Source organism: Castanea sativa, chromosome 12, assembly GCF_040712315.1.
Source record: "Castanea sativa cultivar Marrone di Chiusa Pesio chromosome 12, ASM4071231v1".
Classification (NCBI taxonomy): domain Eukaryota; kingdom Viridiplantae; phylum Streptophyta; class Magnoliopsida; order Fagales; family Fagaceae; genus Castanea; species Castanea sativa.
In genome coordinates this window covers 6,076,546-6,148,634 of record NC_134024.1, presented here as the reverse complement: position 1 = coordinate 6,148,634, position 72,089 = coordinate 6,076,546, and the positions used below count along the sequence as shown (strand labels likewise).

At 33.6% G+C, this 72,089-nt stretch overlaps 2 protein-coding genes and 1 long non-coding RNA gene across 3 annotated transcripts; 2 read left to right on the top strand and 1 right to left on the bottom strand.

Annotated features, from left to right (window-relative positions):
- Window positions 1-11,758: 11,758 nt before the first annotated feature.
- On the top strand, window positions 11,759-13,499 carry LOC142619046 (uncharacterized). The gene is made up of 3 exons (XR_012841415.1): window positions 11,759-12,542; window positions 12,650-12,868; window positions 13,164-13,499. It is a non-coding gene; the product is annotated as an uncharacterized LOC142619046 (long non-coding RNA).
- Window positions 13,500-51,050: 37,551 nt separating this feature from the next.
- LOC142619045 (protein DOWNY MILDEW RESISTANCE 6) lies at window positions 51,051-60,953 on the top strand. The gene is made up of 4 exons (XM_075792122.1): window positions 51,051-51,364; window positions 51,491-51,738; window positions 59,444-59,768; window positions 60,061-60,953. Exons 1-4 carry the CDS (start codon window positions 51,167-51,169, stop codon window positions 60,301-60,303), a joined length of 1,014 nt encoding a protein of 337 aa, XP_075648237.1. The 5' UTR covers window positions 51,051-51,166; the 3' UTR covers window positions 60,304-60,953.
- A 2,924-nt stretch (window positions 60,954-63,877) lies between these two features.
- LOC142618872 (caffeic acid 3-O-methyltransferase) lies at window positions 63,878-69,067 on the bottom strand. The gene is made up of 4 exons (XM_075791910.1): window positions 68,441-69,067; window positions 65,203-65,513; window positions 64,641-64,705; window positions 63,878-64,349 (listed from the first exon to the last, which is right to left on the bottom strand). Exons 1-4 carry the CDS (start codon window positions 68,857-68,859, stop codon window positions 64,047-64,049), a joined length of 1,098 nt encoding a protein of 365 aa, XP_075648025.1. The 5' UTR covers window positions 68,860-69,067; the 3' UTR covers window positions 63,878-64,046.
- Between the last annotated feature and the right edge of the window lie 3,022 nt (window positions 69,068-72,089).

Sequence of the window (72,089 nt, the reverse complement as noted above, 5' to 3'; positions counted from 1 at the left end):
ATTTCTGAGCCGGATTGAACGGGCAAACGGATCTGTCCCTTCGGCACAACGGGTCTCCCTTCAAAGCTTATAAGCGGCGAATCATAAGGAGTAAGATCTTCCAACTTCAACCTTAACCCTTTAAATAGATCAGGGTACATGATATCTGCACCGCTGCCCTGATCTATCATCACCCTCCTCACATCATAATTCCCTATCCTCAGCTTAACTACAAGGGTATCGTCATGGGGCTGGATAGTCCCTACCTTATCCTCGTCAGAGAAACCTAAGACGGGCAAAGTGCCCTTCAACCTCTTCAGCCTGCTACCCGCATCCTCGGCCTGAGAATGGGAAACCGCCATCACCCTAGTGGGACCTGAGCCGGTCCTACCAGGTGCAGCGAAGATAACATTGATTGTTCCCAATGCCGGCCGAGACGAATTGTTCCTCTGATTGTTTGAGCCGGACTGGCTGCCCTGCCCAGTAGGTTGACACAAGTGCTGCTTCAATTTTCCTTCACTGACAAGCTGCTCCAAATGGTTCCAAAGGGTCCGACAGTTCTCGGTAGTGTGGCCCACATCCTGATGGTACTGACAAAAGAGGTTCTGATTCCTCTTCGCAGGGTCCCCTGACATCTTACCAGGCCATTTGAAAAAGGGTTCCTTACGAACTTTCTCCAGCAGCTGATGTACTGGTTCTCGGAACACAGTGTTCACGGCTTGAGGTGCTGCCGAGGCGGACTGCCCAACGTAATCTCTCCTCGGCCTGTTGTTGTGGTACCTGTCCGACCTGAAATCCCTTCTCTCCTGCGGGATAACCTTCTCCTTACCCTTTCCTTGCTGTTGGTCTTCCTCCACTCTCTTATACTCGTCAATACGGTCCATGAGGCGACATACACTGCGAACGGGCTTTTTAGTCAAAGACTTTCTCAGGTCGTGATCAGTAGGAAGGCCTACCTTAAAGGTATTAAGCGCCACCTCATCAAAGTCACCATGTATTTCATTAAACATCTCCCAATAACGGTTGGAATATGCTTTCAACGTCTCTCCCTCCCTCATGGTCATAGATAACAGCGAGTCTAATGGCCGAGGGACTCTGCTACACGTAATGAACCGTGAAGCGAATGCTCTAGTAAGCTCCCCAAACGAACCTATGGACCCCGATTTAAGGCCATTGAACCACCTCATAGCAACAGGTCCCAGGCTAGAGGGGAAAACTTTACACATCAGGGTCTCGTTGTGAGAGTGCACCGCCATCCTCTGGTTAAAGTGACTCACGTGCTCCACCGGATCAGTCCGGCCATTGTAAATGGTAAAAGTGGGCTGGGTAAACCTTCTGGGAAGCCTTCCTTTTTCAATCCTCCGTGTGAATGGAGATTTGGAGAGTTGGTGCAACGCCCTACTCATAGCATCGTTGCCTAAGCCCCTAGAATGAAGCTTCTTACGTCTGCGAGTTGGCTGGTCGTCCTCCTCACCGGAGGACGTTGCACTGGTGGGGGAGCGCGACCTCGAGCTGTAGCCATCTCCCCCATCCTCCTCTGAGGAAGGATTAGACGAGGACGGTGAAAACCTACGTTTAGCACGGCGTAACTTCCTCTTCAAACGATTGATTTCCCTCTGCATGGACTTAGAACCCTCCTCGTGGGTGGTGCTACCCCCACCATGAGTATGGCTAGCCCCTGGATATTCTGTGTGGACGCTTCCCTCACGATTCCTTCGACGCTCAAGACGCTCGAAATGATCCTCCGGTTGTGATCCCTGTGACTCTGCATGGTGAGCACCAAGGCCTGCTATAGTATCCCCACTCCTTCTAGACTAGATTTCCCACAGATGGCGCCAATTGTAAGTGCACAATTGCACCTGGACCCAAAGAAGATTATGGGCTCAGGCCCAATGAGCCTTGAACAATAAAATTTGTAGAGCGTAGGCTTAGAACCTAAGTTAGAAGTACTGGGAGCTTGATAACAGGCTTTTATAAGTAAAAACAGGTGAAAAAAAAATGATAGTTGCAAATGAATCTCCTCGGATCTGAGCCGAGGACTACTTCTTTATTATTTCTCTTTCTTCTTTCAAGATTACAATTTCTTAATTTCTTTCTTTGTTTTTCGATTTTCCCTTTTCTTTGGCCTTTACCCCCCTTTTATACTTCCTTCCCTGATACTTTTCGAACAGTGACTAGAAGTTTCCACCTCACTGTTCAGGGGTCACCTCCCCATTAATGCGGCTAGGGAGGTAGGTGCAGAGCATTTAATGCGGAGGTGGCAGCTTTTATTCTTGATATTTTCTTTAACACTGGTGCATCTAGAAGATTCAGGATGTCCCCTTTTAACCACTGGTCTTCCAGGGTTGTGCTTTAACCTTCATAATGAAACTTCGAATTCTCTAGAGCCTTTCCAAGGAGAAGCTCGTCCTCGGCAGTATCCTCTGACCCTCGGCGTATGGGCCGACTTATAGACTTTAATCCTAGAGCAGGTCGGCCCTCCATCTTCCAGCCCAAAGGCCCATATGCCCATTTGGGCCCTTTTACTCCCCACATGTTTAATTGGGTGGGAAAGAAGGAAAATAAATGGTGGGACGCAAATGTTTTCTCTCCGGGCTCATCAAAAAATTTTCCCCCCAAAATAGGGAGAAAACTGATAGGGGGATTTCATCTCTAACATGTTGGCTTTTTCTTTTTTCCTTTGATTTTTTCTCTTTGTTAACGTGTTGGTTTTTTTTTTCTTTGTTTTTTCTCTCTCTGTTAACATGTTGGCTTCTTCTCTTTTTTTTTTTTCTTTCTCTGTTATCGTGTTGGCTTTTTTTTTTTTGTGTTGGCTACTTTTTTTTTTATTTTAGAAAAAACTTTTGGGTTAATTTTTTTTTAACTTTAATGAAGTGTAAATTTATACATAATTTTTTTTCAAGTATGATGTGTTATTTTTTGTTTTATTTAATAATAACATGATGGTAAATTTATACAAACTTTATTTTCAACCAAACGAAAAAAATTTACATCCCTCAACGTTTCCACCCGCCCAACCAAACACAAATGTGGAAAATTAAAAAAAATTCTATCCTCCCACTTTTCCATTCTCTTTCTATTTTCTATCTTCCCACTTTTCCATCATTCCAACTAAATGGACTCTAAAAATATGTGCAACGTCATTAGTTATAGCCTTCCTCTTGGCCATTTTCCTTAGCCTAGCTCAAAGTCAATTGGATAGTTCCCTCAAAGCATTCACGTCTTAAGAAATATAGCTTTTAACAACTCAAATTTTTTTTTATCCACAATACACCTAACATCAATAGTTTTATTTATTTTTACCATTTCATTTAAATAATATTTCTTTATTATTTTTTATTCTCTCTCTCTCTCTCTTAACCAAGATCAAAATAAACTCACCCCTCATCCATAGCCTCCACCAACCACCACCACCAGCAAACCTAGAACCACCACCACTACCACCCACAACCTCCACATCATAACCCACCATAGCCACCAGAGACCAAAGATATTCAAAAACCGCCACTTTGTGTAAGCTAAGCTTAATCATTCTCAATACAAATTTAGGATTAAAAAAAAAATCCCTCTCTATGTTTCATTCAAAAGAATCCAATACACCAAAAAAATGTCGAATCAATATGCTAACAATAGGCAAGACCGGAACAAGGGTTTCACTAAACCCACCCAGAAGAAATTCGTACCCGAAAACCACAACTCAACTCAAAAAGAACCAAGCCTCAGTCTCATGCTCACTGCACAACCCAGAAAAATGAGATTTCAAACATCTACAAACTAACTCTTCAATAGGAGTAATTAATAATTCATTAACAGGTGAGTCATACTAATTAAATTTATAGTATTACATAATTAACCCATACACTTGTATTTTTTTAATGGAAAAAGTTAACGAATACCCTAAAGAGCTTTAGTTTAAAATATATTTTTAGAAACTTTTAATTTTTTTTAAAGACTTTTTATATTTTCCATAAACGTGATATCTAAATTTTAAAATTGTTTATTAACAATTATCTTAAAGACACCTGTTAATAAGACCAATTTTTTTATAACCCATATAGCTGTTTTCTTTTATAAAATCTTTTATAACCAAATTCTCTTTTTTAACAGTTGGAATAAAATAAATTAAATAATATACTTTGTAGCATACCTGAATTGAAAATACCGCCATAAAAGACCAGCGACTCAAAAAAAAAAGATTGACTATCCCAAAGAAAAAAAAAAGGGTCAAACAAAGGAAGTACAGCTCGAGGTCTCAAATTGATGATTGGAGGATTGCTTTCTGGACCTCTGGGGTTAGTATTGATCATGTCTCTCTTCTAATCAAATAATCATTGGGCCATGTTTAAGTCTTAACTGGCACTCTAGCCTTTGATCCTAAATTTCCTGTTAAGACCAACCGTTTTTCTTTTTAAACACAACAAATAACAAATTAACAATACAGTTCACAATGGTTCTAGACCATAGAGTGGGCCTGAAATAGCTATTGAAATTACCCACACAGTTTGGGCCCACACCTATTACAGTCCAAGATTTTTAATTCTGAATCGTGTGCATAGTCTACGGAGTAGAGTGGGCATTGAGCCTCGTGGGTTATCGAGTTTTGTTGTTGTTGGTGTTTGGATCCTTGCGTTGAATTCTCTCCATTACTACTACTTCTACTGTTTTTTTTTTTTGGTGTTTTTGTTTTCTTGGGGGAAATAAAAAATGTGGGAATGTTGGGAGAGGATTTAGGAATTTGGAGGTGGTTTTCTTGGGTTATTTTTTCATAGGTTGAGAATTCTGTTTTGGGATTTTTTTGGGGATAGTGGAATTTAGTGGAAATATTGTTGTTGCGGGGGAAAAGGGAAACGAATGACATCGTTTGTGTTTGGTGTTCTTCTAGCAAAACATCTACTACCATAAAAAGTGGTGAATTCATTAAAAAATGACAGATAACTAGTTACAGTCTACCACATAAAAGAGTTGTGGCAAAAGTTGTGAGTTTGTTTGTGGTACTAAAAGAACTCTCTTCTTTTATCATAATTTTTATGCCACAACTTTAGCCATAAGCCTATAACTGTGACATGTCATATTGAAAATAAATATCTATCACTTTTATATATAGCTTACATGGCTAGAGTAGTTGAGAGAGATAAACCTTATAATGGGTTTTTGAAAAGACTAATGCTGCTGTCACAAACTATTGATGTAACAAATTTTTACTGGTTCTCATTTGAATCAACTACAAATATTACTTTTTTACTAAACAATAATCATTCACTACATTAGTAATTTATAAAAAAATTTGTAATTTTAGTATTTTACTTTCAAAAATTGCAACTTTCACTCCTAATTAGTCTATAGTTGGAAATAATGGGCTTTGTGGAAGATATTCATATATTGCAATTAAAGATTTCGTTGGCCCATCATGTAAGACCAATAAGTCAAAGAAAAGAACATTTGAAGATCTCGAGTTTTATTTTTTTGTTTTTTTTAATGAAATTTGAAGAGACAAGATCGATAGATGTCCAAAAAATAATATTCAATCAACAACTCGAGATCTTTTCCAATCATTAATCTATTTTGAGATACTCGATGTTATGTTTGGCACTCTAGCTTTTCCAAAAATTTGTGATAGGCTATAGAAATTGACTAATAAAGATCCAATACACAGCATGATCTTAATAGGAGACGTACCAACATGTATCAGTAGTGCATCCTTTCGTAATAATATAAAAGACTAAAGTTTACACTGGTCATTAAACTGTTGTAGCCCTCTTTCTTACGGGCTTATAATTTATTGAAACAAAATATATGATAATAAATATAAACATCATCAAAGTTTTTTTTTTTTTGAAAGAACATCTTCAAAGTTTAAATAATCTTATCATATCATACCATCATATACTATATAATAAAAGTTGGGTTTAAATATTATGGTTGTGCCAACTGATGACACCAAATTACATAAAATTTTTAAATTTTAAAAAGAAAATATTTACATTAAAAAAAAAAGAGTCTAATTGCAGCAATATAGACGTAGTGTAATCTAATTCTTCTTTTTTTAATTACTCTACTAAAAAAAAGTCTAATACATCTTAATTACAGCAACGTATATTACACCAAATCAAAATGTTTAATGCATCTTAAATTACAACAACCGTATACTACACTTAAAAAAAAAAATGTCTAATGCATCTTAAATTGTAGCAATATTTATAGAATTTTTTAAAAAATAGATATAATTTTTTTTCTTATCTTCTTCTTCTATAATTTTTAAGTAAATAAAAATCTTAATTTAATTATAATCCAAATTATTTCTTCATCTATTTCTTCTTAATTTTCATCTTCATCTAATCTATTTTTTTTTCATTTAAATTATATTACTACACCTATTGGCTACAATTTTTTTGGATAAAAAAAAATAGCAACATGATATATTATTGAGTTAACATGATTATTTTTTACACCTCCACAAATCAAGTTTGAATCCAAGAGAAATTGAGTTGAACTAAAACTATTTAAGAATGCTCAAATCAATGAATGAAAAAAAATAAAACAACAATGTGATATTTGATTTTTGATTGAGTTAATGTGATTATTTCTCGTACCTCCAAAAATTAAGTTTGAATCCAAGAGAAATTGAGTTGAACTAAAACTCAACTAAGTCTACTCTACTCGATTATTTAAGAATGCTAAAATCGGGTGGAGTCGGGTTTGTGCTCAACCCGCCGCTGACCTGACTTGATCGGGTGGAGTCTGCCATCAACCTGCTGCCAACCAAGAAATTGATTGGATCGAGTGGTTTCTGACATCCAGTTGGTTTCAGGTGGGTCGGTTGGAGTCAAGATCTGAGATTCTGGCGAGAAAACGACAAAAAGTCAGTGAGATTTCACCAGATCTGGCAGAAATCTCACCTGATTCGATGAGATTTTACTAGATTTGGACAAAATATCACTACATCTAATTGACAAGTCATCGAAATATGAAAATTTGTTGCCAGAATCTGAAAATTTGAAGTCAGAATCTGGAAATTTGAGGCCGGCATCTAGAAAATCTCGCTCAATTCTAGAAAATCTTGCCAGAATCTAGAAAATCTCAATTTGGAATTTTTTTGCTGGAAATTCTTAGTACATCAGTTGGATTAGGTTTTTCGAGCTTTGGGGAGGAAAACCAAGACCGATCCGCCAAAGTTGATTTTTGGAACAAATGACCGCCGCCGATCGGTGACTTGATCGGGTCGGCCAGTTTTCGGGTCGAATCCGGTAGGATCCTTTGGGTGGTTCGAGTCATCAGATTGGATGGACAGCCCTAAGACACATGTAATTTACATGTAAACTTTTACATTTACATTGCAATACAATTTTTGTTTTCTCTTTATGTACTTTTATTTATCTATATTTGAAATTATTTTGATTGTGGTGCCCTAGAAGGTTTAGATACACATAGGTAATTTATATGTAAACTTTTACATTTACATTGCAATACAATTATTTTTTTTCTCTTTATGTACTTTTATTTATCTATTTTTAAAATTATTTTGATTGTGGTACCCTAGAAGGTTTCTATACTTATATTTGTTTATATATATTTTTTAATTTATGGAATTTTTATTTCAGTCAAAATTTGATCACTGAATCTATTTGGGATGGAACTCATCTACCATATAAAATTAGGATATTTATATGAAAAGAGCTATCTTCATTTTTTTTTTTTTAGTATCTGTTTTTTTTATTAACGTAGTTTAATTATTGCTTAAATTATATGATTTAAAAAAAATAGATAATACAATTCATCTTGATTATTGATATTATTTTTTGATTTGGTGTTCTTAATTGATAATGCAAATTATTTCCTCACTTATAACAACATTAAAATGGTTGACTGGTAATTTATAGGCAAACAATTACATTGTAATCTAAATACTTACTTTTTTGTAATTTATGGAATTTCTTTTTGGTCATATATACAAGAAATTTATATATGATTAGCACTTCTCCTGCTATACATGGTGGCAAGTATAATAGAAAGATTTTTAAGTGTCATACATACTGTAAGCACACAATTTGTACCCGGACCCCAACGCTGGATGGGCTTAGGCCCAAATAGCCTTATACAATCAAATTTGTAAAGTGTGGGCTTGAAACTTAGGTCTTATGGATATTGGACTACAGATGGAAGGCTAGATTACCGCTTCACACACAATCAAAAGATGAAAATAGTGAGAAATCCTCCTCGGACGTAAGCCGAGGAAGTCTTATATTGCTATTCTTTCTTTGAATAATAAACTAAAATTGAAGGTGAAGTGTACAGTACTCTCTTTCTCTCTTTTCTTTTTTGTTCTCCCGTCCCCCTCTTTTTGACGCCCTTTCTTTGCCCTTTATATCATTCTTCTTATTCCCTTCATCCTCCACGTGTATCATAAATTTCCCTATTAGATACTTGTCACATCCATCACCTTCTTGGTATTTTCAAACAATAGCTGGAAGGCTAAACATTACTGTTCAGAGGTCATTTTCCCATTAATGCGGTCAGGGAGGTAGGTGCAGGGTCTTTAATGCAGTGGTAGCAGCCTTTTCCCTAAATATTTCTCATACGTTCTTCTTTTCTATAACTATGTAAAACACATCTTTACCCACCAGGCCTTCCAGAATTCTTTATCCATACATCACGATACATCACACGGTCTTTACCTGACCTGACCGAGGAGATGCCTCTCCTCGGACAACCTCACCAATCTTTCTAGCACGAGTTGACTTATGGGCCTCGAAAGTTCTGCTCGAACAAGCTTGCACCACCAAATCAGGCCTAAGACCCAAATACATATTTTGATCACTCTACCCCCACACACACACACATACATACATACATACACATATATAATTAAATTACAATTTTACTAGCAAGAACTTTTAGAAATGTAAAACTTGCCATAAATTTTAAAATATTTTTTTTTTGCAAAAAAAAAAAATACTTACACAATATACATTTTCCATGTAACTTAGTTTTTAAAAATATTTTTACTATTTTATTGTTTGATTATATTATCAAAAAAAATATATTTTTTAAAATTTATATATAATATTTTTTCAAGCCATGATTAAAACCGAAACCTCTGAAACTCTCACAATTTTTCACGTCAACACAATATTTAAATAAAATTATTTTTGTTTAGTCCAAACTTAACAAAAAGTGAAAGTCTATTTCTCTAAAAAGTCCAACTTAAACTCAAACTCATCATTATCATTTTTTTAAACAAAATTATATTTGTTTAATCCAAACTTAACAAGGAGTAAAACTCTATCTCCCTAACAAGTCCAACTTAAACTCAAACTCAAACATTGATAATTTATATCCAAACTCCAATTTTGTTTTTTTTAAAAGTTGAGTAGAGGTATGAGCTCTTCTTATGTTATTTTCTGCTCCTCTACTTTGTTTAAAATTATTTTATGGTTTTTCATGTATTTTTTAAAAAAGTAATTTTTGTACATGAATCACCAAACTCTTTGTAGGGATGACAGGCCTAGTAGTGTGTACTGAGCCGTGGGCCTTGTCCGAGGACGCCTAATAGTACGAAAATGGATAAACATCATTGCGGGAGGCCATGTTAGTGTATGAAAAAAGGAGTTTGGTCATGAGGGTTCAAGAAGGAGATCCAAGGACAAACGACACATCGGCTAATCAAAGCAAAGGTCAAAAAGTTTGGTCTGCCATCAAGAGCAACACTCTGGAAGCTTCTATTAATAAGGATAAACATTAAGAAAGCATAGGACGGAGGGAAGCTAAGAAATATTTAAGAGAAAGCTGTTATCATAGCATTGAATACTCTATAACTAACTCTCTGGTCGCATTAATGTAGAGGTGATACCTGAACAGTAATATTCAGCCTTACAACCACTTCTAGAAACTTTAGGAAGGTGCTGATGGGATAAAAATCAAAGTCAACCACTTGACCTACACGTGGAAGGTGGAGATGAAGAAAAAAGAGAGAAATATAAGGAAGAGAGACACCATTATAGAGGAGGATTTGGGAATTGAGAGAAAAACACTGTAGCAGTAAGAATTGGACTTGTAACCAAATTCAAAAGAGATATATACAAGAACTAGTCTCCTCGGATTGTGCTGATTACGATTTTCTTTGGGTAAAATCAGTTTGTTCTTATTTTCTTGTCATCTGGATCCACTATAATTGTTATCTAACTCATTAAAGCCTAGTTTTCTAGCCCACTCTCTACAAATTTATTGTATTGGACTCTTTGGGCCTAGATCCTTTTACCTTTTGGGCTTAGGAACCAAATTGTGTCCTTACACCATTATATGATTTGTTCTTGTATGACTTCAATTTGTGTTACAATTTGACGAAAAAGCCATTGCACACTTAAGCAATGACTTCTTCATCAAATTGTAACACAAATTGAAGTCATACAAGAACAAATCATGTAATGGTGTAGTTTCTTAAATTTTTTATAAAATTATTTTAGTCTACCTCACAAATAGATAGGTTCCGTGCATAGCACGGGTTAGCGACTAGTACTAGTATTATATAATAAAAGTTGGATTTAGAAGTCGTGGTTGTGCCACATGACTTCACCAAATTATAGAAATTTTTTATATTTTGAAAAATATATATAGTTTTTTTATTCTTATCTTCTTCTCCTATAATTTCTTAGTTGATAAAAAATTTCAATTTGAATACAATCCAAATTCTTCATCTAATCCTTTTATTATTAATTTATCTATAATTTCTTAGTGGTTTATTTAATTAGCAATAAGAGATCTACTTCATTTATGATTTATGAGTTCTAGCATTCTAGGGGATTATAATTTTGGTTTCACACTAATTGTTCATATCAACTTTAATTTTTCTTTAAAAAAACAATCGTAGTACACGTATACAACTACTAATATCAACCTTTAATTTTATTTTTTATTTTTTTAAAACACCTCATGGATAGACACAAATTTATAACTGTTCTTATTGATTTTTTTTTCTATACATCTCTATCAAATTTTTAGATAAATACAAAAAATTAGCTGCTATTATTTTTTGTTTAAATTACATATGATTTTTACTTAAACCATGCATCGCACGGGTATAATACTAGTTCTACATATATTAGTATATAAAGTAAATCAATTTCTAAGTTGTATCAATCATGCCTTTAACCAATGACGACTTTAGAAATTTTTTCAAGAAAGTCATTAAGAAACTTAAATCAAACAAAATTTGATTAAAAAAAAGAACTTGATTTATCGACAAAAACAAATTACAAAAATATATGATGTTTTGCAGTTTCCTTTTACAAATATTCATATTTTAAAATTATTTTGTAATAGTTTATTATTAATTGCCATTATCTATTGCCATAAATGTACCCATTTTATTTTATTAACTTTTAAACGACCAAGACTATAGCTGTTCTTCTCTTCCACATAATGCATTTTTAAAGTTAAATAATGGGGGCACAAGAGGTGGAAGGGACCCACTAAAACCTAACCGTGGCTTTTTTCTATGAAATGGTGGGTCATTTATATGTTCAACTTTTAAAGAGTAAGTTCAGTGACAAATTGTTTTACAATTTTGTCACAAATTTGTAACGTGAAATTATAGACCCACATGAATATATTATTTTATTTCCTCTACTCATAAGTCGCCATACAACAAAGTTGAGGTAAAATTGTTAAAAAAATTTCTACTACTAGAATTAAACAAAAGCAATGGAAAAAAGACAAGCAATGGAAAAATTAATGGTACTTACTTGAAAGCAGTGGGATTGGATGGTCACTCGGGTACGTACAAGGGTAACTATGGAGTCTAAAAGATAGTCCCTCCAATTGTGAACCTTCACTTTTTTTTTTTTTTTGAGGATAAACGACAGAAAACCTTTACCTTATTCACATTGAACTTGTAGAAGGTTTCATTGTCTTTGATGGATCATCTGAGTTCAACTTCAACTTCTCTTCCACAGGTAGGCTAAAGAACTCGATCTGTGGCCAATTCTAACATTTTTTCTACTGCCTCCAAAGACACCCCATGATTGGTCACATAGTTATATGCCAAAGAAAAAAAAATGACAAATTAACTTATATGTGCGGATGAGAGAGTAAAAGTGAGTGAGTTCTATATGGGGTGTCTTTCAAGGCGCAGTAGAAAAAATGTTAGACGTGGCTACTGAGTTCTTTAGCCTACCTGTGGAAGAGAAGTTGAAGTTGTATGCTCAGATGACCCATCAAAGACAATGAGACTTTCTACAAGAGTTTTAATGTGAACAAGGAAAAGGTTCACAATTGGAGAGACTATCTTAGACTTCATTGTAGTCCTTTGGACAAATATGTGCCTGAGTGGCCTTCCAATCCTACTGATTTCAAGTAAGTACTTTTTCTTCTCTCTTTCTCTCAATTAATTTTTCCATTGCTTTTTGTCTTGTTGCCGGAAAAATTATGTCAGGCCAGAATCAGACCGACCCCGGCTATCTGAATCCTCTGCTTGTGATGATGTTCCTGTCATTGATTTGGGTTTAGAGGATAGAACCCAAGTTGTCAAACTAATTGCAGAGGCCTGCAAATCCTATGGCTCTTTTCAGGTACACATATTACATATTCAACTCACTCACTTTTACTCTCATAAATTACACACACACACACACACACATAGTTAAATTTGTCATTTTTTTCTTTGACATATAACTAGGTGACCAATCATGGGGTGTCTTTGGAGGCAGTAGAAAAAATGTTAGAAGTGGCCCCAGATCGAGTTCTTTAGCCTACCTGTGGAAGAGAAGTTGAAGTTGTACTCAGATGACCCATCAAAGACAGTGAGATTTTCTACAATTGGAGACTCTCTTAGACTTCATTGTTATCCTACGGACAAATATGTGCCTGGGTGGCCATCCAATCCCCCTGATTTCAAGTAAGTACTTTTTTCTAAAATGGTTAGTCAATTGTACTATGAATCAGAGTGTAATTGGAATAACCGAAAACGGTTAGAGCATTCACAGCAGTGTAGCTAAATAGTTATATAACTATTTTAGTTACACCAAAACACACAAAAATGGGTTGCAGTAGTAGAGCTATAGCTAAAAAAAAAAAAATTATTCTCTCTCTTATTAAAATATTATTTTTTTCCTTTTTTTTTTTTTTTTTTTTTTTTTTTTTTTTTTTTTTTCTCAAAATTCTCAACTTTCAAACCTCTCACACCACCACAGACCCAGCTCGCCTGCCCAACTCCGACCCACCCCTTCCGCCGACCCAGCTCACCAACCCAAGCCCCAAGTTTCAAGCCGAAAGAGAGATGTACGGTAGAGCGATGAGATCGAAGCATAATCGAAAACCAAAGCACGGCGAGGATGTTGACAAAGTGGGCAACATTGACGTAGGGTTGATTCTCCACTGAACCCACAGTAACATTAGCTCCAGCTCGTCGCAGAACGTTGATGGTAAATAGTAACATCGCTCATCCCTACGGTGCCATGATCGACAACGACGAGAATTCTGGGTTCATGGGTTTTGGATTGCTGGGTTTGTGGGTTTCCAATATATATATATATATATATATATATATATATATATATATATATATATATATATATATATATATATATATATTGCTGGTGTTTTTGGTTCTTCTTCGCATGGGTTTTTTGGTGTTTGATTTTTTTTTTGTGGGTTTGGTTGTGACCATGGATTGTGGTTGAAATGGCGGTTTGTTGGCTGTGTTGGTGGTGGTTTGGTAACTGTGGTTGTGTTGTGGTTGTCGTGGGCTATGTTGGTGGTTGTGGCTGTGTTGGGTTATGGTTGTGTCTGTGTTGGTGGTGGTTTGATTTTTTTTTTCTTGCCGTGAGTTGTGGTTGTCACATAGAGGTTGTTGCTAGTGGAGTGGTGGTGGAGGTGGATGTGGCTGGCTGAAAGGTATTTGTGGGTGGTTGTTCTTGGAGATGGTTGTGAATTGTGCCATTGATCAATTTGTGGTGTTTTTTTGGTGGTGGGATGTATTATTTTATTGTAGTAGATATATTATTTATTGTGTTGAAAGCTAAAATAGATACACTGCTGCTGGATGTTTTGTAAAATAAGTTGGTAAAATAGATAAAATAACTTTTTGTGGTGTCAAATAACTAAAAAAATAGCTTCACTATTGTGGATGCTCTAACTAATCAATTGATATTTTATATAAGAATTTACTAACGTGTGCCTTAGGACACATAATAATATATCATTCTTAAAAAAAGTTTTATTGAGAATTGAAAAAGTTTTGACAGTTTTTTCAATTCCTGATAAAATTTTCCCAAAAACGGATTTGTTATTAAACGGACCCTTTTATATATTATAAGATGCGAGAATTACACTCCCCTATCTTGAAGTTTAGAGAAATAACACTCCACCCCAAATTTAAAGAGAAAAAAGACACTTTCTTCCCTTGACATCCAATTGACCAGACTTTGTTCAATTAATATTAAAAATGTTATGTGTTGACCTATTCTTTGCTTAAGGGTAGATTTCTAAAATTATGTTATTCATAATTAAAATTCATTGTTTAAAAATTTTAATTAAAGTGTATTTTAAATTATTAAGTGTGAATTTTGCTTCTTCTTTTTCGTTTTTCCTTTTTTCAACAAGTTATGGAGAGATTTTTCATAAAAAGTGTTTTGGTGCTTGATAAATTTTTCATTTTTATTCTAAATTGATCAGTAATTTTTTTACTAACCATGGTTAAACTTTTGTAAAGAGATTTTTATAAAAATTTAATATTTCATTACTAATATAAACAAAATGGAGGGAGAGTGTTAATTTCTTCATAACTCCAGGGAATGATGTGTGTTTTCTCTTTAAGTTTGAGGTGGAATGTTATTCTCTCAAACTTCAAAGGAGGGGAGTGTAATTACTTCTAATATGATTTTCATTAAATTTACAAGGGTTCAAAGGGCATATATTAACTATTCATTTTTAAAAATTGTTCATGATAATTTGAAAAGGTTCTCAAAAAAAAAAGAAAAAAAAAAAGAGGTTTTCTATCAGTCCATACATCTAGCAATTATAACTTACCAGTTACCACATAGCTTGCTATGCAGTGAATTGCGACAAAAATAATATGATTATTTGTGTTGCACGTGAACCTTTGGCACATAGGCCTCATAGGAAAATATCATCGAGTAAAAGCCGTGTTGCTTAACGTAAGCTAAATTGAAACACGTGGCCTGTGTTGATTATAGTGGGGGTGGGGTACTCTAGTAGTGCTCACTTAGGCCAATTTGGAGAAAAGAGGATTTTATAGGTGATGTTATCGTTAGGCTAGCTGTCACATTTGCAAGAATGACAGGGAATCCATTGTTCATGTCTTAAGAGCACCAGCACCACTCGATATATTCCAAACATCTTTTTAACTTTTTAAAATTTATTTTACCTATTTTAATATACTACTTTATAATATACCATATATCTGATTTTCTATTTTCACATTCAACAATTTAAAATAATATATTCAACAAATTAAAAATTTTATTTTCTCTACAATCCATAAACCAAATAAAAATGTTTTCCACTACCGGCCGCCAAATCCACCCATAACCACCAACAGGGCAGTGCAACTCTATGTTTAGGGGGTTCATTTGAACCCCTGACTTCAATATATATAATATTATTGTATTAGTTTAATACTTTAATTTTTTTTAAAAATATTTCTGCACATCCTGACTTAAATTTTGCACTTTCTTATTATAAGCCTTTCCAACTCTAAGAGTAAATAGTAAGTGATTGTTAAAAATTAAGAAATAAATATGGTTTGTTACATGTGTGTGTATTATTATCGTGTTATAATAACCTTTTGTTATAAAGTTAGTAAAATTTAAGAAAAAAAATTGTAAAGTTAGTATTTGTCCAAGCATTTGATTGGTTAAGTAGACACATAGTGTATAATTTATGTATAAATGAATGTGGTTGTGTACGTCAATAATTAATACAAAACTAATGAGTTTAGTTTTGTCATTTAGTTTAAAATATTTTAAAAAAAACAATAACAATTGCATAAAAATAAAAATGTTAGATAAACTTAACAAAATAAAATAGTCATAGGCTCATAGCTACCCATATTGGCAATAAATACTCATAATGAATTATCATATAACAATTCAAAATTTGAAAATTTGTAGAAGAAAATTGTAAAACTTCATGTATTAATTTTTTTTTTGTCCACACAAAATTCCTAGAGCCGCCATTAACCACTAGCCACCAAATCCACACATAAACTCTCTCTCTCTCTCTCTCTCTCTCTCTCTCTCTCTCTCTCTCTCTCTCTCTCTCATTTTTATTTATTTGTTAAAATTTTCTAACAAAGGTTTGCATTTCATGAAGGATTATTCATACACCAGAGAGAAGCAAATCATGAGCATAGAAAAGATTGCTATCACTCTAGCAGCAATTATAGCATCATCAGATTCAATTAAGCTTAGAGATCTTGTATTTGCTCCCTATCATATGTAGAAGGAATTGTAGATTTTTAGTTATGTTTGTAACATTTTTTTTAGTAAACAGTAATACTTATTAGAACAAAAAAAAATAGTAATATTAGTGTTTTAAACTGGGTTTATAATACATTACATACGAAAAGATTTTTGGTTATGTTTGTAACATTGATCATTCATGCACACCAACAGAATAGCTATTGTTGTAAATAAATTATTAGTGATACACTTAAATGATATAGAGAAAATTAATTTTGAATTATAGGATGATGTGAGAGAATCATAATATTGTTTGTTATTAATATTCTTTAATAGTGATTTACATGTGCCTTGCATGTGCTTCAAAAAAAAAAAAAAAAACGAGGCCACCACATACAGTAAACATTGGAAACTCTTTTGAGAGGAAGCTCTAGTGCCAAAACTCCTTTTTGCTTCAATGACGACATAGGTGAGGGATGAACTAGTCAATCCTAAAGAGATGCAGATGGAATTGGATTGCCATAACATGAAGATTCTATGTGAAAGATAAGAACTTTGCACCTTGGACTTATGCTCTATTTAACTGGTGGGTATGTCTTTTTGTTTCAATTCTCATTATCAAAGGTTATGTTGAATTTAGAAGCCACAATGTAAGTTCACTATGATAGATCATGGCTAGGAATTTTTTTCAACTTAATTTCACTGTTGAAGAAGATTAATCAAAAGTCGTTGGAACTAGGACAATACTATGTTTTGTGAGAGAACTTTGCCTAATTGCATCAATGGGATCCTGAATTTAATTAGGCTTCTATAGGCTATAGCTGTATAAGGTGACCTCCCTATTGTGAGAACAACGATCTAAAAGACGAGATTGCTTAGGTTGAAAATATGGCCCCAAAATAAATATTCACAACTAATGATGTTTTACTCCCAAGATCAAGAATTTTACATTACTTCCTAGATGAGAGTTTTACAATTGGAGTCGGCATGTAATTATTTAATGAAGTTTACTAACTTACCTTCCAGGGTATAATGTGGCCATTCAACCCAAATCCAATTCCAATGAAAATCATACACGAAATTAAAAATGGCCACCAAAACCTCAAACTTTCAAGAGCTGCATTTTGTTCGAAAACTGTAATAGCAATCCAATCAGGCACAGCTACTGCCATAAAATACCATCGATTCAAAGAAAGATTGATTTAAATAAAATAAAATATATAAAAAAAAAAAGCTAAAATGCAAAGCTCATTCTTTATGTTTCACCAAAATTCATTTAGCTCTCTAACTTTACTTTTGTTCATTTCAATCATTTAACTTTCAATTAAGGCTTTTTCCTTGACTTTTGTTATATATTGTGGTTAACTTTTCAATTTTTAAAATTTTTCTTCAAATTTTTTAGATTAAAAAAAATGAATTAAGAATTGAAAAATATTTTTCAGATTTTTTATTCAAAAAATTTTAACAAAAATTGACGAAAATGCCTAAATTAAATAAATTTGAAACTTAAATAATTGAAATAAACGAAAACAAAGTTAGAGTACTGAAATAAATTCTGAACAAACTTTAAAGATGAGTTTTGCATTTTAGTAAAAGGAAAAAATAAAAATAAAAAATGTCAAAGAAAGGAAGTACAGCTGGAGGTCTCAAATTGATGACTGGAGGATTGCTTTCTGGGCCTCTGGGGGTTCGTATTGATCATGTCTCTTCCATTGGGCCATGTTTAAGTTCATAATCCTAATATTTCTATTAAGCCCAGCCCTTTTTTTGAGAAAAAAAACAGCACAATGAATGCCAACAAATAACAATAGAGTTCACAATGGTTAGACCACAGAATGGGGCTGTAATAGTTATTGAAATTGCCCACACTGTTTGGGCCCAAACCTATGACAGTCCAAGATTTTTACTTCTGATTTTTTTTTTTTTTTATACAAGATAAAAATTTTGTTTTGTCCTAATCTATGCGTATATATGTGTGAAACTCTCTTCTGAAGACTTAAATCCCGACTCTTGCCTCGCACACCCCACAAGCACTTATACTTGTGGAGTGACCATTGCACCAAGGGATGCATAGGTTTTTGCAAAATCTAAAAAGAAAAAGGTAGAGGATAAACAAGTGGATGCATCCTCTTATTCTTATATCACTGGCTCTTTTGAGGAAGCTCTATTGCAGAACTCCTTTTCTTGACAGTGACAACCTAGGGAAGGTATGAACTAATCAATCCTTGAGAGATGCAAATGGAGTTGGATTGCCATAAGAGGAAGATTCTGAGTTCAGTATCCCTCAATCTTAAAATGTTAAAGATAAGATTTAGAACTATGCACCTTGGACAAACAATCTCTATTAAAAGTGGTGGGTTAGCACGGGTTTCAGTTAACTCAACTAATAAAGTCTCTGATAGTTGAATAAGAGATTTAGGGTTCAATCTCTGCCTACACCAAAAAAACTGATTGGTGTTTTGATTTAATGATAAAAAGCTATTATCAGGAAATGATGTCAGCGATTGAAACTCTCTAAAAAAAAAAATGGTGGGTTAGTCTTTTAGTTTCAAATTAATCTCTTTATCAAAGGTTATGTGGACAAGGCAAAATTCACTATGATAGATCTTGGGTATGAATCTTTTGCCAACTTAATTTTAAAGCTGATAAAGATTATCAAAAGAGCTTGGAACTAGGACAATGGTTTGTGAGAGAGCATTATCTAATTGCATAAATGGGAGCTTGGTAAGCGCTTCTGCAGCTAAGGTGACCTCTTGTGAGAATCATGACTCGTGAAGAGATTGCTTAGGTTGGAATATGAGTCTCGTGAAGAGATTGCATAGATTGAGGGTTTTATATTTAGAGTCATCACTTAATTATTTAAGGATAAAGTCAAGAAAATCAAATTTTTAGGAAATTCAATGTTGGAAAATTTTGTGAAAAGAAGAGCTGTAATGTCCTAAGTTATTTACTCTTTTTTTTTTTTTTTGGTAAGGGTCTAACAAGGGTTCAAGGTTGAAGTTTTTATTCATTGTGCGAGACTAAAGAACTCACTCAAACCAAATTCAAGGCTCAATCGAGTGAGATCCGAGTGCTTTGGGTTCGATTGGATTTGAATACTCAATGTTTAAGAGTTGCATCTCTCGAAGAAGTGCATACCGAGAGAGAGAGAGAGAGAGAGAGAGAGAGAGAGAGAGAGAGAGAGAGAGAGAGAGAGAGAGAGAGAGAGAGAGAGAGAGAGAGAGAGAGAGAGAGTAGCATTGTCTTTTTCGAGTGATGTGGGACAAAACACTTTTTTTTTTTTTCTTTTTTGAGATAAGTTGTTTTTAATTACCATACCTGCTAACACTATTGTATAGATTAGAAATAAGAAAAATGAGGTCAGAACATCCAATAACCAATGATCCAAAAGGCATTTTGGGTTTTGGTGTTTGCACTCTACACCTAACTTTTGAGAATAAGTTTTTAAAAATGTGTTTTTAAAATTGTCAGCTAAACATGATTTGGAACATGAGAAGGAGATCAAGCATTAATAAAAAGTGTAAAATGCATTTCACATTTTCACTTGATAAAATCATGTGCAATGCATTTTACTTGTAAAGAGCCAAAACACAGCCTAAATCTACATCTAAATAATACGATAATATATGCTAGTATATAGTTGAGAATCTAAATTTGAATTCTATTTTAGTGACAAATGACAAATTGACAATTGGGTTGGTGTTTGTGTTATTATCATGTCGATTACAATAGAACAAGTACTGATAGAAAGCAAAGTCAAGTCTTCTCTCACAAAAATTTGAATGATTGGGTAATAGAAAATTTCAGAAAAATCATTGAGCATCAAACCCCAGTTGTAATATCACTATAAACAAATTCAGCCAAAAACAAATCACTATAAACAAAACACAAGCTTTGGCAAGTACCGAAGCCCGCGTGAAGTAGGGCTCACTAATCGAGATTTGTCATCAGATTTTTTATTTTTTTTGTTTGCAAGTGGCCTTATTTATTTAAATGTACTAGTAATATTAATTGCAATTGCAATGGCGTCATGTGTGATTACGTAACATGCATGACTAAGCAGGTGACATAGATAAAATACAACTGTACTGCACTAATGACGAGACCGGCATGGAGTAGTACAAAGAGAGTTGAGTTGGCACTAATATGGTTGATTTCAAATTGAATAAATTACAAATTACACCTTTAAAGTTTAGGAGTGATTGAATTTTACACTCTAATATTTTAAAAATTAAATTTTACCCCCTGAAATTTAGAGTGCTTTAATTTTACACTCTAACTTTTCAGAACTTGAATTTTACCTCCTAAAGTTTAGGGGTGTTTGGATTTTACACATCTAAAATTTTGAAACTTTAGGTGTAAATTTCAAATAGTCCAAAACTTTGGGGAGTAAAATCCAAACTCTCCTAAACTATAGGGGTAAAATTTAAATTTTGAAACGTTAGGGTGTAAAATTCAGACATCACCAAAATTTAGGGGGTAAATTCCAAATTTTGAAACTTCAGGGTGTAAAATCCAATCACTCCCAAATTTCAAGGGTATAATTTGCAATTTACCATTTCAAATTTTAAGAGACCAGCTTGCATTTCAAAAGTGAGTGGTGTGAATTCTAATTAACTCAGTTGATAAAGTTTTATTTTGAATAAGAGATTTGATTCAATTACTGCTTTATACAAAAAATTAATCAATATCTTGATATTTTAATAATAAACAATTATAAAAAACTGACGTTGATAAACAAAAATTTGTCATTCGAGTCACTCGTCCAATTGGCTTTTAAGATCAGCAAAAATAAGAAAGTTAATCGAAAAGGCTATTGAGGTGAGTTTTGGTGGGAGTGACTTCGATACTTGAGTCAGTATTAGCCCATATATTTTGTATTTTGTATTATTATTATTATTATTATTTATTTTTATTTTTTTGTGTATCTTAGCAAGGGAGACAAATTGTCCATTTTATAATTGACTTGGGTAGCTGTTGAACATAATTAAAAGTGATTATTACCCTAAGTGTAATGTTCATTGTCTTGATGAGAGTCTAAAACTTTTGATGGTCGTTATTGAATCTATTAAATGTGTTTGAATGATTACTCATCTTTTTTTAATGGCCTACTAATTATGCAACGATAGACCATTTTCACCTTAATGATTTTTATGAACTTATTAGACGCTCTAAGTTCAAACTATATTTCAAATAACAAAAGAGTAAGGGTCCTACGCGGAAGAAAGTAGTGCAAACAAGTTTGTGATGTTAAAGGTGGTGGTTGACTGTACCCTGGGATTGCTATACGATGGGTCCGGGGGTCCTACACTTTTAGATATTTAAACTTAGATTGCAATACACGCGAGGCACTTTTGCCAAAAGTTGATCTTTTTAGATACTTACGAATATATACTCCATTAGGAGCCAAAATTGCGCAACTTTTGAATAATTCTAGAGACAAGCGGCTCAAGACACGCCTAATTTTGCAAATAAAATTTCAAAGTTTTGTTTATTTATGATTTTATGTGATTGAATGATAGATATGTTTTGCTGAAACTTGTGTCACCTAACACTTTTTTTCTCGACAACTCACAATTGTACAGGTTAAAAAGTTATAAAATTGAGTAAGAAAAATGTTGTGTTCATAGTATTCTTAGTAAATTTATTTTTCTATGTGATTATTAAAAGTAAAAAAGAAAAATTTTAGACCCATAACTAATTTCATGCTCATTACTAGAATTATCGTACGTGGCTGATTGTGAGTAGTAGAAAAAAGATAATAAATCTATACGAAAATGATAGATAACCAATCAATCCGCCATATCAAATAGTTGTAAATATTAGTGTATTTAGTTGTAATTCTAAAATAACTTTTAAAAAATTGTGAATAAGTTGTATCATTAACGTTTCCTATATGTATTTTATTGATATTTGATTTTTTTTTTTTAAAAGGGGAATAGGAGCATAATTTTGGAAAAATAGGTGTTAGGTCTCATAGCTAACTACAACTTATTACCTTAACAAATGGTTACCAATATTGTGTTTTAAACATTTCCTCTTTTTCTATATATAGCTTGTTTGGTTAGATTTGATTTTTTGAAGGGGAATAGGGGCTGAAATTTGGAAACATAGGTGTTAGAATTTAGTATCACCAAGTTAATATCAAAGAGTTGTTAAGAGCTTCTTAGTTTGTTATTTCTAATAAAAACGTCCAAAATTTAATTTTTTTCATTTTCTTATTGTCGAAATAAATAAATAAATAAATAAATAAATATATATATATATATATATATATATATATATATATATATATATATATAAGAAAAAGACTTGACATCAGAGTTGGTGAGCACACGGCATTGGTGTCTATCCGATAGTCCTTCTTACAGATATCCAATTATCCCCCATAAACTATACAAGCAATTATGTGATCATATCAGAAAAGAACATTAATTATTATGTTACATCTTATCAATTGCAAAAAGTTGTGCATCCCACGTTGTTCGAACACAATTGATAGACCCACGTTGTCATGGTGAGTCGGTGACCTCCCTTCGTTGTTTGAAATTTTGATATGAACATTTACCGCTCGTATTATTTTTTTCTTTTGGAATGAGATTTACTTTATTCACTCATAACACCAGACAGAAAATACAAAGAATCCATTTCAAGAATTTCCACAAAACTTGAAGAAAACCTATTATACATTTAGTGTCGATTTGGGTATCTGGCAATTTCAGGTAGTTTATTTGCATGATTGCATCGTGTTTATCAAAAGATATATTAAAAGCTGCAATAAAAAATTAAAGAAAAAAAAAAACTAATGAGTTTTTTTGTTTTTTATTTTTATTTTTAAATGGAGACGAAAAACATAAAGCAAAAAGCTAAAACAGACACGTAGAAGAGATGTACATAAGAGGAAGGGAGCCGCAATATATGATAAATGGAAGCCAAAAAGTGATTTCTATTGGTCCACATTTAGTAAGGTTATTTTGTGACCTCACGTTCTAGATGTAAAGAATGATACTTTTGAAAGTTTTTGAGCTGTTAATTGCGGTTCTTTCCGACTTCGATCAATTATGAATATGAACAAGAGAAATATGTGATTTCAGTTTTGAATTCGAGTGTGGACTAAAGACTCTAGTTTCCAGAATGTTGGCTTCTGTCATTCTGCCAAACTTTCCTACTGTGTTGATAAGTCTAGATAATGTAATTTTGGATGACATGGAAACCTAAACCACTTGAGTGGATAAAGAGAAAGCTGGAAGCCATAATCTTACTTTTTTTTTTTTCTTTTTTTCTTTTTTTCTTTTTTTGATAGGACATAACCTTAAATTTGGATATATCTTAGGTCGCAAAGATGGACCAAACCACTATATTTTTAAGTTTTAACTAGGTAGGATTTATCTCTACTATTTATAAGAGGATATTCTTTTTTGGATTGGACTTTTATATGGTTCAAAAATACTCTAAAACCTTAGGTTCAATAAGGAAAAAACTTGAGGACACTCCAGTAAAAATATATCTCCTACTCCACTTAAAATGCGTACAAAATAGGACACTCTCATACTAATCCATATCTTCAAAACAAATTTATCTAATTTTTTTTTTTTTTAGAAACACACACACACACATACACATATACATAAGGGAAGGGAGATAAAATAAGGGAATACACTCACACGCCAACATCAAAACTGCATGCGGAAGTTAGTGTTGCGAAGCAAATAATAAACCCCTTCTCAATATTACACATTACCGATATGGGATAACTCAACAATACTGAGTATTTTTTTTTAGAGAAACAAGCACACACACACACACATATAGGGGAAGGGGGATAAAATAAGGGAATACACTCACACGTCAACATCAAAATTGCATGCGGCAGTTAGTGTTGCGGAGATACCTCATCGCATGTGCAAACACGTGTAATGAGCCTAGTAATTCTATAAGTGCTTGTGGAGTGTGGGGGTAAGGGCTAAGATTGGAGGCTTTAGGGAGGAATTTCACACACATATATATTTAGATTAGACTAGAGTATAATTTTTATCTTCTATTAAAAAAAATTATCAATGCAATTACGAAATCAAGAACCTACCCTTCAGGCCTAAATATGAACCAAAACAAAATAAATTACACATAATTATTTCTTATTATATTTTCACTTATAATAATTTATGATATATCAAAATGAACCTCGATATTGTTTTAAATTCTAGAAATTATATAAAATTAGTTTTATACTAAAATTTGCAATAATTTCCTTTTTAATGTTCGAAAATCACAGGGTCTATTCAAATATTATTGTTCATTTCGATGTAAAAATTAATTTTATTATTATTATCATTATTTAGAAACACACACTCACATAAAGGGGAAAGAATAAGATTCTAACATAAAGACACACAACTATGGTTACCCCTAGATAGGGAAGCCACATTGATTGCTTCTCTTAATCATTTTTGTTTACCAAAAAAAAGAAAAATAAAAAGAAAACCCATAGAGACACACAACAAACTCCACTTAAAAGTTATGATACATTTGAAGGAAGGGCGTAACAAGCTATACTACACATGATACACTCTAGAAAATTAGTTTTGTTTATATTAATGTTTGAAAATATTCGTTTCATAGTTGCAATAGAAATTTAAAGAGTAAGTATAACTATAACCACTCTATAATCAAATTGGTAGTCTATTGTTTTTCTAATCCTTATTACCCATCGATACAATTAAAAAATATTTAAAAATTTGTTGAAGTCCAGATATCAAACTACATTATGCTCAAAATTGTGGAATTCCATTTTCAATAATAGTTTTTCATGATTTTGTAGATAATGCTTGTTTACTAACATACAAATATCACTTGTAGGGGCAGAATGGTCAAAACACGCTTTTGGGCTTTGGACCTAATTTGGAGGTATAAATCTGTCCGAGTAGAGCCTAGAAGTCCACAAGTAAACTCTTGCTAGAAAGGTTGATGGGGTTGTCCGAGGAGGGGCATCTCCTCAGGTAAGTCAAGTGAAGATCGTATGACGCGTCATGGTGTTTGGAAAGAGAATTTTGGAAGGTCTTTTGGGTAAAGATATGTTCCACAAAGCTATAGAGAAGAAGAACGCGTGAGAAATATCATGGCAAAAGCTGCTACTACAGCATTAAAGATTCCGCACCTACCCTAATGGCCACATTAATGGGAAAATGACATCTAAACAGTATAGATCAGCTTTACAGCTGTTGTTTGAAGACTTCCAGAGGGCGGTGGATGGGACAAGTATCTGGATAATTGATTTGATCCATACGTGGAAGATGGAGGGAAGGAGGAGGAAGATATAAAGGGAAAAGATAGGCATTCTAGTGGTGGGTGGGGGGGGGGGGGGGAGACAAAAAAGAGAGGAAAAGAAAAAGAAAGAAAGAAACATTGTACACATCACCTTCAATTTCCATATATTGCTTAGAGAAAGAAAGGAAATACAAGTCATCCTCGGCTTATATCCGAGGAGAGTTTCTGTTATATTATCCATTTATTGTGTAGGTAACGGCAATCTAGCCCACCATATTTGTTATCAAATTTCTATAAAACCTAGGTTTCTAGCCCACGCTCTACAAATTTGATTGTATAAAGCTTTTTGGGCCTGTACCCATCACGCTGTTAGGTCCGGGTACAAATTGTGCACTTACATCACCAATTTTTAAAAAGATTCACGTCCCACTTGAAGATCTAGAGTTAAGCGAAGTATAAGCTACTACACTATATACTAAACTGATAATTTAGTTCTTGAAACTGATAATTTTTTGCAACATAAAAAAATATCTAATCTTATGAAATTATAATAAGATAACATAAGTATGTGTACGGAATGTTACTTCTCTTTCAACCCGATACCCACGATGCCCATCACAATAATGCCACGAGTGCAGGGCCCAAAACTAGTTGGACCTCAAATCCTAAAGTACCAAGCACGAATCCATACTCTATTGGGCCACGAACATGGTCCGGGGAATCTTCGTCACCCCACCAAAAAGCTTACAAAGCCAGTTACAACATGAACCGTGAAGATGAAGTCCTACTTGGTCGGGGAATGCAATTTCCTGAGGAGATGAGTCCCAGTGAGCTTGGTGAAGCCTAGGGAGTATCGCTGCCGGGCAGTCCATCCAGCGGTGGAACTAGTTCTAATGTCACTCTTACCACCTCCCACTCCCAACTAAACACCCACTTAAGGGAAATAGCATTGGACTTCTCCTCCCATTCACTCTGAAAACAATCATAACCCTTCCACTAGCCTTGGGCTATAAATAGGAGATGAGAATTTAAGAGAGGGGGTTAGCAATTTGAGAGAAAAAATACTGAGAAAAAAGGGTAATCATTCTGGAAAAGAGAGGGAGAACAATTTCAAGAGTATAGAGAACTAGTGTATTTGGGTTGCTAGGCATAGAACTACCCATTGTAGGAAATCCAAAAGCCCACAAAATAAATAAATTGTGAGCCCAGATAGAAGTTGGGCCCAAGAGCTCCTTTCGGGTACGCACAGTATGCTACTAAATTATAATTAGATAACATAACTATGCTACTAAATGAAGCATATAATTGGAAGATTTAGGGTTCATCTATTGTGCAAAAGAGTAATAATGAACAAAAGATTAGGCCATGTAGTCATTTTAGGAAATTTTGTGCTTCCTTTTTGTTAACCACACCATAACCAGATTTAAGATTAGTTTTAAATATCATATAGTTCCTTTTTAAAGTTGGAATATTACTTAGGAAAATGAATATTTTGTGAGTAAAGTTACATCATTTGTCAAAGGGGGCAAAATATAAATTATTTTTATAATTTGGGAGGTGAATCTGTATATATTAAGAGAATTCAGAAAGTTAGTTATTGTTTTTTTTTTTTTGGTAAAAAATACCCCTAAATTAATTAACCAACAACTTAAAAATGAGGTTAAAATAGTAAATTGATAAAAGAAAGTTAGTTATTTCTTTTTTTATTGTCAAAAATACCCCTACCTAAAACTTTAAAATGAGGTTAAAATAGAAAATTGACAAAAATAATAAATTCCTACTTCTATGTTGAAATGTCTTCTTCTAATAAACTTCTACTTTTATGTTGATTTAAATTCATATTTCTACTTACTAACTCCCTACAAAATAGGATCACTCTTTTATTAGTTTTAAAACTCCTCCAATCTATAAAACTCACCCCACGTATTCATCACACCCTTAGATTTTTTTTTTTTTTTTTTTGTGATTGGAAAAAGTAGAAATCCCAAATTATAATAAATGCAAATTATTAATCTTTACCCAAAAAATAGAAGAGCCTCGCGCGTGCTCAAATGCTAGTATTAATTAAGAGTATAATTTTACAGTAATTTATCAAAAATTAAATCTTTTAACTCTAGTTATGGTATGGTTAACAATCAAACAGAGCATTAGATCGACTTTATCCCCCACTTTTTCCATCTTCGCAATGAAACACACATGTGAGTAATATAAATATTTTATGTAGGGGCTTAGGCCCCTGAAACTAGGAACGGCCCACGTCACCAAAGCCCAATGCAAAGAGGGGCCCATACAGCCAAGGCTTGTTACAATGGGGTTGGCCCATGTAGCTATAGTTAGACGCGGAGGGGATGGGATCAGCTCGCTGATAAATGGGTAAGAGTCCTAGGGTATCGCTCGGGAAAATAGAGTTATGCTCGGGCCAGGCCAAGTTGGGCCCAGTACCAACAAGCAAGCCAAAGGAAAGGCCGTGAGGGGAAAGCCAAATTGAGATTAGAAACCGAGCACTGTTAATGACTTTGGAGAATTTGCTGCCGAACACTAATTGACTTCTGGAACAAATTCCAAGAGAATCCTTTGAAATTGTGAGGATTCCTAGAGATTCTGATGGATGTGGGAATACGTGTTATGTGGGGAAGTAATGATAACAATCCCACCAATAAGAGACTATAAAAAGAGGAGAAGGTGAACATTGGAGAGGTTGGTTGGAAAAATCTAGGGGGAGTGAGATATCGAGAGCTAAACACTGGGAAACACAAGGGAGCAAAGAGGGAAACGAGAAGAGAATACTAGTAGTAAGATCTTGTTGAGACAAAACCAAGTAAAGTTTAGGGCCAAATCAGTAGGATCGAAATATAACCCACATACAAATAAATTGGAGTCCAAATACAATTGCTTGAAGGGTTTTTGGTGGCCACATTTTCTATTCCCAACCAAATAGCACATTAGACTCTAGCCGAGACTTCGCAAGTCAATCGAACATTGATTAGGGACATAGGCCCCCTCTAACCAAATTACATGGGTGGCATCTCTCTAGGGAAATGTCATGAGATTTGTTGCTTCAAGGAATTTTGAAAGTAAAGAATGTGTGCACAACAGCACGAGGGTAGCTAGCTAGTTAGGCACCAAGGACTAAGATGACAATTGTTTGGTCGATGACAATTGTTTGGTCGTATCATTAACTGCTCATGAAAATTTATTGGATATTACCTTTTCACTCACCAATAACTACTTGAAATTATTTTTTAAACTGCAAACACGTTGTTTATTAAGCAAGGTGCTACCGAGTAATAAATGGGTGAGTTAAATGAGGTACAAATTTGAGTAGACAAATAGGACCCACTAAAGAGAAATGGAACATGGACGAAAAGTACGTAAAATAATGCCAATTCAATGCACCACCGGCCTGATTAATGAGAACCACCAATATTACAAGCGCACATGCACCGCCCCAGATTTTGTTAGTTAGCTCCGACTGACAACGAACGTTGCATGTCTGAAATCTTTTACAAGGTCAAAGTCTTGCACCCAATACGTGCCACTAAAACCGTAAAACAGTCCAAAATCTTTTAAGTGAACTTTAAGTCCACTTAAAAAAGTTTCCTTTTTTTTTTTTTTTTTTATCAATGAACGGTCCCACTTAAAAAAAGTGTGTATTAATACATTTTAGCCGACACAATTAGAGTACATGTTGAATTTTTGTGTGTGTTTATATCATGTCGGTTCTAGTACAATGAAGTAAGCCAAATCTTAATTATCGGTTTGATATTATTAAAATTATAAAATTGTACAAGTCTTTTAAGTCCAATATTTATTATATAAAATATTGAATATATCGAAAATTATTATTATTATTATTATTTTTCAATGAATGGTCCCACTTAAAAAGTAAGATTGAGTAAGATTTGGTTTCAGAACAAGTTTACCTAGTGTGTATTAGTGCATTTGAATTGACACGATCAGAGTACGTGTTTAATTTATGTGTTCAAATCATGCCAGCTCTAGTAAAGTGGAGTATTGAAGCCAAATCTTAATTATCAGTTTGATGTTACTAAAACTATAAAACTGTCCTAATCTTTTGAAGTCCAACATTTATTATATAAAGCATCGAATATATCGGAAAATTAAGTTTTTTTTTTTTTTAATTTCTATTTTTATCAATGAATGGTCCCACTTAAAAAGTAAGATTGAGTGAATTTTGGTTTTGGGATAGACTTATCTCGTGTGTACTAGTGCATTTGAATCAACACAATCAGAGTACGTGTTCAATTCGTGTGTTCAAATCGTGTTGGCTCTAGTATTGTGGAGTATTAGAGTCAAATCTTATTAGTTTGAAGTTAAATTTTATTAACAATGCTTTAGATACCAAAAAAAGAAAAATACAATATTTTTTATAATTGTTGATTAATTTTGAAAATTTTTATTAATTTTTATTTGGACTCATCTTTAATGTTAATTTTTATTTATTACTAATAATTTGTCACATGAGTTTGAGTGTCAAATTTTTTGTGTTAAAAAATTCTCAATTTTATTTGTTTATGTACCACATTTTGAAATTTCTTATCTTATTATATATATATATATATATATATATATATATATATATATATATATAAAAAGCACAATGATATGTTAAATAACTTTCAATAAATCAACCAAAAAACTTTTTAGCAAAAAGACAAAAAGTTAAACCTACATTTTAAATCTTATAATACTTTCGAATCTCACCTGATTGAAGTAAATAAAATAAGATACACCGACCGAAATTAAAGCCTTTTTTTCTGATTTGGGATCTTGCCCTAAAACTTCTTTATAATAATTTTTCCCCACGATCTTTTCATGTTTTTCTTTTTAAGCTTTTCTGTCACTTTGCTTGGACATACTATCACCGGATGGTATTGCTTGAAGGATTTGATTTGGTCTTAAGATGGTGTGTTATGACACAACGTGTTTCATTGAAAAGGAAGGATCAAGGTGCAGTGACGCACATTTCCAATCAATATTATGAGAGCAGCTTGATGTCCACGTATGGTGCCACTTTTAGCACCAAATTTAAAGTTATGGAATTATTCGAGCACCACAACTTTTACCAGAATTGTTTTATATGACAAATTGTGATTAGTTGCTTGTCATTTTCTGACATCTTTAGATGCGATTTTCTCACGTCTGATATGAGGCCCATAAAAGTACCCATCATCTAAGTTTTGTGCAAATGGAGAAGGGTGGTCGAGGGGGCATCACAAATAGGATAGATGTGTTTTTGACTTTTCAGAGACCATCTTGATCCTACATGTATCTATTTTTTATTTGTCAAAATCAAAGCATCTAAATCGTAAGAAACCTACAATACAAAATGTTACCTCTGAGAGGCTAGTGTTCATGTATTTTTTCCACGATTTAATCACTATTGTTTTGGCTGGCCTATATTGTGGGGTTTAGCTTATAGGTAAGGGACGTAGTATGTGGACTGAATAATAGGCTTGTGCGGACACATTCTTCGAACCTTTAGTTACGGTATATTATAAATTTTATATTTCTTTATTGTCGAACACATTGATTGCTTTTTGTTGCTATGCTTCGTCTCTAATCAGTGTTATTTGACATCGACATTTGCAGAGCGTGTGCGAGGGAATGAGAGATGGCGCATTTGTAGATCCTAGCATATCTACATCACACTTGAAGTTACATGTTGAGTTTATCATGATTTTCATAGCCACGAATATTGTGATTTGGGGGTTTGAATAAAATTAATTTTCTATGTGTTAGCCGTTTAAATTTTTTTTTTTTTTTGAGTAATGTTATGGGTACGATGAGTGTAAATTTATCAAAACCACCCATTGACAGGACGAATGAAGCAAAGGCTATTTAATGCAAGGCGTAACGGCAGTCATCAACGATGGACAAAGCTTTAAAAGATACTAAATGCAGAAAATAATTAAGGAGTAACATTCGGAGTTTGGACACCGACAGATGAATAGCCGTTAACAGGTAATAAAAGTCAACATTTATTAATTACCATCGACCCCATAAATGCATATATTCATTCAAACAGTGAATACAAAGGCTATAAAACCCACACAACTTGAAGAGAGAAAGGTACACAATTTTATACTCACAACTCTTAGCCATTTTAGCTCTCTGATTTAAGCAAGTGAATCACTTCACCTTGAACTATTGACTTTGTCATTGGAGGGCCCTTGGCCAACAAAACATTGATGTTCTATCATTTCAGGGTCTCTTTTTGTAAATTGATCAATAGAACAACTTGTTATCGTCCATCAGCGTAGACAAAGAGCACAATTGACGATTATTCGTATCATTAAGTACTACAAGTTTTTTTACATTCAGCTTACAAACTGATATATCATGAATCATAAAGAAACCATTTAAATATTATTTATGGTGTGGTTGAAGTCCACCAATCATATTTATTAACACATTGATTTGTATGTTTTATGTAGTAAAATTAATAGTACTTTTAGCATTTTTCTCTTTTTTAACTTATGGAATGACTTCAATTTCAAGTGAAATTTAAGTTTTTCAATACCTGATGAAGTCTATTTGTCAGTCGAGTGTATCCGTCCAGATGGTGCCGAGACCTCGTCACTACTCTTGCAAAATGGACTAAAACTTTCCTGAGATGGATACCTGTGTGGCGCCTGCCACAACGTCTTCGATGCCTAAGTTAGTATCTATAAATCCTTTGAGAGTAAGTGAGAAGTGTAAAAGTATTTCTTTGGGTTGAAATTATGTACCTTCTGTGTTTCTAATGAGCGTGTATATATAGTCGTTGGGGTTTCTGGCCGTTGGGGCCTTGATTGTGGTTTTAATGCTCTTCTTGTAACGCCTTAGGGCTTATTAATGCAGGTCTTGATGAGACTCTAATGGTCTGACAACTAGTTAGTAACTGTTTAAGGCATTGAATTCTCTTATTAATGTTTTGCCTGTCTTCGTCCATGCCGCTCTGTAGGTGGACGATGGTGTTTCATTATTTCGTCCAAGGAGTGGTCTCGTTAGTCCCATCAATACCTATATGAAAAGGAATTTTTAGTGATGGATAGATTAAAAATGAATACGTTAGCAATAATAAAAGAAGCAAAGTGGATTGTCATTATGAATATTCATATGTACAATAATATTTAATGTGGTTCAGCCAACTTCATGCTTACATCAATAGACAACACTAATCAAATTTCACTCTCAAGGAAATGGATTATAACTATGTGACTAATTCTCATTAAAAACACTCCCAACTTTTAGAAGCATAAATACACTCAAAACTCTTAGAATCCGGGAAAAAAAAAAAAAAACCCAAATCCCATTACACCTAAAGCAAATTTTCAATACCAACTAACAAACTCAAAACCAAAATTCCAGTATGCCTAATATAGCTCTCTCTCATTCAATCAATATAGTAATGCTCAAACTACCATTTGAATAAACCCACACTATATTTTCTAATAAATTTATCCTCTCCTCACGTGGGAGGATTTTTTTGGGTAAAAAGGCAGCAAACTCTTAACAATACCTATATTTAGAATTCAATACATTTTCTGTTCTGGATTATGAATTTTTTTTATTGGTGAATAAGGAATACCAAATTATTGTTAAACTCAAAATTAAAAAAAAAATTTGAAACAAATATCTAGCATATAAAATAGCAAAAAATATATGTAATTTTTCACACGTGATAATCCGCTTCCGATAATAGCTATTGATCTCTCATTCAACGACCAAATGCTGTATCAATTAAGCTAACTGAAACTTTTTTGATACAGCTAACTGAAACTTATAATAACATGAAATGGACAATTATAAGACTTTGAAATGGCATAATACCAGACAAGGCGCCATTTCCTGCTTCAAACCTAAAACAAAAAACTGGTTGCCATTTCCTGTTCGGCCATAGGCATTAAGGAAGAGATTAAAGATGGCATCTTTTCAATTAACCTTTTATTTTTTTGGAATTCTGTATAAAGCTCTAAAATACGCGTTCTCCACACACTGTTATTCACTAATCACATGCATATCACGTTAGGTAATATTCTATTTTACATTAAAAATTACTTGGAAGTATTCCACAAGTGCTCCATTAAAATTCACTTTTATTCTATTAAATAATTTACAATTTAATATTAAAAATATGGTACTTTTACGGTATTCCAAATTTTTTTGAGAGTATGACATCAACGATGAAGTTATTATTCTGAGTCAATAGCGAATGTGACAAAGTTACAATCATACATATTCTGTTATTGCCTGTTCAAAATTATTTTTTTTTAAAGAAAGATTGATTATCATGTGGTGGAATTTATTAATATTGAATCTGATGTAAATATTATTTATTAAATCGATTTTATTACACTCTAATGTTAAAAAAAATAACAAAAAGAAAACCTAGAAAAACTATATATTGAGTTATTAACAAACTTACTTTTATATGTAATTGTGGGTACATAAATTTAATAAGGAGATCATGCCACGTGTCATACCTGAGGCCGAGGAGGCCACTGTAGCTCTGAAGAGATCACGCCCTCTGACAGTAAGGCCACTTCGATGGCATGTTATCAAAGGAGGTCACACTGAAGAGAATAAGTTTCAGGGAAGGGGCCAGTCCTGACTGAATGGATGGTGACTGCCACCACATTTAATACTGCTCACAAGAATTTGGTAAAGTGTCTGATGGGACAAGCACTCAAGTAATAGACTGGGCGACCAACAACTGGAGGGCCAAGATCATCTAAAGAAGGCTATATAATGTGAGAGACCCTCCAGAGGAAAGGGATCGAAAAAATGGTGGGAAAAGATACTGTAGCAACTTAGAACATAAATTGTAATCAAGTCTGAAGGAATATATTCAAGAACTATTCTTCGAGGAGCGATTTTCTTTGTATACGGTTTAATTTTCTTTATTTTTCTATTATCCTTGATCTACTGTGTGAGTTGATCCTTTCGTGGAAGTCCAACCTTCAAGCACACTCTCTACAAATTCATTGTGTTGAGCTATTTGGGCCTTAGTCCTGTTGCTTTTTGGGCTTAGGATCCAAATTACGCCCCCACAGTAACCTTGTACATTTTTTTACTATATAAATTGTTACAGAAAGTGGGAGAGAGAATTTGCTAATTTTTCTCATAAGAGAGACCACTCAATACCACTAAATTAAAAGATTTTTCGCATATTTTTAATTTGTAGAGAGGCCATACCTAAAAAATGAGAACGTTGTAATATTTATATAAATTCTTCACTCTCTAACACATGCACATATGGACCTTTCTATCCAAACAACAGCGTGGTAGTCAAGAAATTATAGTAATATTCTTTATTTTAGGGTAGTTTTTGGTTAGGCCAAACTAATTATCTCATGAACTCTCAAAACTATAGGCTCCACCACCTATATGAGACCCACGGTCTTGTGAGCAGAGCGGGCTCATAAGATATCGTCTAGGTTAGTGTATTCACTTTCTTCAAATTGCAGTGGATGCAAAGGTAGTCATCTAACTTTACAATCATGAAAGCTATGACTTTCATCTACTTAATCCTTTGGCTAATTGATTTTAGGTGTTGATCAAATACATGGATATTTCGCCATCTCATATAAGATTTTAGTGGAAGGTGTCTCGCCTGTGAGGATAGAGTCAAGCACGGTTAGAGATGAGATTTAAGAATGAATGAGTCTTTTGGGGGAAAGCATATATTGTAATGGAAGACAAAAGCTTGTGGGATTTTTTTTTTTTTTATACAAGATAGAATTTCTACTCTAGCCTAATCTAAGTATATATGCGTGTGAAGCTCCCTCCTGGAGACTTGAACCCCGGCCCTTGCCCCCCACATCCCTTGCCCCCCACATCCCATAAACATTTATACTTGTGGAGTGACCACCGTACCAAAGGTGCGCGGTGGTAACTTGTGGGATTTTTGAATGTGCAACGCTTGTAAATGTTTAATTTTACCATTAAACTGATTGGAATGAGTGAGGGGATGATCATGCGTTTTGATTTTTTTTTTGTAAAGTTTTAATTTATGATGTCTACTTCTAATAATTATGTCATTTATCATCAGACTAAGACAATAATCAATATTTAATATAAGCGGGGATCAAATCCCATACTAATTTAATCATCAAAGACTTTATTAATTTTGTAAAGTGGAACTCACAATTGTGCGTTTGATAATTGGAGTGAACATGTGCAATTTGTGCATTAATTTTTAAGAATCGCATGGCATGTAAAGCGCAACTTGTGCAAGTAGACTGATAATTTACAAACCCCACCCCAACAGGAGAAAAGTACGTACACAGAGAAGAAAAGGTCTTCTCGAAATCTCTTCCAATGAACTCAGAAATCTCTACCACTTCTGGTAACATATGGATTATTGGGTCCCATAAATACTTTTGTTCTTTTGTTCTAACCACAACCAAATTGCAGGTGTTTCAATTTCATCCCCTCCACATTTTCACAAATATCTACCCACTAGTTTGTCCTGTTTATTCAACTTGTCGTCTTGGCTCGTGATAAATATGGTTCTAGTAGTACACTGATCACACGCTATCCTATTTCCACCCACCAAAGCTGAATATATACAAAGTACATAATAATTATAATCTAGAATGTAGTTTATTACAGAGGAATTGTATCGACTTAGTGAAAATCATGTCTCCATCTAATTATACTTTTACAATGAAAACAGATGCTTCAATGAGAAAGATGTTGAGTTCCACTAAGGGATTGCAATGGGATAGGGCAGGATCAGATTACGAGTGCAATGTACTTATCTTGTTCCGTCTTTGAGGAAAAGAAAATATGCATGGAATGAGAGCATTATAAGATGAGATTATTTTGTCATCCTTAATAAGGTCGATGTTGTTGGGGATTTCACCAAATCAAGGAGTAATAATAAAAGAACAAAATGAACATATCAAGTAAATAGAATTTACTGATTGACTTGGAAGTACAATTGAATGTTATCCTTAGATAATATTTGTCCCCACACACAAGTTGCTAAAGAGTTTCTACAAACTTGTTTCCAGAATAAAACTAAGTTTATTGGGTTCTACAAATAGGAATTTTGGAGAATGCCCACAAGATTTCTTGTGTTTCTTAGAAACTAACTTTTTGGGAGAAAAAAAGTAGTTATCAAATGAATATAAGTCACTATTTATACTTAAATGATTATAACCCTTGGCAAAATACACTTTTGATATATATCCAATATGAAAGGTTGTGTCCTTTCGATAGACATATTTCATCAAAAGGTACTTTTGATATATATTCAATATAAAAGGTTATGTCATTTCAATGGATACATTTTCATATATATATATATATATATATATGGAACTTGAATTTTCACAAAGAAAATTCTAATACTCAAAATTTTCACTTTATTCATTTTACAAATGGATACTCTTCAACCTTATATCATTATTACAATCTATCCTTGTATATACCTATACATATATATATACAACAATCCCCCACTAGGTTGTAATAATATATTTCTCACTTGATTGATATTCTATCATGCATAATGGAAGGTGTCTTTCAACTTAAACGTCCCTTTAGTGTAATTGCTCAAGAAATCAACAGAGTTAATGGTGGCTTGGTGCTTAAACCAAAACTTTTATGTGTTGAAATCGGAAACAACACACACGTGAGAATATCCGCAATACATTTAGAAATCTATGTTGTTAGCACTATTATGACATTGTGCTCTTCCCGTTTTAGTGAACATGTACAAGAAAAACTCTTTTACTCTTACTAGAAGCAACACTACTCCTATGTTCACAAAGGTAAAGTTCCTTCTTACGCCCCTATTACACAGAAATTTATGATTTATGAAATAGTTTAAAACTCATCCTCTATTTTCATCATAACAGTTTGCACTAATTCATCCTGAACGAGACACAAATTTAGTGCTCTTACTAATCACGTATCAATAGCTTATTGTTACCCTTTAAACCTCTTGGATTAAATCAATTCGAGATTGGGTTCCCACTATTGGTGATTCTCTTAAAAGAAGGGTTTTAATCTTATTCCAATGGATGTTATCCTTACCAAGTCTCAGGACACACTTCGTTAAAGGACCTATTTTGAATTTACGTAGGCAATGGACAAGTCCAACCACACTTGACTTGCCTTACATATTCTTGTTTTAGACTTTTAAGTTCAGTTTGTATACAATTCATGTATACCATACACATTGTGGTTTCACAACTACAGTATAAGGAATGGCTTGCTATGGTCGTGACCATGACACTTTATCAAAACCTTAGCCATTTTCCTTCATTGTCCGTTACTATTATAATAATTAATGCTTTAAATTTAATTCTATAGTAGAGTAAGAAATACACCTTATTTTTTTAATGCTTACACATAGCACCCTAACATGTAGTGATTATCTAACTAGACATAGATATTATCACTCACATCAATAATAGAATTAACTTTGAATATTTTATATAATAGATATTCATCACAATTAATAATTTTCTAGTGATTAGCCTTAAGTTTTAGAAACTTTGAAAGTCAACATACTGTGAAAACAATGTCTAGTTTTGCTCCATACATGATACGCAACATGTACTTAATTCATTAGCAAACTCAAGCTATGCATCCACCCTTCCAGTAATCTCTTTATTTATTATTGGAATCAGAGCGTCTTTGCTTCTTTAACAATATTAAAATCGAAGAAGCAAGTTCTCAATACTAATCCCAACACAATGAGATAACACAATATCTAATAGAAAGAGACAACACTACTTTCAAAATGAGATTAATATAGTGGACAGCTTCACTATATTTCATTACTTGATTCTCATTCATAAAAGACATTTAATTATTTAAGGAAGTACAAACTCACAAGTCTTTCAAGCAAACTTCCTTACCGAAATCACTATTTAAGAAAGTCACTTCACATCTATATGATGCATACTCAAATTATATGTGGAGACACAGCTCAATATTTCATTATTGATCCTTGAATGTTCAATTAATAAACTCACTTGTACTCTCTTTATTTCACAAAGAGATAATTTCAAAATAGGACCACCACATGTGCTTGATTAAACTTACATATGGCAAAATTTAATCACAATGTATTTAACATCCCTAGATATTAATTCTCAATACATTTAACAAGCACATCTTTGATGCACGTTAGCATCCTTATAAGTTCATGACTCTTTTAAGGGTTATATCCCCACACTTCTTAGATATCATAATTTCACAATTTGAGTTTCTAAACCCTCACGTTTGGGTTTTCAACCATTTCAAAATTCACATGTATATACACATTGTAATTACATACATCAAAATGTAATAATCAAACATAGTGAATTTATTTAAAATTATATGAATGATTTTTTAAAAATATCAAACTAATAACACAAATAGTTATTAGTACATAGATATCAAAATCTATCTTTTTCCTTTTGTTTCAAACCTTTTACAACTAATCTTAGGCCAAAAGATTTTATATCTTGTTCTAATACTCCACTCTCAACCAATTGGTTTTGAAATTAGAGGGAGATCCATTAAGACCCAATTATTATTAAATATTATTGAGTCTATCTCAACATTAGTAGCTTTTATATTAGAAAGCTACATCTTTTAGAAGCACAAAGCTTTTTCAAAGTTTAGGATCACTTCCCTCAAAGAATACTATTGGCATTTGTTTGGGTCTACATTTTAATTACCTTAAACAATGTAAACAAGAGCTTCTCATGAAATAAAATTTGGATCAAAATCCTTTTATTTCTTACACTTTTACTCCAACTTTGTTCACTTGGTGAACGACATTTGAATCTTTAATATAACTTACTGTGATATTTAACATTGGAGTCATTTATTCGTGTTAAGTAGATATCAGGGTATCCCTGAAATTATCTTTGAATTTAAACTCAATAAATTCAACCTCTTTTGATTTCACTCTTATATTAGACATAAATGTAATAAGTTATATACACATGAATTTACACAAAACCTACATATACACTTTATATAGCTTTTTGACTAATTAGTCATCTTTGGTCTATCATTTTACAGAAGGTTAAACACTCCCACATTTTAAAATGATAAGCATTTGGTCACTTTTTCATTTTATAACACATATGAAATACCTTTGAGATGGAACTCTATTATGCACATAGCATATACTAAGCAAAACTTCTTCTTTTTTGTCAAATAGGAATTTAACTGATTGCACTCAAGATTATGGCATTCACCATATCAACTAAAGTTATTTGCTTTTTTCTTTTTGACCAAAACATTTTATTAGGGTGTATGAGGGACTGCACATTGGTGTATTATGACATGTTCCTCACAAAGAAGAACGTCCATTTAGAAATGTTCACAATCTCTAGTTAATACACAATTCAACTCAAATCATGCTTATATAAAATTATATCATGCTTTGATATAAACTTCAAGAATTTGAAATTTAAATGTTCTAGTTTAGCATGCCACAAATAAAATAATCAACAATATAAGCACAACCAGAAACGTCTTAATTAATAATACTCAGTTTGAATATATCATTAGTTGCATATCCATTGCCTACTAATATCCCATTCTTGGACCAGACCATTCTTAAATAACAAATTGGCTTTTCTTGATATCAAGTATGTGGAAAACATTGGTCAAAAGAACTTCTTGCCAAAACTCAATTTCACTTCAACAATGCATTTTTCATGAACTTTTGTCTTGCTGTGAATGCCCACAAGCACCTCTAGTTCTATGGAAAACTCCTCATAGGTCTTAAAATATGCCTTATAGTTGCACACATGCAATATTGCACCCGAATCAAACCACCAATCAGAAGGATTTGTAATTACAACCATATGAATTAAAGTGATCATATTATTACATATGTCACTCACTATAGCAATAATGTCCTCAATGACAATTGCTTCATTGGCATTTTCATCATCATCTTTCTTATTCTTTTAAGAACTTACATTCTCAAATATAATGATCTTTCTTTCCACAAAGGAAACATGACATATTCTATTTGTCATCGTTGGGATTCTTGGAGTTGTTCTTTTAAAACCACTCACAATCTTATTCACATTCAAGTACTTATTGGTCTTACTAGAACTTCCACTTTGAACATTGTTCACAATCACTTTTGAATTGATCTAAAGTGAGATCTTCTGACATGTTATTTTCACATAATTTAGAAAAATCACTTAGGAAAATATTCACATAGAGAGAGTTTGGATAGCGCGTCCACGTCCAGCGTCCACGTCTGGGCTTATTTTTTTTTTTTTTTTTTTTTTTTTTTTTTTTTTTTTTTTTTTTTCAGCACGTCTGTCACTGTTCATTGGCCATGAACAGTGATTTTAGGCCAATAAACAGTAATTTTTGACATGAACAGTACTTTTTACACATTTAAAAATTATTTTGCTTCAGTGTTTTCAGTTTTCAATTTTCAGCAATAAGTTTTATCCAAACACACTCATACTCTATCACTTTAAAAGTTTAAATTCTCATCCTTTAGATTTTCTACTTCACTTTACAACATTTAAACATATCAAAAATTCATTCTTATTTCTCAATTCATATAAATTTGCAATACATGCAAATATTCTAACAAAGAAACTTATTAATCAATTTAAAATTCAAATTGCCCATAAATAAGGAATCCGTACCTTCAATGTTCAAACTATGAAGATGGTTTTAATGCATCCACAATATGAAAGAATCATTGTCTTGTCTTGCCAACAATGACACTTTGTTTCTTAAAGCTTTGTTCCATCGAATTTTCATTATGATCGATTCATCATTTGAAGTAGGGGTGTCCACGGGTCGATTTGGGTCTGGTTTGTGCCCAACCCGGACTCGACCTGACAGGCTCGGGTGGGAGAAATCATAACCTGCAATCGACTCATGTGGAGCTTCGAATCGGCCAGATTTGGTCTTGTCGGTTTCAAGTTCACTACAGGGATCAAAATCTAGCAAAATTTAGGCCGAAATTTGGCTGAATCTCAACAGATCTGGACAGATTTTGGCTGAAATCTTGCCAGATCTTGATAGATCTGGCCAATATTCCTCCATATCCTTCGATATCTGGCCGAGATTTTGCTATATTTGTCGAGATCCAACTGAGATCTCTTTATATTGGCGGAGTTTTAAGTTTAGGCTTACTGGTTTTTCGCCGAAACACGAGATCTGCGACTAGAAGAGAGAAAGGCATCGGGCGGGTTGGGTGCTTCGGTTTCTCAAATAGGCAAACCAAGACTCGAACCAATGGCATCGGGTCTTCGTGCCGGCGACCCGCAGCCGACTGAACCACTGCTCAGATTGGGCGGTTATCGGGTCGGAGAGTGTCGGGCTGGTCGGATTCTTCAGGTCCGGGTGAGTGCTGGACAGCTATAATTTGAAGACCTCTTCATATCCAAGCCAATTGCTCTTTCCACTGAGTAAAATTGGTACCATCAAAGCGATCCAATTTCATCAAATCATGGTTCAACATCTTCAAAGCTATACCATCATTCGCTCCTTGTCTTGTAGCAAATACTCTTTAAGATTGTTAGGGATTTCACCAAATCAAGGAGTAATACTAAAAGAACAAAATGAATACATCAAGTAAATAGAAGTTAGTGATTGACTTTGAGACAAAATTGAATGTTATTCTTAGACAATATTTGTCTCCATACACAAGTTGCTAAAGGGTTTTTACAAACTTGTCCCCAGGATATAACCAAGTTTATAGGGTTCTACAAATAGCAATTTTGAAAAATACTCACAAAATTTCTTGCGTTTCTTAGAAGCTAACTTTTTTAGAGAGAAAAAGTAGTTATCAAGTGAATATAAGCCACTATTTATACCCAAATGATTATAACCCTTCAGTAGGTACCTTTTCATCAAAAGACACTTTTGATATATATATATATATATATATATATAGACACACACACACACACAACAGATGAGAGTTATGAAAGACAGGGAACTACGTGTTTTCAGGGATGCCAATAGAATATATAAATGTATTAAATTATTTATAAGATTTATGAAAAATATTAAATATATCTAGAAATAATTTAGACTGTATATTTTAATTAAAAACATATGTGCACATGTAAGGCAAGAAAAAATCGTGGGAGGTATGGTTGGGTATGGTGGGTCACTACTAGGGCAGGCTAAGGCATTTTAGTATTTTACCATCCTTACATTCTACTACCTTATCTTGTAACATCAAAATAAGTTTTAAGTTTTTTTTTTTTAAATGATGATAAAAAAAGTTGTCACTTTCCTGAAAATGTTAAAACTCTAATCAAGTACACTGCTCCTTATGAATAGGATAAAGTCTTCCTCCAATCGGTGTTGAAGGATTCTCCTCCAAGGTTTATAAGAACACCCATCTATATTAAATAACATAATTCATTAAATCTTTATTTATTTATGTATACATAATACATATGTATGTATCATGGTTTTTTTTTAACTTTCACATGTAATACATGGGTTTTTGACTATGTCAACTTGTTAGTATTCTTATCCCTTATTCTATTTTGAGATTGTTTAAAGGATGAAGAGCATATCACCTATAATTGACAAGAATGAAATTCCCACAATATATCCAGTTGGACCAATAACAAGGTGCCAATTTTTTTTTTTAAAGACAAGTCATTTCTAATTCACAAATTGATATTTTAAACCATAAACAAAACAATTGTTACTCACTCTCTCTAACAATCGAACAACCCCAAATATTATCGACTAGTTGTTAGCGTACTAGATTTAAAGCCACAACGAGGAACGATTGTGACCCCAGCCACCAAAGGCATCCCAATTAAGGGAAAGAAAGATTGTTTATATTCTACAATAACATATGGGTTACTACAAATTGGATCTAAAAATTCAGGACTAAAAGAAATACATTATATGTTATGTTATTTTTTAAAATTTTTTTTACATTTCAATTTAATAGCATACTTATGTTATTTTAATATAATTCTATAAGATCTTTATAAAAAAAATCAACTTATTAAGTATTTGATATAATTAGTAATTTTTTCTTTAATTTTTATTTGTGTTTTGATTATCAAATACTTAACAAGTGAATAGAGAAGACCGTGTTTCATATATTCCTTTAATAAGCCAAAAACAAAAAACAAAAAAAACAAAAAACAAAAAACAAAAACAATATATTGTATCATATTATTATTGTATGGGCCAAAATCCGAAAATCCCGAATAGGTTATTGGGATGAATCAAAGTGCACAACAATTAAATTTATTGAAGTGAATTTTTAACCAACAGTTGAACTTGAAACAGTAATTTTTCATGAAAGTTTGATAACAAACAATGTATGGGATAAAAATTGATAATAAAATAAGTTTTGTTTTATTTCTTCTTTCTCCGAATTGCCGAGGAGTCTTTACACTTAGTAAGATACAAGATCAGACTTTTGCTCATTGTATTCTCTTTTTTCAAGATCCGATCCCTGTACATTGGAGATTTTTCCCTTCTTATAGTCTCATTGTTTCAATCCTGGCCCTCTACCTGGATGGCAGGTGATTCTTCTCTTGGATACTTGTTCCATCTCCCTTATGTCCTCCTTTTGATGTTATGCAGAGCAAGTAACAAGTTGTACAAGCACTGTTCATGTGTCATTCAACTATTAATGAGGTATGCCTAGTTGGTACAAAGGATTTAATGCGAAATGCGAAGGTGGACGTGTCTTCGCCAAGAACATTCCTTTAAGACTTATCCAGGTCAATTACTATTGCCCTCTTCGGTCGGCCATATTTAGCTTTGCGTGTGAGCTTTGTGGCTTCCTCGGCTCGTTTGTTTCCTTGCTCTTTCTTCGGACTTACTACTTCCTCGAACAGTTTTTTTCCTTGACTCAGAGGGGCTTATATAGATCACTTATACCTTTAGTTGAGCTTGGTTAGAGTACAATTAAGGCCCAATCTGTTGTGTGTCCTTTTTGTCCTTACAATTATAACTTAATTTTTTTTTGTTTATTTAAAATATGATATACACACATACATATAATATATGGGAATAAAACATAATCATTCCAAATTCCATATCATATTGATCTAGTCCAAAGTTTTTTTTGTCTTATCCCAAATCTACCGTTCTCATTAGTCACGAGCCTACTACACTTTTTCTAGCTTATCACCATTTTTTTTTGGATGTTTATACTTTATGCATTTAGATTAATCTCTTGCTTTAATTTTTCTTAACTACTTATAATTATTTTTGTTTATTTTAATGACATGAACTGATTACTTTGATTGTCCTTTGTTGTTAATATCGATTAGTATTTTTTAGGTCATTTTTTTTTTCAATCTTGTCTTTTAATCTTGTCCTCTTTAGATTGAAATCTTGGTTCTGTCATTGATTGAGGTGATATGCTCTTCAAAATTTGATCATATTTGAACAGTTAATAAACACAATGTTTAAAAATTCTTGATTTATCATTTACTTTATTTGAAAAGTCAATATTACTTTTCTCCATGCATCTAGTTTCGTTTGAGTTTGTGATTTGTATCCGTGTTAGAACCACATTTTTTCACCCTTGTGTTTGTATTTTTTTCTTTAAAAAAAAAAAAAAAACTTAAAACACTTGACTTTTGGTTCACCTGATAAAATTATGCCACATAAGCTTTTAAGTCCTTACAATTTCTCATATCCTTACAATTATATTTTTAGGCTCATGCTAACGAGTGCCTTTAGGGCATTGGTTAACAATCCATTTTAGGAAAGTTTTGACATCACTTTTATAGGAAATGAAAAAAAGCTGTCAAAATATTAATTGTTTTTCTTTCTTTTCCCATAAAAGCTTTCTTTAAATGAATTATTAAACAATGCCCTAAGGGCATTCATTAGCATTTTTCATATTTTTAAATCCTCCAATAGAATTTTGCTATGTCACATTTTCTTTAAATGGTAAAATAAATAGTTCTATACAAACACAGTAACAATACTTACCTATTAATAACTAATATTAATTTTTATATTTAAACAAAAAAAAAGAGGGAAAAAAATCTTTTTTTTTTTAGAAAAAAAAAATCCAATGTACAGTTATTGCAAGTACCATTTTATTTAAAGCCTTTTGTTAAAGAGTTCCTTAAGGCACAAGTTAAGCGGCATTTAATGCTCTACTAATTGAGGAATAAAATTTCCTTTTATTGAATATTCCAATTCCTTCAATTTTTTTGTTTAGATGTAAGATATGTTGCGCATCCAGCTAAAAATATGAGGGAATTGGAGGGGATTTTTTCCCACTTAAAATGATGCTTTTATACATTATTCAAAATATAAAGTCACACAATCCACATTCTTCAAGAAAAACACAAGTAACTATAATAATCTGTGCATAAAAAGCAATGAATTATTGAAAAGTATATTTTTCTTGTTAAAAAAAAAAGAGTGCTGCAGGTCATCATTGAATATTTATTGTATCTTAACTTGTACCTTTTGAACACTTTTTTTTGAAAACAATATAGAATTTCTACTCTAACCTAATTTAAATGTATATGTGTGTGAAGTTTCTTTCTGGAGACTTGAACCCCGATCCTTGCCCTTCACATTTTACAAGCACTTATACTTATGGAATGACGACCGCACCAAGAATGCGTAATGGTGATACCTTTTGAACACTTATTAACTTGTTTAAATGACAATGCATTAAATAATCATTCCCTAAAAGTTACTTTTTGTGTTTAAATAATTCAACTTAGTAAAAGAATATTACTTAATGAACTGTATTAGCCAAAAAAAATCAAATTAAAAGATACATGTTTCCAAAACTATCATGATTTTTTTTTTATAGGAAATGTTAACGAATGCCATATGTTTTTCTTGTAGGATGGGATTTTTTCCACTTAAAATGAAGCTTTTATACATTTTTCAAAATATAAAGTCACACCATCTACATTCATCAAGAAAAACACAAGCAACCATAATAATCTGTGCATAGAAAGCAATAAATTATTGAAAAGTATATTTTTCTTGTTGAAAAAAAAGTACGTTGCAGCTCATCATGGAATATTTATTGTTTCTTAACTTATACCTTTTAAACACTTGTTAATGGGACATTTTTTTTTAAAAATGACAATGCATTAAATAATCATTCCTTAAAAGTTAATCTTTTTTTTTAGGGAGAAAAAAAATTACTCTGTGTTTAAGGAATTCAACTTAGTAAAAGAATATTACTTAATGGACTGTATTAGCCAAAAAAAAATCAAATTAAAAGATACATGTTTTCGAAACTGCCATGATTTATTTTTTATGGAAAATGTTAACAAATACCCTAAAGACATTAGTTTAGGAACTATTTTTAGAAATATTTTATAGGAAAATGATAAAGTAATTATTTTTTCTGACAATTTTTTGTATTACTTATGAAAGTGGTGTTAAAACTTTTCTAATATTATTTATTAACAATTTCCCTAAGAATACTCATTAACATGACATTTTTTTTTTATATATATAAGTAGAGACAATTGGGTAGGTGGGAGGTGTAAGTGCACACTTGCACCTGGACCCAAAGATGATTATGGGCTCAGGCCCAATGAGCCTTAAACAATGAAATTTGTAAAGTGTGGGCTTGAAATCTAGATTAGAAGTACTGAAAACTTAATAACAGGCTATGGGGTGCAAACACTTGTAAATAATGAATGATAATTGCAGGTGGACCTCCTCGGACGTGAGCCGAGGACTACTTCTATATTATTTCTCTTTCTTTCTCAAAGATTACAAATCTTCCTCCCATTTTTGGTTCTTCCCTCCTCCTTAAATACTTCCTTTCCTGATACTTTATCCACGTGTTGCTCAAACCCCCTCCCCCCTAGATATTTCTTCTCTCAGTACCTTTGAATAGTGACCAGAAGTTTTAGTTCTACTGTTCAGGGGTCACTTCCCCATTAATGCGGCCAGGGAGGTAGGTGCTGAGTCTTTAATGTGGAGGTGGCAGCCTTTGCTCTTGATATTTTTCTAACACCGGTGTATCTAGAAGGTTCAGGGTTTCCCCCTTTTAACCAACAGTCTTTTCAGAATTCTGCCTTGACCTTCGTAGTGAATCTCCGAGTTCTCTTGTGTCTGTCCGAGGAGAAACTCACCCTCGGATGTGTCCTCGGACCCTCGGCGTATGGGCCGATTCGCAGTACTAACAAATTCTTAGCTCAAGGACAGATCGGCTCTCCTTGCTAGAGCCCAAAGGCCCAAATGCCCGCTTGGGTCCTTTTACTCCCCACAGGAGGTGTGTTTAATTTGAATTATAGATGTGATGCACCACAAAATATGTCATTATGATTATAATATCATTTGAACCACACTACAATACTAATTTTTTTTAAATAGTTCAAAACTTAAATTAAATTGTATAGACTTTTTAAATAAAGTAAACAGTAGGTTGAGAAAATTATCAATATTGTATCCACTAACTTTTTAATAAAGACTATGTGTGCATTTGACTCCAAATTAAAAAACCAATTTCTTTTAATATTTAGTTTATTTTTGCTACAATTTATGGGCCACACTGCACTTTTTGGTACTATGGTATCTACTGCACTATTCATGGATTCTACTGTACTATTTCAGCTAATTTTCACCTTTATTTATAGTAATTTCAGCAAAAGTTTTCAGTTTCAACAAAATAAGTGGATCCCAAACAGACCCTATATATATACACACACACACATGGGTATTCCCACTAGTTTATATTTATATAAATGGCAGTGTATTTTTCTAGGAAGACTATAAAACTGAGGAAATTATAAATCTTAAATGCAGGAATAGCGTTGCATACAATGATTTGACAGTTACAATCTGGGTTTGAATTAGTGTGCATTTGGATTGATGAAAGTTGTCAGGTTATTTTACTATTAAACTTATTTTTGTTAATATTCATGGGCCCCACTGCACTTTTTGGTACTATTCATGAGTCTCACTGTACTATTTTAGCTAACTTTACTTTTATCTACAGTACTTTCAGCAAAAAAATTTCAGTTTCAGCAAAATAAGTAGATTCCAAACAAACCCTTAGTATCATAAGGTTTTGTGCTTCCTCAAGCTTGAGATCTATAGGCTCCACTTAAGTTGAAAATTATAAGGAATTTGAAACAGATGAAACTCAAATTTATAAGAGGCAAATCGATATTCAAGTTTCAACTTCTGTTCTAATATTAATCCAACCATTAGATTACAATCCTCCTTTATGTGATTCTCAAAAAAGGAAAAAAAAAAAAGAATTCTCTCAATTATTCTCCTTTATTTGACTCTCAAAAAAGAAAGAAAAAAAAAGAATCCTCCTTTATTTGTTTACCATAGTTCATAAACGTGTATATTCTCACAAACATGGGTATCTTTGTATTGGACGTGAAATTCATATATTCTAATGAAGTTATTCATATATTAAATGTATAAGATAATTCGTAAATCACTGTAACTTTTGATTTGTTAGCCATGAAACTTCATTACAAGTGTAGGAACTTGGACGTGTAAAGAATAGCACTAGCCACTAAGAGCATTTACATTGGGTCTTGTAAATGTTATATGTTGGTAATATTTAGTATCAGAACCCAAAAATCCCCCATTACTTGGTCTTGCAAAGTCTTACAATTGCAAAAAAATTTGTAATTGTGCTACAGTGCCATCCTATTTTTATGATGGCACTATAACAACTTATAAAAGGTTTATATTGTATTTTATGGGGGTGGGTGGTATTTTTAATTATTTTTTATGAAAAGGAAGAGAGAGAAGGAGTTGGTGAAATTAATATTTTAATGAATAAATGAGATAAATAAAAGTTAGGATGTTGGGTGTGTTATAAAATAATATGATATAATTGATAAAGTGACTTTTAAGATGGTAAAATAGAATAGTTTCAAGAAAGTGGATGTGAATGCTCCATGAGCATTCATTGCAAGGGTGTTAAACTCACTCAAAAGCTATTTTTAGCATTTTAAACCACAAAAATCATGCTCCATCAAAGATGCTATATCTTAAAAAATTTGACATCCTACTACAGTGAAGTTTCATAAATGAAAGCTCACTGTAGCATCTTGTTTTTATTTTTTAATGATTTTTTGGTGGTTGGCAGCGGTGGTTGCTTGTAGTGGTGGTTGTTTTTTATTATTTTAATGAGTTTTTTATATTATTATAAATGAAATGGTAAAAAAAAAGAATCTTTATTGTGGGATGAATTGTAAAGTAAATTGTTAAAATTGATAAAGTAGATTTTTGAATTGCTAAATACTATAGGGTCCGTTTGGTAATGTTGTTCTAGTAACGTTATTTAAGTGTTGTGGAAATACGTGTAGATGAAAAAGTATTATAAAATTACGTGCTGTGTTGTTTAAACAACGAAAACATAACCAAACAGACCCTTATATTTTGAGATCCTTGATGTGAATGCTCTAAGGCATAGAAGGCATGTTAACAATAGCCACACTGCCCCTTTTGAGCATTGATTCTCTCATATTTGTTGTGTACATCATCTATCTACGCATCATTCATTTTACATTTTTAATAACATGTCATAAATAATATTTTTTCCTTTTTGTTTAGAGTTCACACAATATTACAAGCGGCTGTTTCTCTATATTGACTTTGAGTATCCATGAAGTCAAGTTTATTTTAATCATTAGTAAAATGTATTATTTTAATAAATTTTTAAATTTTAAGACAAAAATTAAAATAAATCTAAGATTCTTTATATAATAAGATATAATAATTAGTAAATACGACAAAATATTATTATTATTATTTTACTTCAATTGTTTATTTTGTGAAAATTTAATCGTCAAATTGCACATTCTTCTTATATTCTCAATGCTTGCAAAAAAATAATAAATAATTAAATTAAAGATCAATAATTATATCATCGATAACATGTTTAAATTTAGTATTCGTGATAAAAAAAATTATGCACAAAAAATAAATTTATTGATCGAATAGTAAATAACATCTGATTTAAACGAAATTTGACATGCATGTTAAAAACATAAAAGCATGTAATCCAACAGTCAACTTTTCAAAATTCATATTCAATAAAAAAATATAAGACAAGTATTTGAAGGGTTTCTCTTCAAACCAAGTGTGTATATATATATTATGTGTGCTTTTAGCATGATGAAATTTGCTAGCTTATTTTGTTAAACAGCTTATTTTTGTTACTATTCATAGACCTCATTGCACTTTTGGTACTATTCATAGGTTTTACTGTATTATTTCAGTTAACTTTTACCTTCATCTATAGTAATTTTAGTAAAAAATTTTCAATTTCAACAAAATAAGCGAATTCCAAACAAACCATATATATATATATATATATATATATATATATATATATATATATATATATATATATATATATATTTTTTTTTTTCATTTTTCGAAGGCATTTATATTTATATAAATAAGCGGCATGCGGCAGAGTAGAGTTACTCGTATTAAGAAGTTTTCAACTTCTAGGAAACTTCAGAAACCTAAGCAGATATTGGGTGAACCCAATTAATTTATCTTTCCCATTGCTTTTGTCTGGTTTCCAATACATGGACACCAAGGTATTATCCACCGGAGTTCGCTACTCAAACTTGCCGGAAAGTTATGTCAGGCCAGAATCAGACCGACCCCGCCTATCTGAAGTCTCTGGTTGTGATGATGTTCCTATCATTGACTTGGGTTTAGAGGATAGATCCCAAGTTGTCAAACAAATTGCAGAGGCCTGCAAATTCTATGGCTTTTTTCAGGTACACACATATTAGCATATTCCACTCCTTCACTACTACTCTCTCAAAACAAGTCACTCACTTTTTACTCCCTCATCTACTTATATATATATATATATACTTAATTTGTCATTTTTTCCTAACTAGGTGATCAATCATGGTGTGTCTTTGGAGGCAGTAGAAAAAATGTTACGAATAGCCACTGAGTTCTTTAGCCTACCTGTGGAAGAGAAGTTGAAGTTGTACTCAGATGACCCATCAAAGACAATGAGACTTTCTACAAGTTTTAATGTGAACAAGGAAAAAGTTCACAATTGGAGAGACTATCTCAGACTTCATTGTTATCCTTTGGACAAATATGTTCCTGAGTGGCCTTCCAATCCTCCTGATTTCAAGTAAGTACTTTTTCTCCTCTCTCCCTCTCTCTCATTTTGTTTTTTTTTTGTGGAAGTATGAATATTAATATTATTTGAGTGACGACATAAAGTTCTTTTGATCCCTAAAAAATCCAAAATTTAATTTTTAGGATTAATCATTCTATATACTTATTATTAAATATCATAATAGAAAGTTATATTTAAAACTTAAGCTTGGAGTTCTAGACACCCACGTTAACAAAAAGTTATAGTTAACATGGTTAACTGTACGAGGAATTAGAATAACTGAAATAACTGAAAAAACGGTTTCATTAACAATATCCGTATATTTTATATGGTTCTCTTGAATATTTTGTTGTCTTGTTCATGATTAACATCATCTGTCACCAATTTTCAGTTTTTAAATGCTGAATTATCACAAAAACCTCAATTTGAAGAGATGTTCCTAAAGAGATTATGTACCATATGCATAATCTTACTAGGTATTTGCATTAACATCAAGCTTCATTTGTGCATGCAAGTGCTAGGACTTTCCGTTTGTATTCATGCTTCTCACCACATAAACGTTTAGATACCGTATAATCCATTCCTTTTCTTTCTTCTTCCATCACACTTCACTCAAACATATATGTATCATTATAACTCCCCTCAAAACCATATGAGAGCTAGGGATTTCGCAATTTTCTTAGTCATAAAGTAGATTTCGATCCATTTGACAACATGTTATAATATGGTTGACATGACAACAATATCTAATCAAGGTTATGATTCAATGGAAGTTCTTTGATTCTTTCATGAAGAACAAACTGGATTTGAATTTCCCTCCTTTATTTAAGAATGGAAAATTAAAAAAAAAAAATGAAGAAAAAAAATCAGAGCTCAATAACATCCCATGTGCTAGGCGCGATTCCCTAAGCTGTTACACAAGCATATACTGCAACATGCCACACCAGCGCTCACATGAGCAAATACAAACACAAATTATATAGAATGACCATATTTTAGCAATTGGTCAAGTCGATTTGTCTCTTTGCAATGCTACAAGACACTGACATGCCTCTTAAAGATAAATTGTCTTTTGTAATGGTTGTTTGTAATTAGTAGAAAAATTACAAGTTAGAAATCGAAAATCAACTTGTAATTAAAATCTCTGATATCATGTGTACGAAAGTGACAACACAAGGGCACATATAAATTAGAAACTAGCTCTTTCAAAAAAAAATAAAAACAGCTAACGTGTTTTGTTAGCTTATCAAAAGGTAGTTTTGTTTACTCTAAAACATAATCAATATACATATAAAAGGCGATGTTAATGGGTGATATTAGATCAATTGTTAATAAATCATTTTAGTAAAATTTCAACACATCTTCTATAGAAAATATAAAAAGCAGCAAAAAAAACTATTTCATTTTTTTTTATATATATAACAAGTTTCTAAAAATATATCTTAAATCAATGCTTTAAAAATCCATTAACTTTTCTCATAAATAAATATATTTATTTTATAACTTTATAATTACAACAATGAGAAGGGAGATTCAAATTTTGGTACTTCTTATAAAAGAAAGTCATTTATTTCGTCATAGAAAATTTTAGTCAATTTACTACGGCAACCGAAAAAAAAAAAAAAAGCGGAAAGTATAAACTTAGTGGATTCCACATAATTCAGCTAAAAGTTTTATATATATGTTTTTAAACTTATCAGATTTATGTGACAGAGAACAATTCCTAGAGGATTCCATTTCATTGGACCAAATTTAGATTGGCTGTCATCATTTGAGTCTGTGACTGATCTTTCAATGAGAAAGGATATAATTATTTATAAAAATAAGAAATTAATTAACTTCTTAATTAATGTAAACAAAATCTCTACGTAACAAACACGGAATCGGATTCCATTACAGTACCCTAGTGCTCATGTTGTAGGACCATGAGGTGCTTTCTCTCTCACATTCTTGATTTGTCTCACCGTAAATTTAATCCGTTACTGTAATTTATCATTAAGATGAGAAACAGGGAACACTACGTCACAATATCTTTGGTACGTACGTCTAGTACGGTAAATTGTAAGATAAATCTTAGATATTTTCAAAACATGATAAGATGATGTTTCTTTCTCTCATATTTATAATGAATCTCGTCGGGAACTTATGGCCTGTTTGGATGTTTAAAAAAGGAGGGGAAGTAGAGTAGAGGGAAGGGGAGTAATTCAATTATCTTGTTTGGGAGTTTTTTAAGGAAGGAGGGGGAGGGGTTTGGAGGGGTTTGAAGGGGTTTCAACTACCTCCAACCCTCTCATTTTTAATTCCCCCAAATTGGAGAGATTTGGAGGGAGAGTAGAGCACATAAAATTATTGATAAAGTAAATTACCTAATTTACCCTTATTATATTTATAAAATTACAATGTTAAAAACAAAGGGAATGACTAATTACTCCCTTTCCCCTTACTAATTATAAAAACTTCCAAACAAGGTGGAGGGTAATCATTCTCCTCTACTCTCCTCCCCACTACTCTACTCCCCTCTACTCTCTTCCCTCTCTAAACTTCCAAACATGTCATTAGTCGGTTCGCAGATCAGTGGGCAAACCCAGGAAAAGTACTAGTTTAAGCCCATTGTTATTGGTTGACTAGACTCTGTCACACCATTGAAGAGAGGGGGGGGGGGGGGACACATAGCTTTAGGCGCAGTTAATGGGAGACTTTTTTTTTTTTCATGATAGTGTGGTCACATGGGCCAAGGAATTTAATATCTATTGAAGACTTTTTCCTCTTCCTTTACTTTTTTTCTACTGATTGAACGGTGATGACGCCAATTCGATGGTACAGTGCTGATATCATGGCCATTGAGTATTGTGTACACGTTATTCGGTGAAAGTTGTTGTACCTGTACATATTTAATTTTGCCAGAATTTTCCTGCTGACATCAGCGAGAAAAGCCGTGTTGATGTCATGAAAGCTAAATCACACGGTTTGTGATTGATTATTATTGAGGTGTGAACCAGTATTCCTTTAACTTCCATTGACCACCAATCCAATTTAATATTGTTCCTTTGCATCGAGCCAACTCAGCCTCTTCTAGAATTATGTATTATTTTAGGTGGGTTTGGGTTGGGAGTGAAAATAGGGAGGATAAAAAATAGGAATAGAAAAATAAGGTGAAAAATATTGTTTTTTATTGTTTCGTTGAAAAAAAAAATAAGAGAGATAGAAAATAGAGAAGAAAGTTTTCCCTCTTGGGTCTACTTTTTTTATTCTTCCAAATTATGAGGAAAATGAAGAGGGAAAAGTGATGAGAAATTCATTTTACACAAATACTCTCTCATCTACCCTTTCACATAATATGTAATAAGGGTATAATAGTCAATTTATATAAATTACATTTTTTATCCTTCTCTTAGACTCTGATACTTCTGGTTTGTAATCCTTATGGTTTGTATTCCTTAAAACTTTCAACCAGCAGGCCCAATACTTTGCTTTCTATGGCTATTTAATTAATGCAGATCATCCATTTCAACCCCCAAAAGAAAAAGAAATATTTTGTACACCTATTATATATATATATATATATTTATTTATTTAAATTCAATTATTACCACAGTTTTAAAAATCCGTTTTAAGGATTTTTATTGGACTGAATTGATAATTGGTTTCTAATTGAATTAGTTCAACTAGTCGGTCTGATTTTTAAAATTATGATTGTTATCGTACATAGGAATAGAAAAAGAGATTCAAATCTTGATTCTATTCAAGAATATCTCAAATAAGATTAAGTAATGTCATTGAAACTCTTATTAAAAGCTTATATAATAATAATAATAATAATAATAATAATAATAATAATACCATACTAGGTAGGTTTTCAGGAGAACTTATTTAATATTGTGAAAGATCTGCTAATCCTCTTAATTATTAAGAAACTAATCATTTTCAATTTATAACCATACGCAGTTCACATGATTATTAAAATCCTTAATGATTTACTTATATTTGTTAGGAGAATGACACAAATGGTCCATATGAATGAGTGAATAATCTATTAGTTTCTAGGGTCAATAGTCTCACTATTACAAGTAGTTTGATCTTGATCTACTATTCTTTCTTTTGTTAACTATTTTTTATGATCTCATCAAAAAAAAAAAAAAACTATTTTTTATGAGGGTTTATGGAGTTTAGTTTATGAATATCTAAGCAAATTGATGCTTATAATAAATGGGGGAAGGGGGATTCGACTTCAATACTGATTTATAGGAGACTTTTGAATAATGCAATTGGGTCATAAAACTCTTTACAATGGTCTTAGCATATTGGTTTGATTTTGTATGTGTTTGGTATGATTTATATTTTAGTTTATTTGATTAGATGCAAATTTCTAAGACCTTCTCTCTTTAGATTGCAATTTATTTTACTTAATCATTTTTTAAATAAAACAAATCAATGAATTAAGGTATCCTAATTGGATACTCAAACAATATGGAAGAAAGTCAAATCAAATATATAATGTTTTGACCAATTGGTAATGACTACTTACATTGTGGACCTGGGTGCCTACCTGCCTTTGTCGTTCTTTGGTTTTACCTTCTTCAAAACTTTATATATATAAAATGTAGTGACTTGGGATGACTTGGTTAGATCTTTTGTTTTCTCATAAAGAATAAAGATCAATACTAACCTTTTGTTTTCGTAATTGAAAATTTTATTAACAAAAAAACTATAAGATTCCTCCTCTTTCACGAAATATTATAAAATATAATAAATTTTTTTAAGGTGAATTCAAATTTTTATATTACCTACATTTTCATTTTCATACAAATATAGATTATAATGGTATTGATTAAAGTGTTTCGTTTACTGTGTTTAAAATTTTATTATTATCCCTTTCTCAATTTTTATTTATATTTTTTATTATCTAGTGAACCATCTCCATGAGATCTCAAGTTTAATAAAAGGGAAAGTCTGTGAAAATAACTTTTGTCCCAATTTTAACATGTGCCAGTATGAGTGGCGAAGAATAAGTGTTTTTTTTTTTAAAAAAAAAAAATTATAAACCAAGAGAGAATATGTGTTGAATTTATGTTTAAGCATTAATTCACCAATTTTCGTCAAACAATCATTAAGTTATCACAAATGGTATGGTACTAGGAAAAACAAATCCAAGGCAACAGTCTTTGCAAATTTCATAGATGTGATTACGCGGTATAAAACATTGACCGTAACATACGGTAAAATGCTTTCTCTTTTATTTATTATTATTATTATTATTAATTACAAGTTTTTTTTTGGAGGCATTATTATTAATAATTTATAATAATTTTGAGAATTCGTCACTGAGTATGTAAGATTTTATTATTTGATAATATTGAACGTCAGTGCTTTCGTCATCATTTTGATCATTCAACAATTAGCGTTTAAGTTTTCTTAGAACATTCTGTCTTAGCCTCCTAGGGAGATCCTTTGTCAAATCATGATTAACTAGAGTTTTTTTATTTTTATTTTTTATTACCTACATTATGATAATTTAGAATTCTTACTTTGACTTCACTTTCTCCAAATTCAACATCTTCACTCAACTCAACAATAAAATAAAATAGTATTAGCAACCGTAATCACAATTCAATGTGATTTGCGCTTGAATTCTTGATAACGGTGTGTAGAGAGAGAACGAGGAGTTGTTATTGCGTACTTTGAGAGCATGCTTTTGGAGGCATTATTATTAATAATTTATAATAATTTTGAGAATTTGTCACTGAGTATGTAAGATTTTATTATTTGATAATATTGAACGTCAGTGCTTTTGTCATCATTTTGATCATTCAACAATTAGCGTTTAAGTTTTCTTAGAACATTCTGTCTTAGCCTCCTAGGGAGATCCTTTGTCAAATCATGATTAACTAGAGTTTTTTTATTTTTATTTTTTATTACCTACATTATGATAATTTAGAATTCTTACTTTGACTTCACTTTCTCCAAATTCAACATCTTCACTCAACTCAACAATAAAATAAAATAGTATTAGCAACCGTAATCACAATTCAATGTGATTTGCGCTTGAATTCTTGATAACGGTGTGTAGAGAGAGAAAGAGGAGTTGTTATTGCGTACTTTGAGAGTATGCTTCTTCTCTCTCACAAACGAGTTGGCCCCATAGTGGGTGGGACTCACCCCACTATGAGAGAGAGAAAGTATACAATAATTTCTCGAGAGAGAGAGAGAGAGATTTTGGACGGTTTATGAAAAGAATGAATGAAAAACAAAATGGTGAATTACAGGAGCTTTCATGAATTTTGTATAACAATAAGCTAGCCTAGTGCATTTCATTTTTTTAGCTTCATTTGTTTAATTTTGACTAAAAAACTGAGATGGCTACTCTGTTGCAAAGGCACTAACATGTTATGGTTTTAGTATCCTACTACATAACATAAATCCCAAAACAGCTACATCACTACATATGTATGCCATAATATATCTATTAAAGGTTGCCTATGGTAACTTCAAAACTTCCTCCCTCAACTTAAGGTGCTAGCTTGAAACAGTTGAACATACCATTTGTTTATAATTCATTCTATGCTAAAGAAAGTGAAAAATTCTGTTTAGACTCCTAGTTAACTTAAGTGGTTTGTTGACTTCCATTCCAAAAAAAAAAAAAAAAACTAAGTGGTTTGTTGATTGATTACATAAGTTTATCATGGGTTCCATGTACAAGCAAATATAAATCACATATATCAATACTAAACAATAAACAAGGAAGCACAACAATTTGATAACGAAGTGGAAAATCAGTAAAACAAATTATTTCCAAGAAAAAGCCTTTTTTGTGATCTAAAGGATTACTAATCCTTAAAACTTTTGAGGAATCCTATATTATTGGTTGTGAATGACTTATTTATATCTCAATCTTTTCAACCTTGGTTCCATAGGAGCAAGTAAAAAAGATTGAGAAATAGAACAATTTGCTTTGATTCGTTATTCTCAATTTCCATGAGATGATCATCTTAGGGCGATCCTTTTGTCTACGGATGCTTGTAGAAAAATCACATGAAGAGATAGTTTACATACAAAACTTTTGTACAACTAAAATCTTTATTGCAACCTTTGCAAGTGCCTTGCTTGCCTTCCCATAGCAGTGGCCGTGAACCATCATTGAGTAGATCATAACCTTATCGTTTTTGACCCGTAAGTTCGTTATAATGCAAAACATATGGGTAAAAGATCATCAAATCATCATTAAGTAGATCATAACCTTATAATTTTTTATCAGTTATAATCTGGACTCAACCTTCACACAATTATATTGACAACATAGTTTTGACATATTCTGTTTTTAGGATTTGCCAACACATCCCTGAAACCATAATAAAATGTTTTAGATGCAGATGTGCTGAAACTATGCAGTAATCACCTTGCAATGGCAGGCATTTGCAAATCTTGTTTGGAGGGCATTTTGTCCAAAGTAAAATGAGTCTTGGAGGTGTATTGGCATGCTTTGATTGATCATATAATTCAAACATAGGAGTTGAACCCAGTTTATTCATTCCATGGTAACATAATTAGTTGGTCATATATAAGAAAAATAAACAAAAGGTCATAGAATGAGTCCAATCCTTCTTGATGCAGATCTTTCTTTTTGTTTGTTATCCACCAATTCCCAATTTTCCTTTGATAAAATAGGCAAATTTTGCATAGAAAATATAAAAGAGCTAATGTATGTAACATTCTTTAATAGGGAAATTGTGAGTAATTATTGCATGGAAGTTCGACAACTTGGGTACAGATTAGAAGAGTTGATGTCAGAGAGCTTAGGCCTAGAAAAGGATTGTGTAAAGAATGTGTTGGGAGAACAAGGACAGCATATGGCTGTAAACTATTACCCACCATGTCCGGAACCAGAACTGACTTATGGATTGCCAGCGCATACTGACCCCAATGCCCTCACAATTCTACTTCAAGACCTGCATGTATCTGGCCTTCAAGTCCTCAAAGATGGCAAATGGGTTGCTGTCAATCCGCACCCAAATGCTTTTGTCATTAACATCGGTGATCAGTTACAGGTACCGATAATCTGCTTGTACTTTCTTATAGTTGATGGTGCTACAAAACAAACAAATACAACTTGTTAAATTGAGCAAGGAATTATAGTAGATCACTCACTAAAATATTAGATGCCAGGTTGCAGCAGTATATAATTTTATTTCAAAGGGCACAGTAAGCTTGTAGCATGTTGATTTTCATCACAATTTGTACTATAAGATGCTTATCAATTTGTACTATAAGATGCTTATGTCATTTTTATGAAACACATTCCATTGACAAGGATTTAAACATGACAATGAGTCATTGCAGGCACTGAGTAATGGGGTTTATAAGAGTGTTTGGCACCGAGCAATTGTCAATGCTGACAAACCAAGGCTATCAATAGCTTCATTCCTCTGCCCATGTGACGATGCATTAATCAGCGCTCCCAATTCACTCACAGATGATGGATCTGAAGCTGTATACAGGGGTTACACATACGCAGAGTATTACAAGAAGTTTTGGAGTAGGGACTTGGAGAAAGACAACTGTTTGGATTTATTCAAGAATTAGCCTGTGTTGGCTTGGATGGTCTTAATTTTTTGTAGTTTATTTGCTTATTTTCTTTGAAGTGAGTTAGAAATTGGCTAAGCAAATAAGCTTGCCTTAAGTTTTTCTTATTCGCTTAAAGCCATTTTCTACCTCCTTTAAGCAAGCAAGCAAACAAGATACCAAATATTAAGTCCATCCAAGTTCTCAAGTCAATCTGTTGTTGTTGCTGTTCTAGTAGTTTTCATCTTTCTTTCTTTTTTTTTCTTTTTTTTTTTTTTTCGTATTGGGTTTTTCTTGTTGCAAATGAAGTTCTGTTGGCGACTGTAATCATTTTGTTAAGAACAGTTCAATAGCAGCACGGCTGACATGGTCCCCCTCTGCCATCAATTTATTATGCCCAAGCTCCATGGCAGCGTGGCTAAAATTCACCCAAGTCTTGGTGGGATAATGGTGGTTCTGCCCTCGTTCATATGCCGCAATGCATATCCTCTGGGCTGGCGATTGTACCTGTTATGACAAGTAGGAATTTTTTCTAACTTTTTTAGGCATAAGATGAACCTTTAATTGTCTTTTGCTGTATGTTTTATTGTTGTTGCATGCAGTTGTATAAGATTGTATTATTTCAGACAATTTTAGCTGTTTTGTATGAAATAAAGTTTTTTCCCTTGTCACCTACGTTGCTTAATATAAAGCAGAAAAGGGTTGAGCTGCATTACAATAAGGAAGCACTGATATCTAGCAGTAGTGTTTTATCACTATGCTATTCCCATCCTACTAGATTTTGTCAATGAAGCTATGATCTCTCTCTCTCTCTCTCTCTCTTTTAATGAATCAGAAAATTTCATTAAAGAGAACCAAAAGTACAAAACATAAGGCTATACAAAGCCCAAATTTTGGTCAAGACAAAACTTCACAGACACATCTGCAAAAGCAAGCCCATTTAGACCAGATGAAGTACAAGCTACCAGTTCAAGGTGCCTCACAAGGAACCAACAGATGAGAGATATGCACAGAGCAAATTTGCAAACTAAGTGCTAGCCCTCTTGGCCTCAGTCAATCCAGCCAAGCCAGCTTCCTTCTGCAGGTTCACTAGGCTACTAAGCCCAAGCAAATGATAGGGGAAGTTTCATATAAGCAGAGCAGCACTGCTTGCTAATCTTCATCTCAGGACATAAGCTGCAGATTTTCACAATCTTGTGGGTCTAAGTACGCATGACAAAAGGGTTCAGCCCCCAATTATAGCAAAGGACCTTATTTAGGGTGGAGTTCTGAAATTTAGTTTGATCTTCAAGATGACTTCTCACATCCTTAGAATCTGCTCCTCAGACCAAATTGAGCCATAATGTATTATGGCATTTCTCTGGAATCATAGATAGTAGACAGAAGCCCATAAAGCAATTTTAAAAATGTAGGTTCTCAGCCCCTACCTTTTCAGATTGCCAGTAGCCCATGTCATCAGCTACTGTCAATTGCTCTTAGTATCTGATACTAGACAAATGAACATTCAAATGAGTTGATTTCTGCTTTCATTGCAACCCCTGCAGAACACACAAAGACTGTCACCAGTATAAACCCTTTAAGACAGCCTATCTCTAGTTCATAGCTTATTCTTGATTATCAACTAGCCAATAAAGAGGGTCTAAGAATGCTAAGAATGATCCGAAGAATTTTGCATCAATCAACCACCTCTACGCTCATTCTAAGATCATCATATGTAGCTGCACAAGGGAAGCAGCCAGTCTTGGTAATAGACCATCTTGCCTTATCCTCATCCTTCAAATCCACAAGGCTTAGTTGGCTCTATTTGTTAACAAGCTCCTCAAACCTGACAGGCTTCCATATCCAATACTTTTTCCTCAATACTGAATCCACTCTATCCTCAAAGCAACTTGCTGCATCACAAATGATTCTAAAACCAAGTTTTAATAGAGGAATACCTGCAAGATGCCAGTTATTATGCCATAGAAAAATCCTATTCCCATTTGCCACGTCAAACTGTATAAATCTTCTAGCCTCATCCCTAAGCTTTAAAATGGTTCTCCAATCCCATGTACAGCTTTGAGGGATTCTTATGGTCCAAAGGCACCTGCCTTTCAGCAGAGTCTCATGAACCCAAGCAGCCCATAGAGACCCTGCCTTGCCTTCGTGAATAAGCTCCAAATGTGCTTCATAACATAAGCTATGATATCTTCTCTACACACACTCGAAATTTGAAACCATTCTAGATTTGGCAAGGAAAGGATTTTCTATAAGGGTCTCAGATTCTGTCCCCAAGAGAACTTCCTTTCAAGAAAAATAATTTCCTTGCAGTATTTTCTATTGAGATCAGTAGTAAAGTGCTGGCCAGGAAGAGGGTCAGCTAAAGTGCTTTCTTATGCATCCTCTTGCTACTCTAAATTGACTCCCCTTTTTTTGGTGGATTTATGGCTTCCCTGCACAGTTTTCACAAGATTTCTTCATATTATTCCTTTCTGTTTTTTCATATCAATGCATATTCATGGCTAAATTTAAGAACTTGCATAGTCAAACACAGTGTTGTAGATTTCTGAAGGGATGATTCGCTTCACTGGTAGAACTTTAAAAACCAAATGCCTCTACTGTGGAAAACATTCTTGCATCCTAGTTCGCAGCCTGGATTAGGCTCATGGGGTGCGTCCTAGTGAAAATGCATGTGTTCTTGCACACTGATAACCACTCTTACACTTCCCTCACTATCTGAACTCAGATGCTGGTGGGAATTCCACATTTCATGTACTGAATCTCAGATAAAGTGCTGCTTTTGTTTTAAAATCATGATACCTTTGTTTCCCCCTCCCTTCTACAGCAATATTCTAAAGCTTAGATTCTCGCAGATAGTCAAGAGATAATCAATAGTCATGCAGATAGTCAGGAGATACTGAATAGTCATCGGCTCTAACATCCAACTATCTGAGCCTCTCTTGCTTCTCTCTTCTTGTCTCTCCAATTCTAACTATATGAACTGATATCTTGTTGAAGTAGGGTCATTGAGTTTGTTCATTGTCACATTCAATTTAGTTTAACGTGTGTATTCTTAGTAGATTCACCTTTCCACCACCACATCAGTAATTCCTTTGCCTCCATTATTGGCAGTTATTAGAAAAGATGAGTTTACCTTTCCTAGTCTTGCTTCATTTGACTGGTACCAGCCCTTGGGGAATAGAATCCCTATCTATGGCTTGTCTTGCTGTGTTTTTTTTTGTTTGTTCTTGTATGGTTACATATCTCAAATCTACTCATCCTCTGTTTTCTTTGAATTTTTCCACTTATGTGTTATGGCCTCAAATTAAATAACCCAGGCAATACTTGCATATATTTCTTCTTTCTAATATCTGAATTTTTCCACTTATGAGTTATGGCCTCAAAGTTGAATTAGAGAACTCAGGCAATACTTGCATGTATTTCTTCTTTCTAATATCTCTCAAAGTTTCATTAACCTTTTCAGTTTTAACTAGTTCATGCTCCATTTGATTGCATAATGTCATGTGAAAAAGGAAATGGTCATTTATTTCATAACTCTCACAATTAACCTTTTTTGATTTGGGCCCTTTCATGATCCAATTTTAAATTCATCTTCTTCAATCCAAATTACAAAGTTTTTATTTCATATGAGAAGTATACATTCACTCCCTTGTTTCCTCTCTCAGTTAACATAAACTACATATATCAGAAATCCACTTTTGAAACGAACACGGTCACAAACCCGCAAAACCCAAATGCAATAGGTATGTACCATAGCTGAGGGCTCAAAGCTTTTTAATGAATTCAATGATATAGGTATTGAAAGCAGAACACACTACTCTGAACCCTTGAAATCCAGCCCCTTTAGCCAAGGCCTCAAACTCCTTTTCGGTTCTCTCTTTCCCACCAGGATTATGAGCCAACATGATAACGTCAATGTGGATGACTCCCTTAGCAGCAAGGCTAGTGTCCGGGGCTACAGGAAGAATGCATTCAGCAAGAATCACCTTTCCATTGTCTGGAAGAGCAGCATAGCAGTTCTTCAAAAAATTCGAGCAATGTTCATCGCTCCAATCGTGACATATCCACTGTACGTCGGAGTATACACATATCAATAACATAAATCAAGGATAGAATGCCTTTGACTAATCAAATTTTCTTATAATTTCATTTTCACTCTATGATTCATGCACTAGTTAATACAATTGTCTTTGCACACCCTATAGTTGAATTAGACTGTAAAGTTGAGAGCTAGTGGTGCCTTCCAATTGTCAACTATCAATTGCACCATTGTAGTTTTATATAACTGGACCCAACTAAAAAGTCAAGCAAGCATGCGGGTAAGCAAGTGAAAGGATCTCTGGTAAGTTTAAACCCACCTTCATGAAAATGGCATCTCCTTTAGGAACACTAACAAACATGTCTCCCCCAACATGCTCCACACCTGCCAACACTCATATCTAGCCCATGAGATCATTATTGAACCCAAAAAACATTACAAAAATAATAGCATTATAATGCATTATACAGGGTTTTACTTTTAAAATAGATAAAATAGATTTGAACCTATGGACAAGAAAAAAAAAAAAAATAATAATAATAATAATAATTAAAAAAAAAAAGCATTATGCTGCAGTACACATGGTTTTAGTTTGGGAATAAAGTAATAAATATAAAAAAGACTTTAGAATGGGCAACCAGTCTGCATCCAACAACCCTCTTGAAAAGTCTAACTTATTAAAGACAAAGGTAATAGGCAAGCGCTTAAATCTACATTGCCATTATAAAATATAGCTTAAATTAAGCATTCTATCAACCATATGACTTTTATAATAGATACGATAGATTTGAACCTATGGACAAGAAAATTTGTCAGACGAGACAACTTGAAACTACTTAATTTAATATATGACATAAATAAAAATGAAATAGTGTCAATACCGGGATAAGATGGTGCGTCCTCGATCACATGGGGCAAATCAAAATTGATGCCCTTAATAGAGGGGTATTTTGCGACGATCATGCTAAGGACAGCTCCAGTACCACCACCAACATCAACCACTGATGTGAGACCCTCAAAGCCTTTGTAGGTCTCCAATATTTTCTTCATGGTAATGGTAGAGTGATCAGACATTCCCTTGTTGAATACCTTGTTGAATCTAAGATCTTTACCATGATACTCAAACGAGGTCATTCCATGGGCCTTGTTAAATGGAATCCCACCTTCAAGAACTGCATCTTTCAAGTAGTACCTATAGAAAATCGAATTAGTCAATTAGGTGAAAATTTTCGTTTTCTACTTTTCTTTGGCCGGAAAGTGATGAATTCTCATGCAAAATGCCAAAATGTCTATGCAATACAATGCACGTAGATGACAAAGTACCATTTTTTTCCAACTTTTACATCAAATACAAGGCCTATCTTTATTTAATAGTAGTTGACATTTGAAGTCCTAGTTTTTTCTCAAAAAAAGAAGTCCCAGTTTGGTATATACCGTTGCTAATGTTCAAAGATCTTACGAAGCAGGGAAAGGTCATAAACATCAAATCATGAAGCTAGTGTGAATTGTAAGTGAAAGGTGACTCCATTATTGAGCCCAGAAAAGAAAAGAAGTGCTAGTGTGAAATGGCGGACTTTTGTTAATTTCAAACCTGATCCATAGGTTGTGATGGGTTCTTTTCTTAGCTTGTATAACGACTTGACACCAGCACCGCAGGCAAAGGTCAATTAAGGCAAAAATAATATTATTTAGCATTCAAAAATGCAAAACCAAAACATTCTTTCATTATTTTTTTTTTTCAATTTTTCTCACCGCTTCTAGAAAAACGTCTTATGATTATGATACATGCATCATCCTTCTCACATCGAATGGATCCCACATAATTATAGGTCCAGGAGATGGATGATACAATTTTTTTTAATGAAACATAAATCCAATACTTTAGATTATTGTTACTTCTTTTATAGGAACCTGTGAAATCTATACACCATAAAAGGGAATATACAATTATACATATGGAAAATTCTTAGCTTACATTACTAGTACAATTTTGTTTAAAAAAAAAAAAGAAGAAGATTATGCATATATCTAATATCTTTTCTTTAGAGGTTATGTATATCTACTATCTCACACATAAGATAATTGGAATCATGTGGTGCAAATTTTTAGGTATAATGATTAGAGGCATACAAAATAGAAGTTATGCACAGCCCTAGTAAAGCACTAAGCAGTAAGCAATCATTGAAATCATGTGGATGCCAATTGTTGGGTATAATAATTAGAGGCATAGAAAATAGATCAAGTTATGCACAGCCTTAGTAAAGCACTAAGCAACAAGGAATTAGGAGATCTTAGATGAAGTCGTGGTTGATTGTTTTAGACTCCTAAGTGGAGGGTCCCCTATGCCCATCAGCATCTAGTGACTATCTATCCAACAAATCACCCTAAACTTTTTTTAAGGGTCCCACTAAGGTTTATCTTTCTAATTTTTCTTTGAGTCACATAAAGAAAGAGAAAGAAACAAAGTAAAACTTATTAGTAGTCCTAATAGTAATGTTATGCTATTAATTATAAAAAGAGTGAAAATCATACTGACTAATCTAAAGGGACTTAAAAATTGTTGATCATGACTCATGACTTCATTTATATATATCACAATCCACCACCAAATCCAGTTGGTTGAAGCAATTACTAGGCACGGCAACATGCTTAGCAATAGACAATAGTATACTCCAAATCCAATTGATTATATATTATTATCCCCAAATATATAAAATAAAAAAATTTTGGACTCACAATCCACCTTGATATATTTATTATTGCCTCCATATTTTTGTTTTATTTATTTATTTATTATAAAATTTTAATTTATGATTTTAGAAACTTTATCAGTTAAGTTCTAAAACTCAATAGACACAATATTGAGTTTTTTTTTTTTTTTTTTTGATACAGACAATAGACACAATATTAATAACTTTTTTAATTTAATTTTTTATTTGATTTGAAAAAATTGGCTAGCCTTTTTTAAACTGAATTTATTTTATATTTTTTTCATTTGGAAATTGAAAGACAATAAACCCTTCTTCTTCTTTTTTTTCTTTTCTTTTTTTGTCTTTTAATGATTGCTTGAGGTACTACAGATGGACGTAATAAGATTAAGCACCTACTATACTTTTTTATTTACCAAAAAAAAAAAAAAAAAGATTTAGCACCCACCAACAACTCAGGAAAAAAGGAAAAAGATAAAAAAGAGTTACAAAGACCATTTTCAAGGGGCGGGCCCTTTTTCTTTTTCTTTAAAAAAAAAAAAAAAAAAAACCTTTAAAATTATAAAGGATGATTTTTCCAAGTGTCAAAAACGTTGGTGGGGCCCTGCTACCTACCCATTAAATGATTCACAAGTTTCTAATTTTTTTTTTTAAAGAAAAAAAAAATATTGGTAATCACTCGTCACTAAACCCAAGAGACAGGACTCCTACCTGTACAGCAGTACAGACCAAGGTAAAGGAAAATTATATATGAACAAACTATTCATATATTCAAACTTCCTAATCATTTGACGATGGATGTTTCTTTTAGTAGGAAAAAAAATGGTCAGAGGCACAGTGTAGTTTTTCTAGTTTGGGCGTAATTATGGTAGCACCTTAACGTTCTCGAATTAAAATCATCGCTGTGTATGCAATATAAGGAGAGACCTCGTTGTGCATGCAAATGCAACACATTAAAAATAACATCAAGAACACATTACTATTTTTCATTATAATGAATTGTTGAAACACACCCACTTCCCTCCATTGATTGGAAGTGAATAATTTGTCAGACAACATAGGAGAAAGGCTTCTCTGTTCAGCTTAAAAAGAATGACAGTGTGACTCTTTTAAAAACAAGGAATAAGTATTTTTTATTTTTTTTTTGAGAAGGAAACAAGGAATAGGTAGAATAGAAAGTGTGACATGTATTTTATTATCAACTATTAGCCCAATTAATCATTAATTTCAATTCCACCGGTCTATAAAATTATTTAATTAATGTTTAAGAAATATTTTTAGAAAGATATCAAAACTTTTTAAAAATTGTTTATTAACAAATCCTTTAAAGAAACTAGTAAAGTGAAACCATATATTTTAAAAAAGAAATACGGAAAAGAAAAAGAAGAGGATGAGATTGAGAGGACATTACCAGCTCTCCATGAGGACCTTATCTTGATTCATGAGAGAAAGAGCAGCAAGAGACACACCATCTTCATTCTTGGTCAAGAACTTACACACAGGAGCTGTACCATAAAGCCTCTCAACTTTCCCATCAGGGAGTGTGCGCAGAGAGTATGTGAGAACAGAGTAGCTAGCCAGGAGCCTCAATATGCGGTCCACAATCACTGGTGCATCTGGGTTTTTCGTAGGGAGCTGGGAAGCAATCTCTGCAGGAGAAAGGTAAGCACCGGGTCCAGCCTTGGCTATGATCTCCAAGAGATCAAGTTCTATGGCAGATTTTAGGACCATGGGGAGAACTGAAGCACTGGCTAGTTGCATGGCAAAGAGGTTGGCTTCTTCATCTGAGACTTGGGTTGGAGTCATCTGGGTTTCACCACTTGAGCCCATTTTTTTGTGGCTTCGTTATGTGGGTTTTGGGTATGAATAAGAATTGTTAAAGTGAGAGAGAGAGAGAGAGAGAGGTTGGGGAAGATGAGTTATGCTATGACTAGGTTGGAATCGTTAATATATATATGGTTTTTCCTCAACCACCACCAAGCCATTGGCGGCTCCACTTGTAAGTGAGGGTGGTCCTACTACGAGTAGGACCACCCTCGCTTGTCAAAAAAAATATTATAGAAATATATATATACTTTTAAAATATATATTATATACTAAATTAACTTATTTTCACTGCCTAATAAAAATTTGAACACTTTTACTTGAGAATTATTTAAATTTGAATTCAATAAATGTAAGAGTAATGTTACATTCATAAATTTTTTACAATAATTTCGCAATAATTCTTATGTGGTAAGCTGTTATTAATTCTAATTTGGGTTCAATGTTGACATGTTTTACTCATCAATAACAGGCTAACAACTTGTTGTATAAAATTTGTTATGAAATTGTTGTGGTCACTTTATTATTCTTGTGCCTTCCAAAATAGGGTTGCTGGGCCTCAGAAGAGTTTAGGCTCACAATCTATTTGTAAAGTGGGCTTTTGGATTTCCTACCACGGGTGGCGCTATGCTTGGCAGGCTCGTTTCCTGAGTCTCTCCTCTTTTCCCACTCACACTCCCTTTCCTCCTTGGGGGATGATTAGTATTATTCTCTCTAGTCTCTCCACCCTGAAATTGTTAACCTCTTCAACTGAATCTTCTCTGCCTATTTATAGCCAAGCTTAATGGAACGGTCATGATTATTCCCCTGGTGGGTGGAAGGAGGGGTTCAATACCATTACCCATAAGTGGGGGTTTAGTTGGGAGTGAGAGGAAATGAAAGTGGCATTGGAACTGGCTCCACCGCTGGGTTTCATGCTCGACAGGCGCATTCCCTAGGCAATGGAAGGGAGGTCCAATACTGTTTCATCTAAGTGGATGTTTGGTGGCGGGAAGGAGAAAATGATAGTGGCGTTGGGACCAACCCCGCATGTAAGTTTTGTACTCGGCAGGGGCACGTCACAGGCTGCTTTGAGCACTCTGAGCTCAAACCTCTTGGACGGCACGTGCGTTACCATGTGTGATCAGTGCAGGGCTCTTATAAGAGTTAGTCTTCATGGGCCTTAGGGCGATTGGGCTTGACGGGGGGTGAGGCCCGTACAATAGCCCCCACTTGATTCATGCTCTGCTTCAGGCGATGAATTAAGGATCCCGGGCAAGTCGTAGTGATGGTTTCCCATAGATGTATACTCTCGGCACACGGCTAGGGCAATCGTCTTAGCGGATTTCTCGAAAATGGCGTTGTATCAGGTCGTCACGTCAGTAATTAATATTTGGTAGTTGGCGAACCGCCCGACGGTTCGTGATCCGTCTAACGATTCGTGAACCGTGCCCACGCGTATGGGGGGTTATCCAAGAAAGGGATTTGGGAGGGTTTATTTTTCCCGCCCCTGGCCTCATTAAACGCTTCAAAGTCCTATAAATAGCCCATTCTAGACTCCTTTTTGACTTTTCACGTTTCTCTTGCTCCCCATCCCTCCTTTGCCGAGCATTCTTCTCCTGTGCAAAAACCTCCTCAGTTCTCCACTCCCTAGAGCCCCAAGTAAGTTCTCTCTACCTCTCTTTCCCTTCCGATTCTCTTCCATTTTATACTCTAGGAATGAGGTTTTCTCACCTACTTACCCTTGGGGCTGTCTTGGCTAGTTTTAGAGAGACCTTTGGCGTCCCAGGGGATGCCGACGTTGCGTATTGCAATGTGGGCGACCTCGAACTTCAGAAGGCTGCTGACTCGAACGCAGCGTTCTTCCCGCTGATGTTGATACTCGAGGGTGGGGTTAGGTTCCCTGTAGACCTTCTCGTAATAGGTACCCTAGGGTTTTACGGCTTGTGCCCCAACCAGTTTCCCCCAACTTTTATAGGGTTGTTAGCTGTGTCATCCGGTTAAACCACATGTTCGGGCTGCAGTTGAACCAGCACGACATAAATTTCATGTATAAACTGTGCGGCAACTTCGCCCGTGGTCATATCCTGCCTGCCCGACTCTAATAGGAACTCGGCCGGAGAGTTCGTTCGGGTGCGTGGTAACTGGCATGCCAGTGAGCTTCTTTGCCCGCTCTCACCATGTGAAGTTGGTCGGTACCGAAAATTCTCATTTAATTTGTTCTTGCATCTTTTATATATATATATTTTTTTTTTAGCTGATCGGTTTGTTCCCGGACTTGTTGCAGAATGCAAAAGGTTCTTCCCGAACAGTAGAGTTATACACGCACGAGACCTCAACTTCGTTCTTAGGTCGGAGATCTTCGTGCACGACGAAGGGCAACTTAGGGCGTCTCATTTGATCCTTGGCGTCAACCCTATGTACACCACTTGGCAAAACTTCGGCCAGACGCTTTTGGTAGACAGCCCGCTCCTATCGTACATCGACGTGTGGTACAAGACATTCCCTCCCCCCGGGCTCACCACAGGCGAGGCTCGAGGAAGTGGCCCGCACTATACCACTACAGACGACATCGCGTCGGTGAGGGACGGTTCTGCCGAGCGCGTGTCCCAGAGTCGACAGAGGTACAAGCGATCGGACAACCGGAGGACGCTGCCCCCGTAGCCGAGGAGCCAGCTGCCGACCAAGAGGAGAGAATGGTGAAGCATACAGAGATGACCCTTTCTCAGTTCATTCCCAGCGCCTGTCCTATGGCTCAAACTTAGTCCCCAAAAAGGGCGAGTCAAACTTCTCTAGCGGGCGAAAACCAGAAGAGAAAAAGGGTTGCCGAGAATAACCCTCCTGTCCCGGGTGATGCTTTACCAAAGACCCTTCCCCGTGCAGCGAGCGGTTCCAAGCTTCCGGAGGGGCCGGTGGTCACACCCCCTACAGTTCAGGTTGGAACCAACGTGGCATCCTCTTCCCGGCCGGCGGTTGGTTGGCAGCACACCTTCCGGTTAGGTGACGAATGCCTGCCGGAAACCGCCAGCGTCTGGCTATGGGACAGGGGTGCAGGGGGGCGAGTGGCCCAAAGTTTGGCGCAGGGCCTCATGCTGCCCGATGATGTCCATTACTATGCGCAGGGCGATGATGAGACACTTGCCACACGACTACAATGGCATTCCATCGCGGTAATGCTTTATTCCCCTTGACTGTGTGCATTGTACTGAGTGGTCTTCTCTTTTCTTTTTTAATTTCTCATTTTTGGCTACTATTCT

Coding starts and splice junctions, on each gene's coding strand:
- LOC142619045 (XM_075792122.1), top strand. CDS start 51,167: ATGGACACCAAGGTATTATCCACCGGAGTTCGCTACTCAAACTTGCCG. Junction 51,739..59,443: donor TCCAATCCTCCTGATTTCAA/GTAAGTACTTTT, acceptor ATTCTTTAATAG/GGAAATTGTGAGTAATTATT. Junction 59,769..60,060: donor ACATCGGTGATCAGTTACAG/GTACCGATAATC, acceptor GAGTCATTGCAG/GCACTGAGTAATGGGGTTTA.
- LOC142618872 (XM_075791910.1), bottom strand. CDS start 68,859: ATGGGCTCAAGTGGTGAAACCCAGATGACTCCAACCCAAGTCTCAGAT. Junction 65,514..68,440: donor AAGGTCCTCATGGAGAGCTG/GTAATGTCCTCT, acceptor GATTTTCTATAG/GTACTACTTGAAAGATGCAG. Junction 64,350..64,640: donor GAGATGCCATTTTCATGAAG/GTGGGTTTAAAC, acceptor TCCGACGTACAG/TGGATATGTCACGATTGGAG.